Source organism: Corapipo altera, unplaced genomic scaffold, assembly GCF_003945725.1.
Source record: "Corapipo altera isolate COAL_440 unplaced genomic scaffold, ASM394572v1 62, whole genome shotgun sequence".
NCBI classification, from domain to species: Eukaryota; Metazoa; Chordata; class Aves; order Passeriformes; family Pipridae; genus Corapipo; species Corapipo altera.
In genome coordinates, this window is record NW_020884894.1 from 6,155,623 (window position 1) to 6,227,711 (window position 72,089).

Here is a 72,089-nt window from a genome sequence, read left to right on the forward strand (position 1 = left end):
ATAACATTCTTTGAAATATGAAAATCCTGAGTCTTGATACGATCCATATTATTGAAGTGATGCCAGGCACCTCTATGTATTTGATTAACTTGCAGCAATCCAGGGATTTGATAGAGACCTGATTTAAGAGCACAGCTTTTGTAAGGTGGTAATGAAGTGACACAAACTGTGCAGAGATTCAAAAAGGTGAGGAGAACTTCCTCCTTTCCTGCTTAAACTTCATTGGAAATGCTCAGTCTTCAAGTTCTTTGGAGAATCAGGTCATTTAAGACCAAAGAGAGGATTCCAGAAGCGAGAAGGGACTTAGAAACTCAAGGTTCTCAAAGTAAAATCCTGATCTTGCTGTCATTATTAAAAAGTACTGGTGCCTGGAGGGTTCCAAGGTCTCATTTGCCTGTCTGCTTTTTTTTAATCCAACAGGTTTGTACTAAAAGGTTTCTTTCACTTGTTCATGGCCAAAATCAAATCGTGGCACAACAGGTTTGTTGAAGACCTGTCCGTGCCCCATGCCTGGAAACATCCAAGGCCAGGTTGGACAGGGCTCTGAACAAATGGGTCTTGTTGAAGGTGTCAGGTTGGATGGGGCATTGAACAACCTGGTCTAGTGGAAGGTGTCCCTGCCCATGGCAGGGAGTTGGAACAAGGTGATCTTTAAGGTCCTTTCTGACCCAAACCATTCTGTGATTCTGTGATTTCTGTGCCTCCTTATTGCAGGAGGTTGGACTAGGTGACCTTTAAGGTCCCTTCTAACTCAAACTATTGATTCCAGGATTCTAGGATTGAATCTGCTGCATAGTTTTTGTTGGAAGAAAAACCACCAAGGATACCTCAATTAGGTGGTCACACTGGGGCGTAGAACATGCTCTCTGCCTCCATGGATGGAAGTGAAAGGAACGTGGGGCCCAGTGCCAGGTAGGAATTCCATGTTATGTTGTCTCCTGCCAGCTCTAAACAGCTTCCAGTAAGAGAGTTGGGCCATGTGGTTATGTGGACATACCCCAGTACATATGGACTCCCTCTGCAGTTTTGGCGTACCAGAAAGACAACACGGGAATTGGTGTCCACATTTGGGCACCTCCCTGGGAATTCTGGTCAAAAACCACTTAAGAAAACTGGATCTGGACCAGCTTGTCCTATATCACCTGATGTTTATACTGGGAATGTAAATTATGCTCCTTTTCTCTTTCATCATACCTTGTGTTCCCGCAGCACACCGGGGGTGTGTTCTGGTAGGGTTTGCTGGGAAATATTCTGAAACTCTGGAAGGAAGAAGGACTCAGCCACGAGCTCTCAGAAACCCACGTTCTTTTGAGACTGAGAGCTTGCTGGATACACTCACTACATTTTTAACAATGAGACCACTGGCAGAACTTTCTAAAATCATTGGTTTCCTGCACCAGAAAACAAAGAGAGCCAAACCCTTTCCATTGAGTTGCTGTCGATTGTTCTTGTTTCTTGCTTTGCTACAGGAAGCACTAGAAGCCAATATCTTTAAGAACTGGAATCCAAGCAGCTTTCTCACATCTCCTTGATGTTTTGTTCAGATCAATTTATATAAAATGTTTTTCAAATTCTGGTCAAATTTACCATTAGGAACAATTCCCATTATTCATTCATTCAACATTTTCCTTTGTTTAATATAATGGGATTTCTCTGAAATTTCTTTTTATGACAATCAAAAAATGTCTTTCCTTTCCTAGTGGTTTACAGCCCTCATATACATGCAGACAGTTATGATATCCTCTCTTAGTCATAATTTGGCCAACTTAACCATATTTAGATATTTTAATCTTTTCTCGTAAGTCGGTTCCCCTTTGGCCCTTCATTTTTTTTTTTTACTTTATTATTATTATTATTATTATTATTTTGCTTTTTCCTTTCCTCTTCCCTCCCAGAGCTCTCTCTGTGTTGTTGATACCTTGCTGAAGTTCTCTGAATGGAACAACATTAAAAAAATTAGATGATCACCATTAGCACACTTTGGAAAACTCTTCTGTCTCTGGTTGATTCAGCTTCATCTCTCTTTTTGGGGTCCCCATAAATGACCAGTTTTCCAGTGCCATATCTTACAGCCAGCAGAGATCAGATGTGCTTCCCTTTGATAGTCACAAACACCCCTACATGCATGTAGACTTTTTCTGCTTGAGGTGACTTAGCCTGGCTTGTTGAGGGTTTGCCAATAATTCAGCTCCAGTGTTTTTCCCAAGTGTTTCCATCCGTCTGCAAACTCAAAGCACATTTTGTTTGCTGTTTCTTCCACTTTATTAATGAAGAAATTAGATAAAGTCAGGCTTAGCGCATTTTCCTCTCCAAGTAGCACCTCCTTCATCTCCTCAAACCTGACATGTCAAAATTTATCTTAGTTTATGGTATTTCAGCCAACACAGATACCACAGGCAAGTACCTCTATCCAGGCCAGATTGAGTCAATCTTTCAAATAAGATTTTATGAGATTATCAAACGCTTCACTAAAACACAGATATATTTGCCCAGAAACCATCAGAACTGTTTCAATCTTCCTGGCCAGGAAGTTAAAGTTTGAGTAGCTGGTCACAAGACTGTGAATATCTCTTATGGAGGTCTTCTGCTAGTTTAGAGCCAAAGGCAGTGCTTTTAAACTAACTTTGTCCCCTGCTAAAACTCTCCGAGTTCCAGCTGCTGTAGAACCACCCCAGAGTTGTGGGCACAGCAAACCCTGCTGTGCCTTAGCTAAACCCCCTTGTGTCTTGGTTGCTCTGCACAGCTCTGTGGTGCCAAGACTGGCAGAGGGAATTGGTGTCCCCCCATGTGGATGTGCCCCTACAGCACCTGTGGGTTGCTCTGGGTCACCTTAACCCAGGCCAAAGAAAATGAAGAACCAGGAAAGGAGAAGCCCAAGACCTGAGGCCACTCTGTGTTGGCTTGTCATCACCTGACTTAATAGTTAACATTATGATTATGTTTAAGAGAGAACATAAGGAATGCATTTGTCTGGAATTACTTATCACTTGGAAGTCTAGGTTCCCAAGAAGATATGAACAGCTTTAGCAGGTCAGGCTGGAAGCCCATACCAAATAACCTCCTAACTGCAACAGTAGAGAGAGCCTAGGAAGGAGCACAAATGTAGGTCAGATCTGCAGCAATACTTCCCCCAAAATACTTGCCCAACCTAGAGTGGTTTCTGGCTCAGGCACTTTCTGAAACAGACTTGGAGTCTTTCTGTTTAATACAAAACCCAGATGGATTTTAAAAACCTCTGATGAGTTTTTCTTTCATGAATGCATCCAGTAAACTTCTAGGAGTCTCAGTATCCTGTGGCAAGGAGTTCCATAAGACGATGAAGCACGGTGTCAAGGATTGCTCCTTCTTGGTTTAAACTGCCAGCTACCAGCTTCGTTTCATGCTTCTGAGTTGTTGTATTAGAAGAAAACCCATCAAACAGCTGCTGGCTATTCTCTCCTTGTCATTCACAATTCCTGAGAACTCCATCGTATCCTCTCAGTCATCTCTTTTCTGGCTGAAGACACATAGCCTATTTAATGGTTCTCACACTGAAGACAAAGTCTTTAATTACCCTTGGTCCCATCCTCTAAGCCTCTAAACTTCAGTTTGATTGGTTCCTTTAGTAGCTGGAATATTTCAGGTATTCCAGGTGGAGATGCACCAAAGGTTTATAAAATAACACCTTGTCTCTTTCTCTCTCTCTCTCTTTTTCTCCCCCTCCCCTTCATTCCTTTCTTGAGAGCTACAAATGCAACCTATTTCACAGGATAATTACTATCATAGATCTAACTCTTCTCAGCTATTAGAGTTAGTTTAGAGTGTAAGAGAGTCAGTTTAGAGGATTTCCAGCATGCTCTCTCCCGTGCACATAATTTGACATTTCTCTATCCTGCATTTTAGCTGATGTTTTCTCACTCAGCCATGCCCTTCCAGATGCATTTTTGGCATCTGATCACAGTCAGCTTTCATCTTTAGCCCCTGAATAATTAAGTCCTATCATCAGGGTGGACTCATCAGTCTGTCTTCTTTCTCATATCAAGACTTCTTCTCAATTCTTCCCTGGTTTGACACTAGATTCTAATCTATCTGTCGAGTGGAGTGACCCACACAGAACTATGTCATTAGTGACTGCTGAAATGTCTTGGAAAGCATCTTTCCCTCTTAGGATGAGTGATGTGGGAAGAGAAGTAGAAATAAAATTCCTCTTATTCCTGGAAATAAATGACAAATGTTCCTAAAGTCTGCAGACGTCTGGCTATTACATCATCCTGGGCTCTGGTGTTTTTAGCTAACAGTCCCTCAACAAAGGAGATGCATTTCCTTCAAGGAACTTCACCATTTACACATCTGATACTAATTCTTATTGGACCAAAACAAGAATAGGCACAAGTGATTTTTTCAGTTTATGTTTACTTTTTCCCAGGCCACAAAACACCCATTGACTGTGAAGCTTAGATTTGCTGCATAACAAATGCCTGCTTTCATAATAAGTTAATAAAGCTGCTTCAGAAATAACAGCACGAGAATCTGCAGATGCTGACCTAAGGAAAAAAAAAGTACACCAACATTCAGCTTTAATTTGATTATTTATTAAATATTTATCACAGTATCTGAGAACTGAAGAAAATTCATTCTGCCCAGCTGGTCATTCTGAGATTTTGAAGTCAGTAAAAAGATGGCAAAAGGGATTTCTCATGCCCTCTGGAAGTTATAAATCACACTTTGAGACTGCATTTTGGTTCTTTCCTCCCTGAGACAGTGAAGAAGTTTCTTTGCTCACTTACATGGAAGAGAGCTTTAATTCAGGAAGTGTTGTGGAAAACACAGAAATCTGGATTGTCACTAGCCCTGCCAAAAGTTGTTGGTTATAAATAAAATGAGCCGGGAGAAAATCCTTAGTCCTGGGGTGTCAGGGCCTGTAGCCCTTGGATGGTCCCTGGGATCCGGGCTTTGCCTTGGAGCACCACTCAGATCCAAGTGTTCCCCACCTTTCTCATCAGTCAGTGCAGATTTTCTTGATGGGCAGTGGCTGAGCAAATATGCACAGAAGGGAATATTTGGGCCAGGAAAGGGGATTAAAGGGGATGTTGATTACAATCTAAATATTGCCCCCTTTGAAGTGAGCAGGTCTGTGTTTGGGCAGAATCAGATACTCTTTTCTCACAGTTTGAGGCACATCATGAGTTATTTTGTGTTCTTGCTGTTGGGAACATGATTTCATTGCAGCCTATTGCAAAGGGCTAACTGAGGTAAAGGGCAGGGAAGGCGTTGGGATACAGATGCCCTGTGCTCACAGCCCACTCTCTGGCTGGAAAATCCCTATATTGTGCTATAACAGCCATCTTCCAGTGCAACTGTTGGGTGGGGAGAACAGGAGGGTCAGGAGATTACCAGGGTAAATCTCTCTGCCACGCACAACCCCTCCTTGATCATTTACTGAGTTTGAGAAGCTGAGATTTGAGCTTTATTCCTACCTGAGAGGTCTTTATTCTTTCCCTTTCTCCATATTCAGGAGGGTAATAAAGTCAGGAAACGTGAGGAATCTGGTCAATGCTGTATTCCAGCCCTGTCACACATTCCAGTGCCCTGCATTTAAAGAGTGTATTTTGGAAATCAGCCTCCTTTTTTTTCCTACCATTTATTCCAATTCTCATACTTTTCCTAAGCATCTGTTACAGGGAAAAGTCGATGGGTGTCAGTGTCATTCAGGATCAGGCCAGGACAAGCAGGGCTCTCCTACGTCAGAGCTTTCCAGGGTTTTACCACATTTGGATGCAGCGTGGAGTCAGAGATCTGGGATGAATTGCTCTTCCACATCTTCTTTTTGTGTCACTGAGATAGAAAACAGAAAGCATCAGCTCGCAATAAATTCCCAGATGTGCTAAGTAACACACAATGGAGGTCCTTTCAGCAAAATGTCAGAAGGAGGAGACTTCACTGGGAGTAGGAAAGGGCAGCTGCCTCTCTGCCTAGTTTTGGGCTTTACAGCTGCTCCCCAACCTATTACAACCTCATTTATCCACTTCAGCCCCATCTCCTGTCTTGCCTCTGCTGCAGACAAGGGTTGTGTGAAGGATAAGGAGCTTCATCCTCTCCGGGGGTGCTGGAGCTGTGATAACAACCCCAGTGCTGAGGGCAATTTCGGAGAGTTTAAGGGTTTTGACAGATCACAGAATCACAGAATATTCCAAAAGGATCATCGAGTCCAAGTCCTGACCCTGCACAGGACCATCCCCAAGCGTCACATTGAAAAAGCTCATGCGGGAACCATTTTCTTAACTACGAAAAAATCAGATATTTGGTATTTTGCAAGTTGCAACCCTCCAGAAAGAACATCATGACTGGGTCAAGATCAAGACAAAAGAAAGAAAAATGACATACCTATGGCTCCAAGCCTGCAGGAAGCATTTCCATACCATGCTGAACACTTGGCTGGTCTGCCCTCAACAGAGCTACAAAAAGATGTTTTTTATGGTCAGAGATGGTTTTCTTCTGAATATGAAAACTCAGATATAAAAAGGCCTTTATTTACAAGTGTTGGTGCAGAGAGGTTTGCAAACTGCACCCCTGAGCCAGCAAAGATTTCTCTGTGGGGGTGGGAGTAGAGTGGGAGTAGAGTGGGAAGTCAGTGGTACAGGGTATTGGGAATGATCCACCACACTTTGGCTCTGGCACTTCTGGTCTCTTTTGCACTCTTTGCACTGGGCCCCTGTGAATTTTGCCTGCACAAATACATAGAAAGAACTGAAATTAAGTAGAATCCAGCTTTTCACTTATCCCATGCAAGCTTGATCCTTAACCATCTCTTTCAATGTTTTTTTGGGATGGTTCACATAACTTGGGAAGTTATGGGGAACAGATCAGGTGATGAGAATCACCTGCTCCCCTTACACAAGCAGTGATAAGACCCTCCATGTACCCCCAGCTATCCAGGCTGGCAAAGCTCAGAAGATTTCTGGGCTCAAAAACTTTGTTATCTGTAGCATTTGCAAATAACTGCACCCACTGATTCTTTCTTGGCACACTTAAACAAGAGTCGCATTTTTAAAGCTTTCTGTCAGAAAAATGATCCAAAGGAGGTTCCTTTTACGAGTGAAAGTCCACAACATGAGCCTTGCCCCAATTATTCCTACATACTGGGACGACAAATGTGTCTAGCTGGGAGCCTTGCCACTTCCCTCCTTTCCATGGAGAAATAAGGGAAAGGTTGAGAACCGAGGTTGTGAATCCCTGCTGTACCCCTGGAAAGTAATAATAGCAGCATCAGTAATAGCTCTTAAATCAGGAGGACTTGCTGCAGCCTTGCTCCCACGAGCTTTGCATGACAGCCCTGAGCGTTCACGGGAATGACATGTTCCCAGCAAGAACATTCTCATTTGCATTATGGCAGGACATGGAGACCCAAGTTAGATTTTAAGTGTTGAGCAAACCCGATGTGACAACATAGTCCTTGTTTCCATACCCTGTTTAGACTAAGCTGACCCTTTTCAAACCCTCCTCCCTGCTCCCAATGAAAGCTTTGTGGAAAGGCTCACACAACGCAACGGAGGAAAAGTATAAAAGCGAGAGAGAAAAGGAGGCAAAAAGCATTTGAACCTTCACTGACTCCAGAAATTCCTGCAAGCCCTCAGACTTCTCCATTTTCTAATTGAGGTAACAAGATTACAGGCTACTCTGTTAGTTATTGAAATGTGGAATGGACTCATATATGAGTAATGCCGTTGTCTATTTTTGATACATAGTAAAATCAGAGACAGGTTAAAATTTTTTTATGTTTTTCTACAAAAACACTACTTTAAAGTACACTGTTTTATTAACACAAGGCTGACGCATTGGCCACAAAGCCACTGATCGGGCCAAAATACATGGAGGAAAATATCATTATCAGACCAAACTACACTCTCTGACTACAATCTAAACTACTCCATGGTAACTATGCCTGATTTTGCAAAATGATTAAATTAATTTTCTCATGAAAATTCAGCCTCCAATTTGTAACGAGTCCAGTGTTCGGCTCCAAATCCCTTTGCAGCAGAGAGAAATGCTCATTAAATTGAACATGCCTTGGATCAGGCTCCTATCTGGAGTTCACATATGTACAATCCACAGAAACAATCTCAGCGGTTTGTTTCTATCCTTGTGTAGGTAAAAACTGAAAAGTGAGGAAGCTGATCTTTTCCCAGCAAATAGAAAAATAAGGAGAAAACTATATACTAATAGAATAACATTAATTTTCCTTGTGGGATGAGCATTTCAAGTCAGAGGACCAATTTACTGTACCTAATGATTTCAGGAGCACAAATCCCACAGGAGATAACAGGACTTCACTTTAAATTCAGTTACACACTTTTAAAAATGCTTCCTCTAATTACAAAGCTGTTATTATGGGTACAGCGTGTGCATATTAGGTATACACAGAGGAAGGATAACATGCTATACTCACTAAATCAAGAAAACATGCATTTTCAAGAAATAATTCAATGTGTTTTCTTTGTGTTCAGTTTGAAGGTTACTTAGGTTTTAACTACAGGAAATTATAAGTAAGATTATTTTTTCTAGGTTTTTTTTTTTAATAAAACTAAATAGAAAATTAAGATATATATCTTTTTCTTCAAGAACTACGCCATTAAATATAGTGATGTACAAATTACAGACAATTAAAAGAAGATTTATAGCAAAATATGAGTATAAGATATAATAAAATTAGTTTCTACTGTTCATAAATAAGTATGATGTAATATATAAAATATAGTTTTCACTATCAATGATTTTTTAAAATACTGTACTGTGATTTTAAAATGGAACTGATATCTACAATTTTGGCAGGAATATAATCCCTTTATTATTGTTTGTATCAATATAATGCACTGGTTTTAAATGTTATTTTGTACTGAGAAGAATATTTTATGAAGTTAAATTTCTATACATGTTGTGGCTGTTAATGTGTTTCACAATTTATGACTGATTTTGTTTTTCAGATCCGGACTTCTGTGTTTCAGAGAAATATTTTGCCAACATTGTTATTCCCTTCTAAAATTCCATTTCAATGCTAATGTATTTTTAAAGAGTGAGGTTCAAGAACAGAAATAGCACATATTTTTTGAAAACTATACAGCTTTGTATAGTTTTCATATACAGCCTAGCATTCATCATCATCTCCCTGCTGCTTTAGAACCACTAATGTTATTATTTCCTTCTTTTTTCTTTTTTTTTTTTTTTTTTGCTAGGTAGAAATATTAATGAGATATCATTTCCCTGCTTTTGTAAAAATCTCTCTCATGTTGCTCGTTGGATAAAAACCCAAAAGCCGGTGAGCAGCGAGACCACACTCGGACTTGCAGCTCCGTAAACTCTCAAAACATGCTTCTCATTTCACCCTTGTTCCCTGCCTTTGCTTTAAGCTGCCCCCAAATTTCAGCAGCAAAAATTCTCCCCATCCCCATCCGTTCCCCATCAAAGGAACCAATACCTTATAACAGAGGCAGGTCGGAAAAAAAGAAAAAAACACAAACAACCAACCGGGCAAACTGATTAAACAGCGGCGAAAAAAACCGCTCTTAGACATCAGATTTCCTGAGCTTTTTCCCCTCTCTCACTGCACTACTTACTTGTAATTATGTCTGGGGCCATTCCTTCCTATTCCACAGGATAAACTGGAATATACTGCTCGGCAGTTTTGTCTCGAGCTCTTTAAACACTAGAGACCTTATAAGCAAACAACCCTTTTTTTTCTGCCTGTTATGAAATTTTAATGATCTTCCAAGGCTCTCAAAATCAAACCAACTTTCTTCCCTCCCCCTGCCCCAACAACTTGGCTCCTCTGTACCTTTTGTTTCAGAACTGTGCCCAAACTAAATATACCAAACCAGGAGGGATCTATAGCTTTAAAATAGGGGTTAAAGTGGCCCTTGTTTTCCTACGTGTCTTCTTGTTCCTGGTAAACTGCGGGATTTTGCTTGGGGAGCATTGGAAAAAGCAGATTGGGGAGTGGAAACTGGATCAGAGGTGGACAGAGAGTCCTCAAAAGGGGTTTCATGGAGGGGATGAGGGTGCCAGCGCCAGTGTATGCCAAACAGCTTTGTGATGGATGTGTTTATCCTTAAAACTAAGGTCCCATTCAACGCTGCCATGGCCGGGATTGGGAAGGCGGGTGGCGGGAGAAGTGCCGGGCAAACACGGGGGGTGTGTTAAGGCGCCTTGTTTGAGCACTCCCTGAAGTGCCAGGGCAACAGTTTGCATTAAAGGTGATTTGTAGGCCTTAAGGATCGCTGTAAAGGACCCCAAAAGAGCTTTATTTTGGTGGGAGAGAGGACAACTTCCCTTCACAGCCTTCCCCACCTCCGGGCACCGCCGGACTCAAAGGACCGCAATGTACAGGGAGCTACAAGGTGACAAGAAATGCTGTAAAATAAGTAAAATCTTGGCTAGTCCCTGTTGCTGGAATGCATTTTCTCAGCTCAGTGCTTGTCTGGAGATCATGGGTACTGCCCTAAACTCTGCCAAAGGCATCTTTGTTGTTCTTTTGATCCCCTTCACCTCAATAACTCCAAATTCATAATTTTTGACTCCTCTGTAACACCTCCTGCTCCCAGACCTGCACTGCTCAGGCATAGGTGGAAATGACAGCCTTTCTGAATGTTCCCTAACTTATGCTAAGTGCTTTTGGTCAGTTTGGAGAGAGCTGTCTGGGAATCCTTATAATGCTGGTTTGTATCCCTGAGATACAGCAAACAACCATTACAAGTGGAGTTAACAGGTTGTAGCCCAAATTCCACTTCAAAATTTGATGTGTGGAGAGCACCAGAACAAAACATGACCTGACTGGAGCCCTCTCTGCTTCCAAAGGCAGATTTTAGACAATGATGATATGCCACACTTGGTGTGATTAATAGAGATGTGGAACGTGTAATTGGAATTCCACAACTTTCAAGAGTGTTTTGCTGCCTCAAGAAGAGGAGATCTGACTCAGCTCTTGGTTTCAGGGGAAGAAGATGGTTGGTGGCTGTCCTAAACCCATTTTGTTGTCCTCATCAGTCCATTGGCATATGGATGGAGGAGAAGAGAAGAAATAGCTATAAGAAAAGTCCAGAGAAAACATTTGGGGTAAGAAGGAGAAGAAGAATTAGAGGTAGGAGAGCAGGTCATGGGTTGTAGACCATGGATTTTTGGGGTGTTCAATAAGCCCCAGAGCATCCCTCTTGACAACAAGTCCTCCCCATGAAGGAAGGAAGGGGCTGCACTTCCAAATTGCCCCCAGCCCTCCTCATTTAGCATTTAACCCTGTGCAAGGGGCCGGAGCACAGCTGAGCACGGCCAAGAGCCAGCCTGGGAACAGGGTCCGGGTTAGGATTGCACACATCAGTAACTCACTCCCACGGCCCTGGGCAGCATTGTTCTCTAAAAGCAGACATGTTTCCTTCCAAGTAGCAGACATGGAAAGAAAAACACACACAAAAACAAATCATCTCGTCCTTCCTTCTCCGGATGGCGGGCAGCCCACTCCGCTTGTCACTGAGGCTCGAGGTGGACACGGTCCCAGTCTGACAGAGGTGATGGGGGAATGAAGGAGTCATCCCCAAGACCCTTTCCCTTGGAAAATCCACTCCTGAGGATAGCTGACCCTGCTAAGCTTTCTCCTTGACCTCTCCTATGTGCATGTCCCTCCTACCAACCCATCTCAGCACATCTGAAAGGCAGGCATGGGGTGCTTGGGGTTTTCCATGTGTCAAAGTCTTCCTACTCTAAATTAGCTCATGGCTCTGTCAGGCTTCCCTAATATTCATCTACTGTAGCTCCCTGCCTTTCTGCAAGTTCTGGAGCTTTCCTAATGTCTTTCAAAGTTTTGGGGCTTTGGTTGGGACGAAATCACTGCAGAAAGAAGCAGAAACAGCTGTGGGTTGTTGCATCCCTCCTCTTGGGCTGCATTCAGTCCTCATGTCCTGAAGGCATTGAGGGTGAAGCTCTGAAGATAAAAATCCTTTGTGTTTTGAAGGGGATAAACCCATTCTTTGCAATGGGATCTCCACCACTTGCTGCCCCAGCTCGTGTTATCTGTCCCTCATCATCTATTTTTTTAAGCTTTCTCTCCTCACAAAGTATTCAATAAATCATAACAGACTCAAAACACAGTTGGGCATCTGTCCTGCTGCTGGGGCTTTTGGCTGCTTTTAGATCATTAAACGGGCCTGGCTTTACACAACCTGACAAATACGAGGTGAACTTTACCCCCGGGTCTGCCACCTTCACACAACAAGGGCACATATTCCACAGCTGGGGAGCTGTTATTCGACTCGGACTGTACCACAGGTCAGAATTTATGACTTTGTTATTATTATGTTTGTGAGTTTTACAGCCACACGGGTCCCGCGGGAACCCACAGCACTTTCGCTCGGCCATGTCAGTCAGACGTTCATAACGCACCAAAGAGGAAGCATTGAAAATGCTGGGAATATCCTGTCTAACACTGTCTCTCATCTCTCTGACCCTCAGGTAAGGGCCAGACTTTGTTTGCACCCAGCATCAGAGGAAGCTGATAAAGGGCCTAAGAGGAACATGCAGGGGGAGTGAGTGGCAGTGAACACTCAGCAGTGTTACTGCCAGACACCTCTGCTGCCCTGTTTGTTCCCTCTAATGACACATGTCCCAAATTTCCTGATCATAACAGTCATCATGTTGCTCTTGGTGTTTTATTGCCCTCTGATGTTGAGCCAGGAGCTTCACAATGGAAGTTAAACCTGATGTTAATGAGCTTAACCACTCCAGTTCATCTGCTGACTCCTCAGAGTGTTAATGGCTTTGGGGGGACACAGAGAGGTGTTTTCACTCACGTACAACGTGTAAACACACCACACTCTGCCCAGATTTCACTGTGAGCCACCAGCAGCAGTGCTGGCAACTCAAAAGCTTTGCTTTTTGTCTTGTGGATGCCCGTGGTTTGCCAGGGGTGGTGTCACTGGTGGGGTAAATATCTGGAGTGGGAGCAATGGATGGATGCCCATGAGCATCTGTCAGGTTTCCTTGTGGGGACTGCAGTGAGCAAACCTCTTTGCTGCAATGTGTATCGTTGGGTCACTGATGTGGCGGCATCTCTTACTGAGCTATCCAGTGTGTTTAGCTGTCAGAAATGCTCCTGTTTGGCCATGTGACCCCCCTGCAGCAGCATGGTCCTTCCCACCAAGCTGCCACAGCCCTCAGGGGATCTTCACTCTTTAGAAAAGTCCAAAGCTTCCCAAGCAGCAAATGCCCTCACCCCCAAGGAACACCAGCATCTCCTGCCATCCACAGCCAAGAGCTGACAGAGGCTTTTTCACCCTCTCCCTTTCTGGGGACATCCAGCCTAGGGACCAGGATATCTGATGGAGATGATGTAGGCCAGATCTGACATCTTTGCCTGAGCCACTGGCCTCTGAAACCATAAAATACCAAGGTCACGATATCCTCAGAATTTTTCTTCCTTTTCCTTCCTTCCCTGGTCCTTCTTTCACCCTCTTGCAGGCAGGACAGTAACACATAGGCCTCCAGGATCTACCTCCCTTAACAGGCATTATGCTAAAGGCAGCAATGGAATTGTATTTTACGAGACCTGGGGTCTGACATTCCTCACATTTGGATGTAGAAAATATCCAAGCAATGTCATCCTTTCATTGCCTGTCCATCCTGGGCAAAAAAGGGTGTGCAGATATGTATAACTATTATTGGGACCCACAGACCTCTGACTTGGGAACACACTGTGCAAGCCAACCTTGAACACATACATTGAACTTAAAAAACATATATAATAAAAAATATCTAACTCCCAGGTACCCAGTGATTATTCTGTAGCACAGGATAAGCTTTCTAACTGCCTTTTTTTTCCTCCTGTCTGAAGAAATTATTCCGTTCTGCACCTGTCCATGGAATATATCATCTTAATTCAGCATACCTCAACCCCTGCTGGGCAAAGGCAACTGGATACCCCCAAGAAAAGGCCAAAGCAGGAGTCCTTTAACCTAATAAGGCAGACAAGGCTACAAAGGCATCTACAATTCCCCTGGATTTTCCTCCAGGGAGGCAGGTGCTATCGATCCTCGAGGAGCACAAACATCTGACATGGCCTTGACTGTGTTGTGCCTTTCCTTCACTGCTGTATGTTCTTGTGCTACAGTCGCTGGTTTTCCAGATGAGATGTAAAGCTGTTGAATCCTACAACAGTTTGGGTTGGAAGGGACCTTAAAGCTCATCTCATTCCACCCCCCTGCCATGGGCAGGGACACCTTCAACTATCCCAGGTTGCTCCAAGCCCCGTCCAACCTGGTCTGGAATAATTCCAAGCCCAGGACAGCCACAGCTTCCTTCTCTCTGCAGATCCCTGTCTCAGGCTCTTGTGCTGAGGATGACCCTAAAAGCCACGTGGTTGATGGTTAGGAGGCTGCATGCCCAGCAAAAATTATGTACAGCTGTAGGAAGCTGGGACTGATCCTCTTGTCTCATGTTACCAGCAAGGTCCCAGCAACATATGGGAGCATGGGAGCGAGAGGACCATCCAAGGAGGGGATGGTGCTGCTGAAATGGCAATGGGAGGGATTTGCTGAGGACTTGGTGGGAGAACAGGGGAGATTCAGTGTCCCCAGAGCCTGCAGGGTCTCCCACATGTGCCGGCAATTCACACTCCTGCTTTTATGAGGTGAGAGGAGCTGCTGGAAGGCATTTTCCCCAGCTTGTTGAGGGGTGTGATGCAAAGCCCTCCTGGTGAGGGCAGGCTCTCAGCCCAGGTGTGAGGGACAGCAGTCAGTGGAGTTCCTGGAGTCTGCACATGCCAGCCTGGAGAATGGGCATGGGAAAAGGTCAGAAACGTAACATCTGCTTTATTAAAAAAATAAAATAAGCCTCTGTTCAAGCACATAAGTGCTTTCCTGCAGTAGGAGAATTTCCCTCTTTCAGGAGCTTCTGAATGAGGAAACCAAGAATTTCAAAAGAAAGAAAATAGAAGGAAGATGGAGATAAACTTCAGCTCCAATGCTGAAGGCTGAACAAATGCAATCTGCTTTTCTGACACTCAGCAGAAAGAAAGGCAGAGCTGAGCAGGAAGAAAGAAGGATCTGATTTCACGTGCCTCATCTTAACGAGCCCAACCTCACACGTGCCTTTAGCAACAAGAAAATGCCCTGCAGGCACTCGAATGCCTGTGTGTGTGTTTGTGCACTCGTGTGACTCAGGGCTGAGCCGCGTTGTTCGAGCCCAACTCCCCGCTCGGGCACGCAAATTAATCCTGGTGGGCGCTTGGATTTGCACTTCACACTCTCAGCGAAATGTTAGACCTTTGTGTGCTGCGTGAGAGGGGAGAAAAGGCAGCTCTTTCCCTGGCACTCGGGGTGACCTGGCTCTGTGTCGGTCCTGGCACCCCCCAGACCCACACACATTTTTTTATTCCTCGTTACATCCTGCGCGAATTCCTTCTGGTCTGAGAGTTTCCATTCTTGATCTCTGTCCAAAGGTGAGCGTTCGCTGTTGAAAGTTTGTTCTAAATTGATTTAACTATTTTTAAAAGTTCCTCATTGCTGAATAAATACACCTTTCCCCCTGCAAATGTGTTTCCCTGATTTTCTCCTCCGAAGGGAGCAGCAGGGATTTAGTGAAGTGTTTTAGAAAGAATAGTGTGGTTGATACCAAGGGAGCCAAATGAAAGAGAAACAAAGAAAGCAAACAGGATATTTATGGCAACTCTAGAGAGCTCTCTGTATGTAGCCATTAAAATAACCCTCAAATGAACAATATTGGCTTTCTGCTCTATCCTCAAACACAGAGGACAACCTTTGAAAGACTCCTATGCACATCCAAGCCTTGTGTGGGTAACTGTGGATTGGCAGGTGAAAGGAAATAATCCTGAGCACGTTCTTAACCTGCATGAAAAGCAGTTTGACTGGTGCACACACTGGAATACACACACTGATTTGTTTTTAGATGTAGCTTAGCCATTCACTCTGCATTTCCTTGGAGAAAACTTACAATTCTTCAGGGCAAAGAAAAATATAGCAAAATTAGGCAGCTCCTGGACCTTTTCCTGCTTCAAATTTTGAGTTGCTACCTGTCCTCTTGAAAAAGTGAGTTAATAAAATAGTCCCGCAAGAAAAAATTACTGTACTTGCAATTTTCTAAATAAACACAACAGAAAAACCATACAAGGCTTACGTAGTTTACAAGTGCCTCTTAAAAAATAAAAATCACACCGTTTTCACAGTTTAGGCATCACTAATTTCCAGTGAATAGACCTTGCTGCAAGAGCAATTTCCATCTCCACTAAATGACTCCAAAAGGGTCCTACACTGCCCAAATGTTCATTTTTTTTTTCTGTCAAAAAATAACCTGCTGTTTCCCTTTTTGTGCACAAACATTTGTCACTGTTATAACCTGGAGTCTTCCACTCTTGGTTGGGAACAGGCTGAAGGGAAGTATTGCCTGAGATACATCTTCCTTGGACAGCTTTGTCTTTTCTGCTCCTTTCTCCAGCAAACATATCAAATACCACTTTAGAAAGCTGGTTTGAACAAGCCAGCCAGTGTTTCAACATTCATTCTATTTTTCCAGCTGAATTTGAATTTTTTTTTTAAACATAAATGGCTTCATTAACGTCAATTTGCGGATCTGTTAAGATGTAGGTGGTCTGATGCCTTAAATATGACTGTACATTTGTTCCACTCCACCACCGAAAAACCCTTCAGTGGGATGCAATGTGAGGAATTACCATCCAGCTCCTTTTTTTTTTTGCTTTTTGTTTGCCAAAACAGCTGTGTCACAGATAGCCCACCCCTCCCCTTGCTCCTCTGACCTCTTATTCTGCAATCCTCTTGGATTCCCTCCAGGGAGGGCAAATATTCCCTCCACCTTCCCCCAGAATTGTATGTTCCTTTAACCTTGGAACGATCTTTAGCTGCTAAAAATAGACTCCCAATTCCAGACTTTTGCCGACTCTTCTCGTGCCACAACTGCCATTTGACATTCTGTTCTCCCTGGTGGATCACATGCCCCGTCCCTGCCTCCCTGCCAAGGCTGACAAAAGCACAACGTGTCACCAAAATTTTTGAACAGGAATTCCAATGACCAGACAGGAAAAAAAAACAAAACAAAACAACAAAAAACCCCAATGATGTGTTGAGAAACTTTTTTCATATGAAGACCAACAGAGAAAAAAAAAAAATCACAGAATTACAGAGTCATGGAAACTCCAAACGGAAAATCATTAGGTCATCCAGGCAGTTTGTTTGCTAATTAGGGATGATCCCCTATGGCACTGGCTGCTTTAAAAGCCCTAAATGAGAGATCTCTCCCCAGTATCTAAGAAGATTATCCACAATCCAAGTTATCTCCCAGTGTTTCTGACTGAATTCCTCCTCCCAGAACAGTATCCTGTCCTTTCCCATCATGGACCTCATCACCACCACTCCTTCCATCCCATCCTCATGAAAGGACTCGAGGTATTAAGACTTTCTCCACAGGAAATGTCTATTTTTTCCACAAATATTTGTAGGGTAATATCCCTGCCTGCCATTTTATCAAAACAGAGGTACTCAATAATCTTAGAAGTCTTTTCCAGATTAAATTATTCTTTGCTTCTAATTAGGATAAATTAGCTTTCAGCTTTCCAATTTTCCTTTGGTTTTGGCTGTTGTTTATCCTGTTTATCCTGGTGACTCCTTCTAATATCACAAAATCAGGCAACACTTCGCTGGTAACAAGGGACAGCAGGTGTGGTGCTGTGACCCAACCACAGAAGAGCAGTTGTCTCCTGGATGTCACCCCCACATACATCCCAAGAGTTCATTTTCCCAATATTAATATACACTTGCGAAAAACCAGTGATTTGCTGTTTGTCAGCAATAGCTCAGATTTTTGTCAATGTCGACTTTTTCATTTTTTTCCCCTTTTGTTTTATATTTGTCCTTTTGACCACCCCTTTCTAAAGGATTTGTTGATTTTTTGTCTGTTTTGTTTATTTGTTTATTATATTTTTTCATTTCTGCCCACTTTTCTAATCCCTTGGAGCAACAGGGGAAGCAGTAGAGGAACTTCAGGTCTGATGTAGCTGAAAATGCTGTAAATGTAGAATTTTTGTAATAAGTCTATATTATCTGAATATTTCTTTGCTATTTCTTCCAGAGGAAGCTCTCAACTATGCTGTGGAACTTGAACTTCCTTGTCTCCTTGTTGTTTGTTCATTCCCTGCTCAATGCTGTGCTTTGCAGAGACCTGTTCCTGGTTCCCATCACACACTTTTGGGTTTCTCCGTCCAAGGAGCTGCCAGAGGGTCTCTGTGAACACTGTGCTTAAGTCTGGGTACGTGACAGTCCCATTTCACTGTGCTGCTCCAAAGGCCATCCCACGGACCACCCGTGAGCATGAGCTTTCTCAGGATTCACAAATAATCTTTCAAGCAAATCCCACAGGAGCAAAGATGCCTCTCTGTCTGTCTGAGGAGAAACAGATTTAATTGTTGCACAGCCATGAGGTATCTCTAAAGAGTGCACAGAGATAACCACAGAGAAAATCGTACAATGAAGGGATGACTCCCTGGATATTCCAGACCTGAGGCATGGACAGGAGGTGAAATAGAGTTTCCAACTGACATCAATATTATTGTGCCCTATGGCACCCCATCCTTGATTTCAATCAGTCACTTGGACCCCATCATTTGCTTCCATTTTGGAAACATAAAATGCTTGTGTTACTCAAGAGCACCAGAGCGAAAAGGGGGTGAAGAAAAGCAAATCTGAAAACTTAATGCAGAGAGCTCTGACAGGTTGGTGGTCTGATGGGGTTGAATGATCTCTTTCTGGGTTTCCTTGCTGCTGAGAGCAAATCCTCAGGGCTAAAGGTGCACAGCTCCAAGTGAAACCATTTGTAGCTGTGTCCTGGTAGCACCATAGATCACTTTCATTTGAGAACTGTCCTCACAATCTCTGCTTGTTCCTGATCAATACTTCACTATGAATAAAAGTGAACAGAACAAATTGGAAAGATTTATTAACCCTGCTGATATGTTAAAAGCATTCTGTCAAAGAATTTGAAAAATGCTTCTCATATTTAGTGTTCAGAGACAGAAAATCCCTTTTGAGAAAGGAAAGGTATGTAAAATACATCAGTACCTCAGTGTGGAAATCCAGACCTGGCTCACTATATACATTACAGATGAATAGGTATTATTGAAAACTGCATGTGGTTCTTAGTGGGGAGAGCAGCTCCACATAAGAATGAGAAAGTAATTGTCAGCACTCAAGGAGAAACACTGGTCACATCTTTAAGGGAGTTGAGAGAATGGGAGGCTTTAAGATGGTAAAACACAAGATTAATGGAATTGGGAGAAGCTGTTGACAGAATTTCTTGAGGGGAATGAAATTGGAAAGTGATACTGGTTGGGACGCGGCCGTTGGAAATTTGCAGCAGTCTGAAGCCATATCCAGATCTCCTCATTGTAATAAAAGCAGGGGCTGAAACCAAATGAGGATTTGAACCGCATGTCAGAAAGTCACTGCTGGAGTGGGATTCCAAAAAGCACGTTGCAGAGCAGCGAATGAATCACAGCCCACAGGGTGCAGAACACACACTAAATGAATCCAGCATTATGCACTGCTCTGCAGGGCAATCACCACCTTCAGCACTGGCACAGAAAGCAACAACCAACCTCAACGTGTCACTTTTGTCCAAAACATTTTTCGAAGGTTAGGGCAACACACAGCACAACTGGGGGTGCCTCCAGAGGAAAGAACACCCCTGGCCAAATCGCTTTCCAGTTTGTGCTTTGGAGTTTACTGGGCTGGCATAAAAGAAGAGGAGTATCCTGCAGCCCAGCCCAGACTAATTTGCTGCTACTGGGATGGGGAAGAAACAAGAAAATATGTCAAAGAACGCACTGGTTTTGTATGCAGGTGATATTCTGGTAATTTCTTAGCAATGCTAAAACATGAGGCAAGTTCATGGCCAGGAGTTTGAAGGCAGGTCTTTTTTCTTCTGGGCCTGGCAAGGAGGCAGAGTTTTATTGGAAGCAGACATAGTTTCCATGCCTTTGTCAACTCCAAATTAGGCTGTTCTTCTGGAGAACATCTTTAATCAACTGGAAACTGATCAACCCACTTCATGAGCTGGGTTTTTCACTGGAACAATATAGTAACACCAGAGGCCTCTGAGCTGTGCTCCAGTTAGAGTTCTGACATTCGAAGCTCTGGAAGGCTTAAGCAAGGCACTTTTAAAAAAAATACGTATAATTTCTTAATAAAGGGAAATGGGTAGGACTTTCTCCATAAAGACCCTCCACTTTTGGAAAGAACTGTCCCTACTCTGGATGGAAACACCCTCAAATGTCAAGAGGATATTAGAGTGAACAGGCACAGTTCTACCATAAAGCCATTTGGTGAAAGAGTGGTCAAAGACTTGAGAGCACTCAAGGAAAGTAGACCCTTCCAAGAGCAGATCACCCTCCTGGGATGCTGAGGCAATACCTCCTCGAAGCTAAAAAGCTATTTTTTGACTGAAGGGACAGTATTCACCACTGATTGTAGGAGGTCTTCCCTGTGAGGTCTTCCAAATCCCTCATGGCCATGTTGAGCCTACCCGGGCTGTGAAAGCCAAAACTATTCCAGGCAAAGTGAGTACAGCAGTAGGAAAGTCAGTTGGAAACACACTTTTAAAAAAATTTCATGGGGAGAAAGCGAATAAAGTTTGATCATTTCTTCCACAGCACTGGCCTGGAATTAGGGATTATAGCAAGATGCAACATGAAAAGCGTCTTACTGTATTTTTATTTTCATATTTTTGTCCTCTTTGAGGAGTTGGGGAGGAGGATTATGGAGAACACAGAAAAAACGTAAAATAGTCATCTTTCTCACTTGACCTGCTTGTTTTCCTAAATAAAGTGACATTGGAACACTTCACACTAAATGGCATTTTCTGACATACCCGCAAGTATGTCTTTCCTCCCCGTTGCATGATAATCCAACACCTAGGAATGCTCAGCCAGCTGGATCACTCACGGGGTAGACTATTCCAGTAAGTCCCTCAGAAAACAGATGTTGGATCCAGCACTGGAAAGGCTCATGAAGACCTCCCCCCACCCTACAGTCAGCACAAAAGGTTGTTTAGAACCAAACAGAACAAAGAAAAGGGATTTTTTGGGGGTGTGTGTTTTCTGGTTGGTTTTAAACTTAAAGCTAAAATAGGGGATGCAAAAGCAGGGGCTTAAGGAGCATCTGATGGTCTGGACAAGTGGGTCTGAATCTCAGAACAGATATTACATTTGGTCTCTAACCCTCAGTGTAGACTAGAAGAGATTCTCAGTGGAATATCAGATTTTCAAGTGACTCTGCAGTCTTCCATCACAACTCCTCATCACTAAGTCAAAATATATTAATATCAAACTTTCAAGGCCTTTTCTGAGGGAAGGGTGGGCTAATTTCACACAATATTGTCGAAGTGGGGATGAGAACCCTCTTCCATCTGCTCTCCCCAGTTGCCAGGGGCTGCTGTGGTTCCACACAAGAAAATGTTAATTACATGATCACGCTGTGTTTCTTTCCATCCAACCCCCTACTTCATTCAAAGCCTTGGACGGAAAGCACAGCGGGAATGAATCCAGGCTGTGCCTCAAATGGACTGGTTTTTGCAGGTCTCGCCTCCTTTTTTCACAGTAGTTGGACGGGGCATGAACTTGTAGCAATCAGATATCTAAAGGTTTTATAGAATGGGGACAATTTAAGGTTGCTTGAGTGTTCTGGATCCAAGCACTTCCTAATCTTCTCAGAGCTTGAGTTTACAACTAAAACATTTCTTAAATGCTGATTTTAGATGTGCTGCAGAGTTAAAAGAAGGCTACCATCGTAGGAGATTGTAACTTGGAATTCTATTTAAAAAAATGACAAGCAAAAACTCCCTGTTATTTAGGATCATCTACAGGGATTATCCTGAGCAGTGGAAGTTGGGATTGACTGTCACACTTAGCTGTTACCCTGAGACCTACAATGGAGTATTTAAATAAAGTAGTTGAGGCAAAGGACTTGAAACCCTTTTGCTGTAGGAAACAGTTCTGCAATGATCCCATTAAATGGCAGGAAGATGTGCCATATCTGCATTTTCCTCCCCGGATAAATTGTATATAGAGCTTTGATCTCCATGCTCCATACGACTTCCACAAAAAACTGCCTTTCATATCCCGGGCATTGGAGAGTGTGAGAAGACATGAGGGTCTGGCTCTATAAGATTTATGGGGGCATTTAGTCAATCACTTCTCCACCCTCCATGAGCTGGGCTTGCCCCAGCACTGCCCACCAGCCCCAGCCAAACCAGTGTTTGATCTGAATATGCTGCAGCAAAGCCCACCATTTGTGCGTGATTACCCAAATTACAAAGCCATTTTGTAATACGCCCCGTAACGAATTAAATGAAAAAACATGTACAATAATGAGGTCTTTATTTCCCGGCTTTTATTTTCTGCAGCAAAATGAATAAATCGAATGATTTGAGCACCAAAACCCTCCAGTCCACCTTGCCCTAAACAAACCGTGGAGTGATTGCAGAAATGAAGAGGTAATTAACTGGGAGTTTAGCTCAACCAGCTGCTCTCTGTATTACCCAGGCAGACTAAGCCTTTGGCAACTGGGTTTGGTAACACCCCTCAGCAATTTTCAGCGTGTCTTTTCTCAGAGCCTTTAACGTGGCCAAAACCCCAGGAATCCACAGGTTTTTAAATGATCAAATCCACAATTTTTGCCTGCCTGTCATGTTCGTGCTGCAGACTTAGCGGATCTCTTAGAATAAGGTTTACAGCACGTCTTCTGGATTTGATTAGGAGAAAATCTGTACTTCATCTTAACTCCTCCACTTTTTCTGCCCTAGACCTGAGGAATGCAATATTGGCTTCTCCCTCAGCAACTCCCATGTTTGTAGCTAACATTATTGAGCTGGGTTTCTGTCTGGAGTGTACTATTTTAAAATGGCCTTATTCCCACCTGAGCACTGTGGCATCTCCAGCATTGAAAATTTTTATTAATTCATACATATATTGCTATAAATGATGTATATACTCCATAGCTTGCCTTAAGCTTGAGAACCTATCACGCTCAAAACTGCCTTGCTTTCCAGGCTGCATTCATCAAATTAATTAAACACTGAATAAAGAAGTACTGATGGCAAATTCCCTCCCTCTACACAGAATATAAAATATAGGCAATCAAGTTAAAAAGCTTTACTCATTCAAATTTATTTCTATACATTACCCAAGAGCTTTCCAATTTGCTTAGACGTACAAAAACATACATTCTCTTTTTTTTATGGCACACATATAATGTAATAAAAAAGTACAAAATAAACTCATTTGGAACTCAAAATCAATGGTTTCTCCCTCTTGATTTTTTGTTTTTATTCTTTAGCAATGAACATCAATATTACAACAAACACCAGCATGAGGCTTTCAACCAATGTTAAACCTCCTCTCAGCAAGTCAAAGGAATGTTTTCCATAATTTCTGTGGCAATATATTTTGGTGGCTCATGTAATCAGAGCTTTGAGAAGTTGTGTCTTCCTCTATCCCTATATTTTACCTGTTATGTGACTGATCTTAATTAAATTTCTGTAATCAATCCCTGTATCACCACTGTTGTAAATCCCATCTTATGCACACGGAGAGCACGTAGGGTGAGAAAATTTCCCACACCGTGGTTCCAGACATGTTGGTGGGGAAGGATTTCTTTGCTGGCTGCTGATAATAACCACTGGAAGCGAGCGGAAGGGCTTGAGGGGAGATATTAGCAAAATGCAAACAGATAAGGAAAGAAAAATGGGATATGTTTATCATTCCTGGCAGGGATTCAGTGTTCTGTGCTGGATGAGATGGTTCAGATTCCAGGGAAGCTACTGCATAGGTGTAGATTGCCCTGAAAAAACAGACTTGGCACCTTTGATTTTGGTTTGCTCCATATCCAGAATATCAACCCTTTTTTCCTGCTGCAGGTGAACTATCCAATGAGGGGTCCTGAAGTCAAACACGCTTTGGTAGCTCACTACTAAATTATAATTGCAAGACTATGGACCCTTAAAAAAAGACCTGCACAAATCTGCAGCTGAATTGAGACTGAAAGTGGCTTTCATCTTATTATTCAGCTATTTTTGTGTACCTCATTCATGTTGCTTAAAGTCCTACTCATGGATCAGGAATTAATGACTAGAGATGGTGCTAATATGGAGAAGAAAAAGGTGACCCTCAAGATGTTTTCTGGTTGACAAATCCTTTTCTTACTCTGAACTTGAAAGAAGCTCAAGCTATACTGGCTTTCAACAGAGAACTGCTGTTCACTGAGATACATTGATGAGTTTTTCTTCAGTTGGTAAATTTAGAAGAATTAAAAAAGAGATAATTCTTTTAGAAAATAGTTAACACTGTTTGTTTACAAATATCACATCAGAAGTCAGGTTGATCTTGCTGGTGGATGTTCAGGGTAAACTCTGATTCCCAATCATGTGAAAAAAACCCTAATTATTTTAATGCAACCCTAAATTCATTTCTGCCTAACTCGATTTGCTGGTATCAATTAGTATGGAAAGGTTTTTATGTGTAAATCTCAGCTTGTTTTTGGCAGAAATGCCACATAACTTGAGTTTGTGTGCAAAAATGAAAGTGAAACTCAGCTGAGTCCATATGATTTTCTACAATTCTGTTTTCCAGGTCCAGTTTCCAGCAAACCTAGGACAGTTAGTTGGAAGCTCAAAAACCAGTCTGAACCTTGGTTGACTTTTCACTTTCAAAAAAAAGCCAAGATCGGGGCAATTTTTACCTGGTTTCCAGTTTCATAGGTACAGCTGGTTGAAATTTTTCAAATAAAACAAATCATGACCACTTGGCTTTTCTCCAAACATTCATATTTTTAATGCAACTCCCCCCACCACCCCCATTTTTCGACCTCACTACTTTCTTTGGAAAAAATTCAAAAAAATTCTTCGATATCAAAAGGGAAAAAAAATAAAGACCTTTTCAGTGGCCTACAAAATACAGCTTTTGTTTATTTCTGGGCATTTTTGGGGGTTTTTTTTGGACAGCCACAGCAAGTGCTGTGACTGGTTACCTCAGATTGTTCTGTGCTTTAAATTTCCTTCCATTCATAGCTGAAACGCTTTGGGTCTGATTTTCCAATGACAAAGCCAAAACCACTCAACTCCTGGTCACCATCTCCCAGGTTTTTCTGGGGCAATAAAAAATGATTTATCATAAAACAAAACAGGCTGAAAAATGTTATCGCACTTGTAAACGTCCCAGTAAATCTTTAAACCCTGCTTTTCACCCTCTGCCTCTAAGGGAAGTTTGACTAAGTATCAGTCAGGAAGGTCAGAGCATATCATCGTAGCTTAGGCAAAGATTAGCTTCCACTTCTTGAAGTGCTCGTTTTAGACCATGTAACAGATGCTGTTGAAAATCCAAAAGGTCCAATAAATCCCCCCCCTGCCCAACCCTGAGAGAAAATCAGTTGAGTGACCTCAGGCCGTGGAGTGAAAGGTCCCTGTGTGGCAAAGCTCCACAACTTGAGCCTTGTGGTGGCTGTGCTTTGTCAGGAATGATCTTTCCTCCCACAGAACTGTTCCTCCTCTTCCTCCTCCTACAAAATCTGCACATTTTATGAGCGAGTGCCCAGACCTCCCAAACATGTGACTCAATCCGTCCTTCAGGGTCCAGTTGGACTATTTTTCAATTACTGGGCACTTCGTAGCTGGTTGACACCTCGGTGAGCATGTTCTCAAGCTGCTTTTAGCTAGAGACACACAGCTTAAGCTTTTCAGCAGCTGCTTTATCTCTGCTTCTCACCCCTACCCCCACCCCAATTTAAGTCTAAGATGAGCCTCCACCCCCGAAGCCCATGATATCTCACTCCAAAGTCCTGTCAGAGCCACAACCAAGGCCATAAATTTCCCAGCTGGGTCACAGTACTCCCTGTTCATTTAGTGAAACGTTATAAATGTGTCCAGGCTCTGAGTGAAACCTAATCCCAACATTCCCCGCATGGCGATTCCTGCAACTGATGGCAGGGTCATCTGGAATTACCATCCCTTATCTGATTGGAAACTCATCACCTGCGTTTCAACACCGAGGGTTTGGTAATGCCTCGTAAAATCGAGCCCTCTGCTATTCCAGGTCTGGTGCTTTGGGATGGAGCAGACACTGGCTGTTGGAAAGATCACAGGGTGCCTGGTCCTGCCTGGCCATGCAGCAGCAGAGCTGAGCTGGCTGAGGGTGATGCTCTCAAACACATCCAAGAATGGCTCATAAGGGTGGAACGGATGGGAACGTCACTCCAAGACAAGAAAGGCTGCAGTCTGAAACTTGGCAAAGCCAGAGCTCTTGGAGAAGGGGTCAATGTGTAGCTGGTGGGAAGCAGCATCATTTCACTGAGACTAAGAATTTATGTTCTATATTTTTTTCATGTGGGACCCTCACTGTGTCACATCTGAACATCTTCTGGTATGTGGTTACATGACGTCCTCTCCTCCTGTCCTGGAGGGAAACTAAATCTGAAATGCAGTGCGGTTTTTTTGCTTTGACAGAAGAAAAGTTAAGATTCACTGTTAGTGTTTTCTTTCCATTTCATTCAGAGTAAATGAAAAAGTCAGAAGGAATCACACCTCAGACTTCACGGTCTGAGCACAAAGACCCACAGGGCAGGGGCAGCCACATTTTGAACTGTTCAACATAAACCCGCAGCTAAACCCTTCAGATGTTTTAAACACCACCCCAGGCCCTGTGCAGGTGCAGAATTAGCTCCAGTTCTCAGTAGATTGGGCTGCCACCCTTCCATTTCCCAGTGCAATGCTATCTGTGACTTCCATTCCTAGATACAAAACAGCAAGTGCCTCTGAGCTATATGCTAAATAAACACAGCTCAGGAAAAGCTCAAACCAAAAAGCTTCACTTCCAGCCAACATTCCTTCCCCTGTGCCAGCCATTCATTCCTGTAATATTTAGTGGATTGCAAAGAGATTTTGGATTTCCTGTCAGGTTTCTGTCCTTCAGGGAGTTAATTATGACTTGGGACTCAAGGAATGGTGTCTGCTGTGGTGCCACGCTCGTGCACATGTTGCTGCTCTGATTTATCATTGTGTCCTTGCTTCTCTCAAAGGTTCTGTTCAAGTCTCTGAAAAAAAGCAGGGAATTCACTGAGCTGGAGTGATTGATTGGGAGACAGGAGGGGACAGGGGGGTTGATAATTTGGTCTGGACTGGTGGATGCCTCTTACACAGCTACAGGGAAAAAAAGAGGTGAGAATGCAAAGACCAGAGATTTTAGTTCTCTTTAGTGCCTCCCCCTCATATCCAGCTCCTGTGGCATACATAACTCAGTGCTCCTGGTGGGAGAGCCCCTGCCCATGGAGCAGGGAGCAGGCAGGAGGAGGCTTCAGCTACCACCAGCCTCGAGGACACAGCTGAGATCCCAGGACTGATTCACTCAAACCATTTCTACCCTGCAGGGAGTGCAAGTGGGTGCACTTAAATCTGTTTTCAATGAATTAGCGTGGGCAGTCCTGGCATTAACACTGAGCTACTTGCCCAAGTATTTACCCAGCTTCTCAGGTGGGTTTTCCAGCCATGCTGAATTCCGTTCTACTCACTGACTGCCGTGAATACAGGCACTTAAATCTCCCTGTGAGTAACTTCCCCAGCTGTAAAAAAGGGACAGTGTATCTCTGCATTGCAGGGGTGAAAGGAAAATAAATACTCTAAAGCTTCTAAGCAGCTTAGGTATTAAGAAAATGAGATACATCTGGGGCTAAAATTTACAGATAGGCCATTTGGATACAATCTGATTAGATTTATCCCCTAGTAAAATTGTGTAATTTCTGTAAGTTCAAGAATGTTACTCCTCTCCCAGTGAAGCGAGAATCCCTGCCAGTTCCTAGGTTTAGGCTATGCCAGATTTTGGGGAAAACATCTCAATGAACAGCTGATGCAGGAGCTTCATGCACTTGTATTCCACCCATTCTTGTGCCCATCCTCAGCCACAGAAGCAGTTTCCCACATGCCAGGGTGGCAGCTCCCTGGTGGCTGCCCATGGGTCTCCAAGCTTCAGAAGCCTTCAGCCATGGATCCTGGCTGTGAGTCAGGTGTGGATTCACTGCAGCATTCCTGTCTCATTTCCCAGTTTATACTGGATCAGTGCTTTGTGGGGTATGACTGGCTTCTTACATCTGACATAAAAAAAGGGCAGCAAACTGTCCTTTGCTGTGTTAGTGAACAAAAGCTGCTATTGCAGGGCCTGGAAAAAAAGTAGCATTTAACAGATGATGCCCAATAACACTGGGACAGTGTTATTCCAGCACAGAGGGGACCTGAGGGAGATAACCTTCAGATAAAAGTTATTGTCAGGGCCATCTCCCTGAAAATACCACTATTCACAAGAGAAGAGACCAATTCCAAGTGTCAGCTTTCTACTGGATTTAATTCCCAGTTAACCAAAGTCATACCCAGGATTAAATGAACACCCATCATCTGAAATGCTGGTGAACATTTTCATCTCCTTCTTTTACTGATGCTGGTCGCTTCTCTCTGCAGTTGGGGGAGGTATATTGTGCAAAACATGGCAGTTCCACTGAATTTGTTGCCCATCTCCATCATGCTGCTGTTTCCTTATGTATAATCATTTTTATTAGCACTCAAACAGCACGTCCTAAAACACTTCTGTCATCTTCAGGCTTTGACCCAGTTGAAAAGTTTATTGTGAATATTATTTTCAGACCATTAACAAAGCAGTTGTCAGCTGTTCAGGGAAAGCAAGGTGCAATAAAGCAAGAAATTTAGCCAGGGCTACTGAGAGACTCATTGTCAACATTGAGATTAAGCTGCCAACGTCCAAGATCACTTCTTTTGTCATGAGGCTGTGTGAAAATATAGATCTGAGCTGAAAGGGGTTTGTAAGAGAGGCTGCTCCTTTTCTTAGACAAGTTGTGTGTCCTCAGATCATCTACATCAACTACAGCAAAAGGCCTCTGGAGCTCTGGACTCTGACAGCAGTACTAGAAGGTTTGAGTGGTCTGTGAATAATCAACCTCAACTCCAAAAATAATACAGTTTAAAGGATTAGTCCCTGACTGTTTTATCCTCAGAAAAAAGCCAAAAGTATGGTGTTGTCTCAGTCAAAGTCTCAGTTTAATGGATTAACATTATTAAATTTAAACCAAAAATTATTAATTTTGCAGAGAAATTAGCTTGAAATTTCTTGCTTAAGCCCTCAAGATCTGTCCAGGAGCATGTTTTTTCCAGCTACACCAGCCTGATCAACAAGAATATATTCCTGTTTCTGAAACCTTGTCTTGCTTTTGTCTTTCTCCCATCACAGCGAGCACAGAATATTGAACTTTGGTGCATAGCAAACTAAGCTCAGAATGCAGCTCCTCTGGAGAACTCTTCTTGAGAAGGTGACTGAAAGGTACAGAGGCTGCTGATCTTCAGGTGTGCCTGATACACCCAGGACGTGTGAGACTACCTGCAAAAAGCAGCAGAAATTGCCATTTTGCATGAAAATTCACTAGAATTGGCCAAATTCATTTATTCACATCCCTGCCCTGTAACTCCCCCACAGCAAGGAAGAGTTACACACCACCTGCAACTGCCCCTGGGAGCATCACCTGGAGCTCCAGCACTGCCTTACCTTTGGACACATTGAATTCCTTTGGAAGAGAAAACCCTTTCCATGGAGAAATCCGAAGGGCTCATTTGGGTTTCTGGGCACCAAAGGCTTCCCTGAACTCCCACAGAGCTGAGTCCACTGTAATGAAGGAATTTTTAGCAACGCTACATATAAAATTGGAGCAGGTGCTCTCAATAAAGAAAATTCTTAACCCTGCTCATATTTATTTCAGTTCCTCTCTGTCTGGGCATTAAGCCACCATTTCAGTTTCAAGCTTTCCTGGCTTGCTGGAAGGGGTGAAGGATAACCTTTTTTTCCCTCCTTTTCTACTTTTTCCCCCCCCCCCCAAGAAAATGTGGAAACAGATTTTAACCTCAGCCCTGGAAGCAGGTTGGGTGATTTGCCAGCAATCCTTCTGAAATGAACTGCCAGGCCACCTAATTAAACAAACCTCCAACATTTTTTAAGCTCTTCTCTCCCAGAGCGCACAAAAGATCAATTTTTGTCCTTTTAGAGGGTGGCATGAAGGAAAGAACTCAAACAGCCTGATCCTGGTTGTCTCCCAGATAGGGATTTATTTCAGAGACGAATTCCACCTGCAGAAATTATCCCTGGATCCAGACTTTGACTGCGGTATTGGAGCTGCTGGTGATGGAGAAAGATTTTGGATTTGGGTTATATTGGGCAATGAATGTTTAAATTTGACCAATTACTTTTCCTGTGAGGTACCCAGAGTCATGTCTCCAGGAGTAAAAGCAGTTCCTTGTCCTCTGCCTTCTCACAAAGAAGAAATTTTGCAGTCAATAAAAACAACAACCCGACAAAGCGTCGGTGCACGGGGCACAAGTCAGTGGAGCCACATTCCCATTTTCATAATTCATTGCGGCTGCCATATCTGCTAAACTGCTTTGGGCCACTGGGCGAGTGTGGGGTGAAAAAGGAAGGGGAAAAAAAATAATTAAAAAAAAAAAAATGAGCTGGCAGGGGAGAGGGAGACAAACAGACCATTCATAAAGGCATCACTGCAGCGCTTTATGGCATTTCACGCTCGCCCAGAGGAATCACTGGGAACACCGGGAGGAGGCTCCGTGTTAACCACGGCAGGGGCTTGAACTCTCCTGCTGGTTAAAAATAGATGTCTGCCCCCACCCCACAGCCAATCTCTTAAGGTGGACCCTGCCCAGAGATGCCCTGGGTGGGTATTGAAGGGGAAAGTTTGGCTTTCCCCACTTTGCTGAAGTGCCCAGGGCACATTCGCAGTTAAATCGTGCTGTCATTTTTATTGTTTCTGACTCATTAAAAACAACAAAAAAGGCAAAAAGAAAATAAAAAAGGCAAAAATAAAATAACTTTTATTGACTTGAAGCACTCTGTATGAACACTGAACTTTTCCCAGTGTAGTTTTCCTTGCAGTTTCCACACTCACTGGACTGGGTGACTCAAAGGAAAATATTTCTTGCTCAAAATGATTATTTGAAAGAGTTCACAGGAATCTTTCCTCCTCTGGAATGGATGGGCAAATTCCCCAAACAATACTATCAACTGGGAAAGAGACGAATATCATCTTAGTCAAATCATTTACTAAAAGACATGTTGTAAAAATCTGCCAAAAGCATTGTCCTGTGAATTTGTTCCACAGACTCCAATCACTGGTGGATCTGATGACAATCAAAATCCTGCAGTGACTTTCTCTGCCAAGGAAGTAGATTTTTTAAATAATTGGTTATATGCTACCGAAAAATCAGAAATTCTTTATCTGCAAATATGAAACCTATGACTTGTAGCAGAACTAACTTACTGCTTAAACCCCCCCAAAAAGAGATATTGCTTAAGACATTTTATAGAAGAAACAATTAAATATTCCCTCCTGAAAAAGAGATTATATATTACAATCAAAATTAGGAGTACAGCCTGTGCCACTGACACATCATTATATATATAACATATATATGTCATTTTATATTTATGTCATTGAATTATTCAGGCTTACAGATAAGGTTTTTTTCAGTATCAGTATGTGAATTAAATATAAAAAAATTCTCACTTCTTAGGAAAATAGATGGAACATCAAGTAAAGATACAGAAGTTTGGATGTGAATTGACTAAGTGTGTAATTGTGAGGAATATATTTTTCAGAGGAGCAGAGAGAAATTCAAATACACAATGAATTTGGGAGGTTTTGGTTACAAACATACCATTGACAACACTGAAATACTACAGTGAACATGAATTACTTTTTAACTTGTTTTCTTTGATCAGAGAGTGACCTACCACTTAGAGACTTTATTTTATCTTTTCCTTTCCTTTACAATTTTCCTCCCCAGCTGAGCCCCAGTCAGATTAGACTTTATTAAAGTGATATTTAACTTTGTCATTTCATGCAAGGATTAGCTATGGGGTCTACCCACAGGGTCTGCCATAGGAACCACACTTTCAAGATATCCAATATTTTGTTGTTGCTTTCTCTAGAGAAAAAGAATCAACTCCCTGAAATCCATAAACATGCGAATTCATGAACAACACCAATAGAGGAAAAAAATTAACTCCTTAAAGTAACTATCAGCTTGTCAGTATTTGTACACCTCATTCAGCTTCTTTAATTCCATCATTAGCCAAAGTTTTCAAAATTTAAACTAATTTTTTATAGCAGTTTGAGGAAAGGAATATCTTTAAATTATTCCTGAAAAACTCAATATGCCCTTTGAATTTCACAGCTTAACTCTTAATAACCACTGAAACCCCATTCCTGGTAAGTGCTACAGAACTTGTCTAATTTCATGGTGGGGCCAGCCTGGTCATCTATTTATAGGCTTGAGATGAACATTTGCTGACATCCACATGGAAACAATTGGGAATGCAAAGTGGCTCATGCTGGGTCACAGACTGGCACACATTTGTTAATCCCCAGTTCTGCCTTCACCTGAAATTGGAACGAAATGGTGCTCACACCTCGGGCTCAGCATCTCCAGCAATCACCTCGATTAGAGCTGATAAGACACTCAGTTAAATAGTGAAGGCACTGTAAAAAAACCTAATTAAGTTTAATTGTTGCGCAACGGTTTAATCAATGTGGTTGGTAATTAAGTGCAAATTATGCACGTAATATGTTACAGATGTGGAGTGCTGCTTGGGAAACACAGAGGCTATTATGGGATGTAGGAGGGGTTGTAGGGAGGGGAGGGAATTTGTTGCTAAAGTTACAGTGGAGACTTTGGGTACCCAAGACTGAGGTTGTAGATCTCTATATGTCAGAGTAGTTTTAGAGCTTGTCCTATCAAGAACCTCCTTTGTTGTTGGGCTTTACATCAGCAGAAAATGTAGAAAACTCAAGCCCTAAAACAGGGGATGTTGGTGAGATTTGTGATGGTTATTAGTTTTCTCAGAACCTGAGTAATTCTGTAAACACAATAAACTCAATTTGAAAGAGTCATTCCATTCCAACCCGCCAGTTTTATATCTTCCCACATAACTTTCTAAAAAAAAAAATTCTGGATACAATTTCTCATGTTTAGTCTGAACTTAGAAGGGACTTTTGTTTCTTTGAAAGCTGAAATAAAATTAGGTTGGCTACTATAAGGTTTAAGACATGAGGAAGAAGGTTGTTGGAATGGAATACCTTTCTCTGTATATGCTACTGGCATCACATAAATAAATCACGAAAATTCCAACCCAACCCACTCTCTGATTCTATGAAATAATTAAATTGCAGTTTTAAAAAGTTTTCTTGTATTTTTAAAAAGGTTTTATGTATTTTTCTTTTTGCATTCAGCCTGGCAAAGGTAAAAATCCTTCTGGCAGTGGGGTAAGTCATAATGACGAAAAAGTTCCTAGATGCTCTGAAAAAAATTTGATTAAAATTAAAATATTTCATCAGTCTGTTCATGATTCTGCATCAAATATCACTCAAAGAGGTGCTTAGGACTGTGCTCAGTCACCTCTTTCCTTTTCAGCATTTGTGATTGCAAAGGGAAAGACTGAGTAGCAGTTGGGTAACAGGATAAAAGGATAATCCTTTTAATAAAATGGACTGATTTTCAATTTATTTGAAGAAACATGCAGTTTTCTTTCTTACATTTGATCACCCGAAGTTTATCACTGATTATGTGTTCACAGCTCTTTGAGAAAGTGAAGTTTGATAAATCCCAGTTTACAGGTAGGGAAAGTGAGGCACAGAGGGTAAAAATAGGTTCACTTTGGTTTCTCAGGAAGTGTATGATGGTATCAGCCTGACTCACCAAACATCAGCCATCTGTTTGCCCTCAAAACTTTGTTTCTTGTATTATTTTCTGCTGTTTTTACCTGAGCTAAGTCAACTGAGCAGGATACACATGTGACACTAATTCCATCGTTGGGCAGACTCGTGATTTTAAGCCTTCTGTCAAGCTCTATAAGACTTTTTAGCTGGAATATGAGGTGTGAACAAAAAGAACTGTTAAAACAATTGGGGTCAGAACCTGCCCACTGGATACGAGAACTCCTGTGGACTTTAATGGGATTATTTGCATGAATAAAAAGAGCAGGAATACCCCATGGCTTCCTCATTTATGCCCAGCAAATGGAAACCTGGTGTTATATGACCAGAAGAAAATGAAAAAGAGGTAGTTGGAGCGTGGTGGTTCTCCAGTGATTTTTGTAAGCAACTGAAAAACCCAGCTTTTCCACAGAAAAGCTCTTGTTTACTGACAAAAACCCCAAACACAATACTTTTCCAATTTTTAGCAACCATTCTTCCATTACTTTTGGTTTCTGAAAATTGAAACATCTACAGCTATATCCATATTTTTCCCCCTTTTGGTTTTCTCCCTTCCTTGCAGAATGCAGCAACTAAATCATCTTAGCAGAAATACAAATTTTAGCCAAAAAATTCAGTTAGGGGGAAAAAAGGCCCCTTTTTTTCATTCCAAAGAAACCCTGGAAGGCAGCTCTGTTAGTGATAATAATTGGAATATCAGACAAAGGTTCAAGATGAAGCTGCTGCAGCTCAGCCCAGGTAGGGCTGTGCAGATGCCCTCAGTAATTACCCCAGCCTGGGTAAGGAAAGGTCAATGGGAATGGTATCCATGCCCTCCTCACTCCATAGGACAATGAGGTCCATATGTTGCCGTCACTCCCGAGCCGGTTGCAACTGGAAGAAGGTCAGCACTGCAGAATTATGGGGAGGAAAAGTGGAAAAGCGAGAAGAGGGGTTTTTGCAAAGGCCAAAAAGCAAGGCTTTCATTTTATATTCGATTTATCTTTTCGCCTCCGAAAGGGGCACAGAGGTTGGGAATTATGATGGAGTTTTTTAATTTTATTAATGACAGGCTTTGTGGTAGCTAAGGGAACTTGACCCAACCAGGGGGAGAAAAATGGCCCAGCTCAGTATTATCAGGATTAATCTGCTGCCTTGAAATAGCTGGATCTTTCTCCACCGGACTCATGAGTCCTTCCTGCTCTGCCTCTATCTCCACGACCACCTTGTTGACATGAGCCTACTGCTTAATCCTTGGGAGGAAACCTAACCCTTGGCCTCGGAGGGATGTCCCTGGGAGAGGGTGAGCAGAGTGCAGCCGTGCAGGAGGTGAACCCCCCCCGGAGTTCAGCCCTCCAGGCGCTCGCTCCCGTCAGACAATAAAGCCATGAGATGTTAATTTAATGGGAGCCTTGATTACACCGTGATAGGGCCCTGCTGGTGGCTTCCAACTGCCCCCTTTATAGTATTAGTATTTATTACACCCCATATTATAAGGCATGGGGATTTGCTTCTGTAGGGCAGTTTGGCTCAGCAATGAAACATAATGTTTCTTTTATTGCTCAATAAACACTGTGCTCTCTTTCACTGCCGCTTTTTCAAGCCTGTTAAGCCTCTAACACAATAATCTTACAGCCCAGCAATGAGAGATCCCAGCCCATATCCATTTTTGGTTACTTCTGAGGCCTCCTAGAGGTGAGATTCCTGGATAATTCGGTCTCTGGGAGTTTTGCAATCCATACCTACTTTTTTTTTTTGAGAGGTTTTGGTCTTTAGGACAGTGACATTCAATAGGTTCTTCTCATCCTCCAGAAAAAGAGAAGAAACCTAATGCTGGTGTGAAGGACACGGCTGTGGAGCCTCTGGTATTTTATTTTCCCATCCATATACATCCACATGTGGGTTTGCATCCCATGATTCAACACACCTGGTCTGGCCCAGGGCAAAGTGCTGACAAGAAACCTCCAGGCATCTTCCACACTTCTCTGCCAGCAACCCCAAATCTTTTCCTGTGACATGCCCACCTCCGAGCTGTTCCCAACCTGGCGGCCTCCTCTGAGGAGACCAGTGTCTGTAGTGCATTAATTGATAGTGTTATGAAGTGTTCAGCTGTCCCACCACGGGCAAGAACAAGATTTTCCAGTGTTGACTTCCCTTCTGCATTAGTTAATGTTTGGAAACTCAGTACATCAACACTCTGGACTCCTGCACTGGCCTCTCATCACCTTGTACGGCTCCTAATGTGCCAGCCCATTATCCCCCATGCTGTAACGGGATACAGTGGTCACAAATACACCTCCTTGCAATAATATTGCATTTCCAGCAGAGAAATGGAACCATTTTAGACATTGGTTATGTAGGGCAGCTGATTAAGGGCTTAAAAAAACCACTATAACAGCTTTGAGGGCATGACCAAACATTGCAGACAAGGATGACAGTGATTTCTACAACCTTTTACAGGTTGATTAGCTTAGAACTATGACATTTTATTCTATTTCACATATTATACTCAATGCAGTGTTCAATTTTTTTTTCTTAATTCTCAAAGGATCACAGATCTTTGGGTTAAATTGTGCCAAAATCTTGCACAGTTTTTGTGTTCAGTATGATTTATTTATCATGAATGATGACAGCAATGTGTCCACTGGAAACCCTCTTTCAAGCAAGTGGGTCTGTCCCTGAAGTCCTCCCTGAAACATAATCTGTTTTTTCCTTCACACTGGACCATTCTAAGCCTTTCTCTCCCTCTTTATTTTTGTCTTCTTAAATGACTACTCCCAATCATCCTTTTCCACACATTTGTAGATCATTTTAATGTCCCCATAGGTCAATGCCAAACATGACTACAGTTAGCAGTTGCAATCTTTTTGCTTTTTTCAGTCCATGCAGTTATCCCAGCAGGAATCTCATCCACATGATTATGCTTTATGGTGCTGTCCCCCTCTTCTGCTGAGTTTTTGTTTTAATTAAATACCAAAAGTACAGTGATAAAATTACTGTGCCATCTTCAGTGAAGGTTATGGCAATTTTCATACCTGCTATGATTCTGGCAGCTTCTTCTTTCCAAGAGATTATCAGGATATTGGATTTCTCTTCAAATGCACATACACATATTTATATAAAACTCTATTGTCATGTTTAGCTATTTAAAATTATTTCTATGCTTTTCTACATTAAAAGAAGTTATATGAGGGGAAAAGTATACAATCAATATTAGTATAATTCAGGAAGAAGAGAGAAGATTTAAATTTCCAGCAACATGCTTTCTGGCAGATACAAATAGCTTTAATTTAGAATTTTTTATTAATAAATTAGGGAATTGCATTTCTTGTAGCAGCAGCTTCTCTGCTCATTCCTAAGATGATTTAGTTCTGCACAGTGGAAATTTTGCCTTCAAATTGCAGGTGGCTTCGCTTCTTTGATTCCTAGATATTCCAATACTTCTTGAAGGGGTGTTTGTTCTCATTTATTCCTCTGTGTAATTAGAAATAGTGGTTAGAATTGCTCTATGGATCCAATTGGAAACCCACAGAGGTCAGCTGGAAGATGTGCATTGACTTCCCTGGGTTTGAGAGAGTCCAAATTACCCTCACGGTCTTCAGACAAGTGCACCAGCTTTAGTCCAAGCCCCCAACCACTTTTATACATAAATAGGACCTGAGAGCAGCAGCATCACAGACTCTCCTGCTCAGAGCTCTTGCCCCTTCAGAGAATCACACACCTCTATTAAACACTTTGTCCTGCCAGCAAAGGGTTAATAAATACACATTTGGAAAAGAATCCCTTTGAATCACGTCCTGAGAGGGAGCTCAAATATTTTCTCAATGGAGAGTTAGGGGAATTTTCTATAGATCTGGGGTGAAAGAAAAGTCTTCAGAAAGTCTCAGAAGAAAGATCCTTTGAAATGGCCCGACTTGTGTTATGATAAGCAGTTCGATAAGCCCACCCATGGTAAAGTTATTAGGAATTTATATCATATGGATCCCATTAACCTAAACGTTTGCTTTCAAAGAAAACTTCTCGGTACATGACTACCACTAAGTCCAAGCACTTCAGGTTTGGGGATTGTGTTTTTACAAATGAATCGAGGGTTATCCAATCAATTAGCTGAATTCCCTGTGTAATTGTGCTTTAAATGAATCACCTGGTACTAATGAGGCTGCTTACCCATTAAAAGAAAAAAAAAAAACCAACATTGCCTTTAAGGGAAACACTTTAAATCTGCAGAACAAAATATCTCACAGTCTATAGTTAATCTTTGGCACTCCCTGCCTTGGGATATACTCAAAGCAGGTAGATTTCCAAGATTAGGCAGAAGGATTTAGGTCATATGGCAGTCAAAATACCACTCAAGCTAGTTTTAATTAATTATTACAAGGCCATCTGAAATCATTACTGAGATCAAAGCCATGTTGTTTAGGTGATAATAAAAATATAGGCTAAGAATAAGGTTGGAGCTTATTCTCCACAGGCAGAAAGCAAAGCAGGACCACGGAGATGACAGATGGAAGAGGAGGAAGGAACCGAATGACCAGTGCTGCTTACACAGAAATTCAGCTTTAAAACTTGGAAAAGAACCCAGTTATTTTAATCATCTCACCTGCTACACTCTGCTGCATTTTGGAAGGGTTTAATACACAGGCTTTTGCCATGAAATAAATTATCTCTGTGCTAAATTATTGAACAATTTAGATGTATTATAACCCCTATAGAAGCATAAAGGATTCCAGACTACAAGGGTTATTTGTCTGTCCCGTAGCATGGAGCTATCAGTGGTTTAGTGAGGGATTTTATCATTAACTTATATTGTGGTTCTAAATTAATTCAGTTGAGCAAAAAAAGAGAAAGAGAGGGGAAAAAAGCATTTAAGGCCATGCTCTCCACAGTGGAGTCCACAGGCAGGAGGCTGCAGCAGATTATACGGAGCATATTTCTCCTGACCACAACTAGATTGAAACAATTTACTGGATGTGAGCCTTGAACAACAGCGGGTCTGGGATGGGGGAACACCATCAGCCCTCCTTCCTCCCACCCAGCAAACACTTGATTTTCCTCTTGGGAAATGGTCAACACCTTGTCTCGCCCGGCTTTGTCGCGGCGTGATGGGATGAAACGCGTCGGATCCAAAGAGGCCTTCAAATTCCATTATTAAACATATTGTTGGAATTATTGTTGGGCTATTTTTGGTTCATTCAGGGGTCAGTGCCCTTCCATGAGCAGGGAGTTATTAGATATTCCCCTGGACAAACAGAGAGATAATTACTCAGCAAAATAAAAGAAGGCGCTTAGAAGTTGGCAAACCTGAGAGTATTCTTGTTCTAATTTAGGGAAACTTCTGATGCTTGAAGCTGGGATTTCTGGCCTGTAGAAAGAGTCTGACTAAATTCTCCCCAACTGTTTTCAGTGAGGTGGAAAAAAATGAGAAATATGCAAGAAGTGCCTACTTTTGATCACCAATGTGTTTTGATCTCATAAATTATGACTGAAATTAGGCGTGGACTGGAAAGTGTGAGTGTGTTTTCTCTTGGTCTGGGAGCTTCTTGTTTTGAGAGAAGGAGCCCTGTGCCTCCACCTTCATCAAATACCTTTTTCATTCCACCTCTGCTTTCTAAGAAGTAGGTTTCTCTTGCCATTTATCAGAGGTGTCACGAGCACAGGATGGAGAAGCACCGCACACCTCCCTTTCTTTCTCCTCTGGGACTTCCTCAGTCTAAACCTCATGCTTAGCTCCAAAGAGACCTGAAAATGTTCCAGTCTATGGAGCAGGTTGACCTGCAACCTAATCTCATCCCAACTGTCATAACACTGTGTTAGCCATGCACAGTTAATAAATCACAATAATGCTGAGTTAATGGAGCGGGCTTTGACAGTGCCAGGATTAGAAGGGCACACAATAAACAAAGAGTGTCTGAGTGTAGAGGTACAGTAGAGCAGTGAAAAATCACCAAGTGATGCTACAAATCTTGTGCTGGTATTTCCATGGGCCTCTGCTATAGGCAGTGCTCAGGGAGAGCTCAGCTCCTTCACATGGTCCCTCTTTTCTGTCAGACCATGAGACAAGGCGTGAGAGGAGGTTTGGTGTAGGAGCTCAGCCTGGTGTAAAGTGCAGCCGAAGAGACAGGTCAGACTGGCTGGAAGGGTATAAAAGGAGGCTGGTGAATTATCTTGTCTCAAGCAGTGATTTCCTCCTCTAGCAATAGGAATCCTCACTGGTAAGGCTGGGAATTCATGGCTTTGCAGGGAGAACCACAGTCTGTCCATCTGAGACAAAATGCTGCCTGAAACAAGCCACCAGGTTCAATTTAAACAGATATAACGAGAAATACAAGGAGAAAAAAATCACACCAGAAAAAGATGTTCATTTTTTAAAGGTCTCAGGGTGACTTACTGAATAGATATGCTCAAAGAATATTCACTGTAGCTTCTACAACTTCCAAAGCAAATGCATGGATAAGTAGTAGAGCTGTGGAGAAACTTATTATCTTTTTACAAGAATGCTTTTGGCACTGAGTTGTGCATCTCTTAGATCCCAAAATAGATTTTAACATTGTTTTCTTAACCCTGGCATGGGAAAGAGTGGATTTTTCAACCTTTGTTAATGATGGACAAGCCTGAAGACTTTTGATAATTTACTTCACAATGGGTAAATAGCCAAAGTCACCTTATCTGAACCAGCCAGGATGATTTGGTCTGAATAAAGAAGCTGGAAGTCTCATGAGAACAGGGCTTCTTACAAGAGTTCCATTATTTTCTCTTTCCAGTAGGAAAAGTGACACAAAGAGGATATCCTATCTTTCTGTATTTCAGGACACCTGCTTCTCCTCAGGGCTGGAACCAAGAAGCTGCAAAATCATGTGCAACTAGAGGTTGGGAATCATTTCACTGACCTTTTTGGAAAGATTAAATGTGACCATAGGTTTATCTGCATGAACACATAATGATAAAGAAACAACATTTCTTTGCTTCCTTTTCTGCTGTTAAGTCTATTAACTGGTGGTGTTATTTCTTCACTTACATATTTTGTTAAGAGAAGAATCAGATCCCCCTTTACCCTCTCTTCTTTGGTAATATTTTTACTGGTAGAACTGGAGAGTTCTCCTAGCAGAAGAGAAATCTTAATTCATCTTGGAGTCACCCAAAGAGGTGGAAGAAGGAACTTAGATTAGAAGTTGAAAGAGTAAATGGTCAACTCAGAGGAACTAATCTTAAACCCAAGTTCATGTTTAGCTTTCAAACATGAACTTTCAAAATTGCTAGAAATTTGCTGCAAACCCTTAAAACAGTACAAGATCAGATTAATAATATGGAAACACACCATTTGTAGAGGTCTGAGCTAAAAAGAATAGAGAACCTGATGTCAGCAGAAGTATGGACATCCAGACAATGATGGGACCTTACGATTTAAATTCTATGTGAACAGTAAAAAAAAAAAAAGAAGGAAAGGAAGAAAAAAAAAAACAAAGGAAAAGAAGGGCCCTGGTCCATGCTGATGCCTGCATTTTTGTTATTAGTAGTGGCCCTGTCCCAGCCAGGAACATATCACATGCAGAAATCAAAACTAACCATTGAGCAATACTTTGGGGGGCTGGAGGTGGAAATCTCTACGTTTGGGTCTGCTCCAAGATGAGCAGAATGGTGTGATGTGGATCCACCCACACTCCAGTACCTCCAACAAAATCTGTTAACTGGACTTTTGCCTATGGTACCTGGAAATGTGACCCTAATGAGCAACTTTCAGTCCCTTCTTTGGCCTTTGGGATCTTGCTCTTTAACGTGTCATAAACGTGGGCATCTGCTCCAGTTCCTACAAGGAGTTGTTCCTTCAGTGCAACAGCTGCAAAGATTTATAAACTTCTCTACTTCAGGCAAATTGGTAAATGTCTATTTGCAGCTAATTCTTAATTTTGGTTTTGGGGGTTTTTATGTGTGGAACTGCTGGTGACTAAACCCTTGGATTGCCTTGGGACTTTTCCATGCTCATGTAACTTCTACCCCTTCCTAGATGAAAACAGACATGCAAATCAACTCTTGAATATTTGTGGATGCTCTGTTTTCTTAGAGACTCATTTCAGCTCCTTGCAGATCGAGACAGAACCCAGCTGGGCTTTTTAGCCCAGCACAGCTCTGTCTCTACCCAGAGACAATCAAACCTCAAGCAGTAAATCCCAAAGGCTTCAACTTCTCTGGTATTCCACCTCCTGGTACCTTCTCTTGTCCATCCAATGCTTGAGAACCTGGTGAGTTCATTGCCCATTTTATGAGCTATTGAGTAGAGTGAACATGTGACTCAACTGTAATTGAGTTTTAACTGCTGGAAAAATATCTTGTTTCTGCTTGGGTACTGAGTTTATTAGTTTCTCAAATTTTTATCAGTTTTTTACATATGCCTACACTACATAGCTCTGGTGACTAAGAAATGGGAGAGGACACTGTGAATTAAGAACTGTAAAAGGGAGGAAATGTAAATTAGTGACGTTCTCTTCTTCCATAAATAAATATTTATGACTCCACCAATAGGTTATCCTGCTTCAGCCTTGTACAAACACTGTCTGCAGCAGAGGTAATGCTGATTTTAAGCAATGTGCCCTCAGATGAAGAGCCCTGTTTCTCAGTGCCTGCAATGGCAGTTAATGCAGCTCAGCTCCTCATAGATTTAAGACTCTGATGGTTGAAATCTATGTCCAGGTGCTTTCCAGGCAACTGGGAAACTACTTTATGCATTTCCATTTACATGGCATCTCCTGAAACATTAATCTTTGCAATTGCTGCCATCGAAAATTTATCTGAGCTATTGAAGGAATAGTCGCTCAAATTCCTCGAATCTTGTTCCCTCAACACATTTATTTAGGAGATCCCATCCCTTCAGGTTGTCCCTCTTCTTTCCTGAGGATGTTTCAAAGCAGAGTGAAATGAGGACTCTTCCCCTGTTGACACTGAGTTTGGCTGTGAAGAAGGATGTTATTTCTGCGAGAGCTGGAGTTTCCAAAGGCAGTAAGTTGAGTTTGTTTATTCCCCCGTTTCAAAGCCTGCACTGTCCTGTGGCTCCACATAACCAGGGCAGCTTTAGTGCCTGACAAAAGTGTCGAGGAAAACCCCCTTAAGCACGGGGTGTTACAACCTTCTGCAGAGGAGTGGTCAACCCCCTCAGCCTCCCAATACTCTCCTGCCAGACCACGCAGTGCTGAGATGCTGAAATATGTTCTTTCCTGGCAGCGCTCAGGAACGGCCAATTTAGTGGGAGAAGGAAGTTGGCAGAGCTCTGTCCGTAAAGACTTTGAAATAGTCTGATTTTTATCAGAAATGACAACAGCAAAAAGAGAGCAAGCCAAGGGTGCTCCAAAAGCTGCGCTCGTCTCCTGTCTCCCTCTATTCTCACCAACGTCATGGAGAGAATTTCCTTAAGTTTTCTCCAGGAGACTCTATGGAAGAGTTTGACTCAGTTCTTGCAGTGTCTTGGGTCCTTATGTTTCTAAGGGAAAAAGTGTGTTTTGAGTAAATTATTGACAAAGCAAAAGTGTGACTCTTCTGAGGTCGTTTCAGTGCATGAGGCCACATTCTTCCTCACAGAGCTGGTGAAAGTAAACAACATTATTATAGATTTTGGTCATGCCCTGGCATCAGTAAGTGCAGTTTCTGTGTTTGCCATATGCTCTCACTGAACTGGAACAGCACTGCATACACAGGGAAATTGTTTAAAGAGCCAGTTCAGCCTCAGAACTCGCTGTCAAAATTATGACGTACATGATTCGTCCTGTGAACCACAAGAGCGTTTTTGTTTGTCAAGTGAAATAATGTGTAATTTGGTAGATCATTTAGGAAAGCTTTTTTGTTTGTTGTTTTTCCTTTTTTTCCTTTTTTTTTCCTTTTTTTTTTTTTTTTTTTTTTAAGTATCCCACCACAGGCCTGGAGATTGGAGCATGGGATTAGTGGAGAGGCTCCTGCATCTCCCTGGGACGACAGCAACTCAATGTGAGATTGAAGACAGAGGAGGCACAAGCCAAGACTTTAAACTCTGCTCTAAGAAGGCGACTTGCTGAGCCAAGTAAAGAGAAGAGGGAAAATTGACACCCCACAAGACATGGACAATTGTTGCCACCGGCTGGGAGGCCTTAAATTACAACCCCATTTTGTATATCCAAAAACTTACACTTTCTATTTATACATCCTACTTCTTCTGTGCACCAAAAGTTGGATTTGGCAAATGCAGCTATTCCCTGCAGGCATATGGGTGAGGTTTGCTGCAGAGAAAATAAACTTGATTGTTGAAAACCTGTGTTTGCAATTACTCTGAGTTTCAATATTCTGAGGTCAAAATAGATCCTTTTAAAAATCATAATGCTTTGAAACAGATTCGTTTTCTTTCTGAAATGGTTATTGGATTAAAATGAAATATTGAAACGTTTTTGGTAAGCAAGTCATAGCAAAACCCTTCAATAGACATTATGAAAATGTGGAAAGAAATAAAGTATAGAAAGTTTTTTGGGGTAAAGTCCATTTCTGTTAAAAATAATTAGTTCTAAAAATGACAACCTGCTACACTGAGCAGGCCAAACCAGGTTTTCAATACATCTTTTGGGAGACTATTCCACGGTCTGAAAGATCTTTGCTTGGCAAAGGGGCAGGTACAAATAGTAAGAAACATTTTCTTCAGGGACTTTGGTGGACTAGATGAGAATCTGAGTTCATAAATATTGTCATAGAAAATTGTGGGACTCTCTTAGGACAAAAAGTCAGATTTTGCAGCGTGTTTAATGTGCCTTAATTTCCTTAGGAGTGAGAAACAGGGACTGGCATTTAAAAATATATTAAAGGTCCCAGCCAGGAATGAGCCAAGAAGGTCTCCCAGGTTGGGAATAATTCTAATATTCTGAAGCAATCATTCAAAGGGGATGAACTATTTTTAATCATTTATTTGCTATTTTTATTTCAATTACATCTCCAGAGTATGTCAGCAGAGCTTTCACATTGGGTGACCAACTTGAGGTGAATTTTTGATAGAGAAAGAGTAAAAAATCAGAACTCCAGGAGGAGGAATAAAAAGCAGATCTAGAAAAAAGATCATAAGCAATTATTTAGGTCCTTAAGATATAGCAACACACTGCAAAAGAGCTTCAAGAGGACTAAGAGTCAGAGCCTTTCTCCTCCACCTCGGACTGGAGCTACATCTGGCACTTCACCCTTCTAAGAAAACAGTGAGGGGCTTGTTCCAAGGAAGGTGCAAGGAGGGCAGCCAGAGCTGCTCTGCATGCTCCTTGCCTTGAAATATTCCTTCACTGCATGCCCACTTGAAGGCCCCTTTATGCTGAGGAAACTTAGTGTAAATAGGAATCAGGCTCAAAGAGCCTGGAAAGCCATAGCACGAGAGTTCAAACCTTTTCAGTTCAAACCCTTTCAGATCAGAGCAGCTCTAAACCTCCAGCCAGGTTTCCCCCCACCATAAACAGTGTGCTCATTAGGGCTGGCTGATGAACTCTGCTAATTACCTTATGCTTGGGGCTGCCATGTTATGGATGGCAAGAACCCCAGGGGTGTGTTTTTGGAGGAGAGGAGGGGGTGTCTCTTAGTTCTCTTCAATTTCTTGGAAAGAAAAAGCTTTTACTTTATTTTATTTTTTTTTAACCTTAAAGTGTTACTTGTAAATGGAGGCCAGAATTTAATTTCAGATAGTGTTACTCCACCTTGTGCAAGTGATTTCTCTTGACACTGCACTGACTACCCATGCACAAAAAGCCCTTTATGACTAACACGCCAAAGAGCCTGAAGTATTTTTTGCCTCTCCAAAAATGACATTTCATTCCCCCCCTCCTTTTTTTTTTTTTATCACCTGAACACTGGCCTTAAAACCACAGCACGCAAAGGCCCCATGTGAAGTAGGGAAAGGCATTCAGCATCTGCTTATATCCCCAAACTGAAGCACCAGTGTGCCTAAAAAAGCTTGTATTTAAAGGCATTGCAGCTGCATCAGCTCATATTTCATCCAGCCACCAATTTCCTTTTCCCCCTGACAAACAGGCCTCAGAAAGAACCCAGGCCAGAAATTCTCCACGTTAGCGAAACATTTCCTCTTTCCCGTTCTCCCTTCCATTAACATTATTACGCTGCTCCTGGGAAAAGATGACTTTTCCAATCCAGGCAGCGTATTTCTCTCTTTTCTTTTCTTTCTGTCTGTTTTCTCCTTCTCCAGGCCAGAGGTAAAGGAAGAACTGGGGTGTGGATAGCAAGGGAGAAGGAATATTTGGGCGAAAGGAAATAGAATGTTCCTTCAGGAAGGAGACCCTAAGATCTGTCTCCTTTTTGCATGTGAATGCTGAGGGATGGCAAGTCCTGGCTCTTCCTTCCACTGAGTGTGGGATACAAAGAGAGAGAAAAACACCATGTGGGTGACAACACTCATTGAGGCTCAGGTGGTGACATTTGGTGACAACATTCACCAAAGGTCAGGTGCTCCCTCTGGGATAAAGAGCTGCTTAAAGCCCATTTGGCTGATCCAGGGGTTAAACTCATCCCAGACCTGGCTTAAGCCAAGTTACAGCTGGTTCATAAGTCAATATTTACAGTTGTCAGGATATTATACTTGTTTCTAGATGTCCAACCGCCTTCATGGTCTGTGCAATCCCATTTCTTCATGTCCCATCTCCGCTAAAGGTCTCCATCCTCCCAGCTTGCAGGACCAACCCTTTAACTCACACATCTTTAGTGCCTGATTTATATCAGGGCTGTAGCAAATGGATTCAACCTACACGAGACCGAAACCAGCTCTGATACAAAAAGGAGTGATTATCCTGCGTATCAGGAGGGTTGTACTCGTATCGAGTCTGATTTTACCATGTGCATGTTCACTTCAGCCTGCTTTTATTTTTCTTCTCCTTCAAGAAATGGAAGGCAGGGTCCCAGAGGACAGAAAACATCTCAGTGAAATTAGTGGCAAAGGACAGCCAGGTCATAATTCCTCACCACAGAGCAAGTGTGTCGTGACTGAACCATAAACTTTCTGTTATGCCCATAAAAAAGGTGAAACAGCAGCATCTGCTCCCTCAAAATACCCTCTGGCATTATTTTAAAGTCACTTTACCCTATTCTAAGGTAACTAACTCAGGAAATCCATTCTTGAGGCAGCTCTTATAAGTTCTAATAGGGAATTGTTTCTTCTTTCTCATTGTGCCTAAAAAGCCGTAAAATAATTTGGGTTTCTCGTGTTTGGTTTTTTGAGAAGTCGACCCAAAAAAGCAGGGAGACTTTATGAAAAAGTGCCTTATAAAGGGAACAGTATAAGAACAGGTTTGACAGACAATTTCCTGGAGGTATAAGTTGCTTAATCATGTACCAGTGGCTGAATCAGGTATTTTGAATCAATCAGATTTTATGTTGTGTTTTAGCAGTTCTTGGCAATAAGCACTAACACCTCAGAAACGGATTAAAAATCATAATTTCAAAAAGTGCAGGAATGGTTCATTTCGGGAGATCAGACGGAGCGAATTTCCTTTCTGTTGCTCTCTTCCACTTTGACTTTGTAATTCTGTTCTAAATAAACTTTCTGCATAAATTGTTGTTTACAGTGACAAAGGCAAATCACGTCAAGCCAGACCCCTGAGCCTTTTCCTGCAGGATTATCAGAAAGGGGCCATTTCTCTAACCACTCTTTGTTCCTTCTCTTTTTATTTTGTGCTTTCTTACTTGCTTTGCTGGTTTTGCTTTTTCCTCTGGGTTGGGAGCTTTGTGCAGACAGACCTTCCCTTGGGAATGGTTTCAGCTTCAACAAATTGCCATTCTGTCACACTCTGCCAAAGAAGTACCTTGGAAAATTCCCAACCACCTCTAGTCTGTTCTCTGGAGCACATTTCACTTCCAAATCCTTGGATAGTTATGGAACAAACCATCCCAGGGCACAGCCCCCTCCACTCCAGGGCATCCCCTCTCCAAGGGAGCTTGGCCCCAGCTTAAAGGGAGGCAATTTATATCCAAGAAGATCCTTTTGGAGGTGACATTCAGCCTCAGTTTAAAGCTAAGGAGAGGGTGTTCCAGCATTTTTGACAAAAACAGAGCAATCATATTATGTCTGGTTTTGATTTAGAGCTCGTTGCAGTGTCACACTTAAAAAAATTTAAATTATTCCTATTTTGTAGGGCTTGAAAAGAACAGTTTTCTATTTTTGAAGGTTAAATGCAGGCAATGCACTCCAATTTTTTGGCTTTAGCATCTTCAAATAGAGAATCCTGTTGTATTTAACGGTGTTAGCAGAAATAAGAAATCACAAACTTTTGAAAAGAAATATAAAAGTATTGGTAATACCAGGTTTTTTTTCTAAAAATATTAGTTTTCCAGGAGTGTTTTTCAATTCTAAAATCAATGAAAAAGATAAGACGAACTTATATATTTTTTTCACTTGGTGTAAAAATGACTGTATAAAGTGCAGAAGATACAGAATAAGAAGCAAAAGCATGGACTTGTTTAGACAACCCAGGTTAATTCTTTAGCTGCACCTCTAAATGTTTGATTCTGCTCAGCTTCCCAGAATGCGATTCTTAATTTTTTTTCTCTTTAAATTTACCCTGGAACAACTCACACAAAAATTTTGACCGTTGTTTTGACCGATTTTATATTTTTTTTCCCACTTTTCCCCAAAATGGTTTCTATGAGCTCTAAGAATAACAAAACTAATAAACCCAATGTTCGAGTTATGCCTGGAGAAGTTTTATTTCGGTTTTACTTCCACCAGTGTCAAAATACCATTCTTAGAAGCCCTGGTTCCCTGTCACGTGGTTGGAGATTTTTGTTTCATGCCTTTCTGGTTAGAGATGTCTTGCTTGAGAATTTTATTTCGTGCGTGTCATAGAACAAGTATGTTTTTTACGACATTTATGAATGTGACCAGTCTGGGAACATGCTGTCTGTCTGCTCGGGTTTAAGCCAAAATTGAAGTCATTGTAACTAGAATTTCCAATTTTGGGGAGAGCTGATCCGTCAGCTGGGGGTCAATAAATTGGCAGAGTCATCTTTTATAGCATGAGAAGGTGATTTCTGCCTTAGAGGAATTGTCAGGGTGAGGTTTTGATTATCTGAAATATTCGTCAGAACGATTCTTTCTACCGTCCCCTGCCTTTCCTTTTTGTTATAAAATTTATATTAACTGTAGTATTAAATAAAAAAAAATGCATTTAAATTCTCAATGCCTGTTACAGAAACCAGTTTTGTCCTGAAGTGCAAGAATCAAGCCTGCAGCATCAAAATCTCAAAGAATTTCAGTCTTCTGTTGCATTAAACCTGCCTCTCTTATTTCAGTTCCTCCAACTCTGAAATTCATGATGGAGAGCTGTTAACTCCCAACGATAGCTCCTGGCAAGCAGGGCTTGAGGTTTTTTTAATATTTTATTTTAATTATTTTTAGTTTATAGCTCAGCAACTCGGCTGACCCAGGGGAACACTTAAACTAAATTTGATAGATGTCAAGTTAGGAAAAATAAAGACAGCAGTGTTCTTTCTGCCTGCAATTACAAATGTTTGCTGGAGACTTTTCTGACAGGATTAAGCAGAGCAGAGACCTGGGGAGAGCAGAGAGGGACTGTCGCTGAGGTCACCTTGGCTGATGTTCTCCAGAGCCTGGAAGGGGAGGAGGACTAGGACACCCCCCGGTAGCAGTTGCTCCTAACTCCAAAGGTAACGGGTTTTCCCTTTTTTTCCCTTTTTCCCTGAGTCCTAATGCGTCTTGCATCAACTACAGGAGCTAAAAAGAGAGTGCTTGTTTTTTCAGCTGACATTTGGAGCTGTGGAGACCTCTGAGATGCCCCATAGATGGGCTGAAAAACCCCCAAGAAAAACAAAAAATGGAGCTTAACGAGCTGCAAAGGAGTGAGGAAATGCTCCAGGAAACGATGCAACAGCCTGCTTTTGACAGTCTACCCCAAAACCAAATATCAGAAACATCCCCCAAAAATAAAAAAAAAGTAGATCTGCTGTTTTCCAGTCCATTTTTTTCCTTACAATCTAAAATATATGAAGACACTGTAAAACGGACTGATGCAATTGGTGAGAAAGGGAGAAAAATTAGACCCCTCAAAGTTCTATAGGAATTATTCAGAGGGGAAAAATGTTGCATCTCTCCAGTTTTTTGTCATTAGATCATGGGCTTAAATCATGCCCAGGAATTTAATCCAAAACTCAGTGAAATCAGCAGGAACCTCGTCACTGCGAATCAATACTAAGGTACACAAGAAAGGACAAACAGAAATTGTTAGGAAAAAATATTGAGCATTGATATGTTATTTTGAATATGTTCAGTTTTTTCTTTACACTGAAATAAGGGGAGAAATTTCTTGCTGGTCTGATCTTTCCATAATTCATTTCAATATTTGTTTTTGGGTGACCCCCACTCCTATAGCTTTACTTATAGTCTATCACTGGAAAAGAAGGGGAGGTACAGACTAGGTATGAATAAAGTACACACATCCAAAATTGGGTTATGTTTGAAACTTGGAGACCCTTTTTTTACTGCTATTTTTAATAATGAAAAAAAAAATCTAAATTATATTTACGGATGTGAATAATTTTTCCCACTCTAAAAAAAAAGGCTGACAGAGAAGTGCTGCATTAATTGATATTGTATGAAAGTTCTTCATGGATCAGGTGAGATCAGCTGATTCCAGCCCAATTTGGGGAATTTTCTGAGTGAAACAGTATTGTCAGAGGGGTGCCCACTGCACAAAGCTCAACATAAAATGCCCTGAATCCTACAACTTTCTAAGCATAAAACCTGAACTACGTTTTCCCACTGGAGATGTCCTTTCCGCTGTGGGAATCGAGGGTGGTACTACTTGCTCATGATTTAAACTGTTTTCACTGTCTATTTTCCAATATTAATAATTAATTTTAAGGTAAATCCTTTACTGGATGGACAGGTATTTTTATAACACATTAAAGAACATTTACTTAAGGTGAAGCACAAGCTGATTTATTTCTATAACCATGGAGGGCAAGAGTATTCCCTCCATATTTTTCTTCCCAGCTTTCAGACAAATAAATCAACACACATGTGATTATATATATAATCACATATATATATATATTTGCAATACTTGGTAACAAAAAAAAAAAAAGCTGAGGTCATCTGAATTATTTCACAATCAAGCAGGTAAAGTGGCTTAGCAGATTATGAAACCCCACTGCTGCCAAATTGCTCCATGATGATAATTGTTTGCTTCTGTTCTTTAATTCTGGGTGGGCAACGCTGCTTTTCTTCTGTCCTCTGGAAAAAAAAAAAAAAAGCAGGATGGCTCTCCCTATGGTTTTTGGCTTAACTGCACACATCTGGGTTTTGTATCAAAAGAAATAAATATCAGCCCTAATTAATCCTCTGAGGCTGCTGGGTACGAACTCCTGAGCAACACAGGCTTTAATTACAGCTTCAACCAGGGATGGAGTTGGTTGGGGAAGGCTGGCTGTTGATTTAATGCACTATATCATGTCCAAAAGGATCTGGAACAACACTGATTTACATCAGCTGAATATTTGGCTCATTTGAGACTCCCTTGGGAAGGAGAGGGGCGATACCTATATCCATACACTCCCCCTGAGTGGTTCAGATGTGGTGTGCAGCAAACTCTATTGCAAAATGCTTGTGAAATCCAGTTTGCTGAGTTCAAATGTTGAAGTTGTTTAATTGGGGAAAAAAATAGTGTGATATTGAAAAAAATTCCGAAAATATTATGATCATGTATTCATATATTTTCTCAAGGAATATGAACTCCTTGATTTACTAGTCCTTTGTAAAAGGTTATTTAGAATGATTCAACCACAAGATAAAGCTCCTGTATTTCAGACAAAGAAGTATCTAAATGACAATATTCTGATTACTTTTACATGTTTACTAATTCAGCTAATTTAAAGGGAGACTTGAGGGATTTAGTTGAACAGCAATAAAACTTGTTGAGAATGGGGTTTGTTACACATTTTACAATTCTAAACCTGTCTGTCTGTGTCTCTTGTAATCCCTCCTCTTTTTTTTTTTTCTAAGAAGAATTTAAAACCATGCTGTTTGTAAATATATGAGTGAATTCAGAGCAAGTGAAAGTAAAGACACTGTTAACACCATCCTCAGTACAGTCAGGCTTTGTGCAAACTTCCCTCCCTTCCAGAACACCTCAACTCTAACTTGCAGTAAACCTTGTTATTCTAGTCCTGGGTTTATCTACCAAAGGGCTGCCAATGTACTAAATTGTACATTGGTTTTTGTAAAGAGTGCTAATGAAACTCACTATTATTATACCTATTTTCTCTCCCAACCAAAGCCCAAACTGGAACTGTAATCCCTAAGAGTTCAATATTAATATATATTAGTATATTAATCCCCTGCAAAACTCCTCCTGCCTCCCCACGATGCCATCTGAAGTCATCCCTGTGAATCCAGGCTGGTTTTGTTGTGCTAGGCAGAGGTGTGTTTACATGACTATCCATCTATTACAGGATATTATTTTTCCAGTGGAGAGTACTTCAAATATTTCCAATGAAGACTTTTGATTTCTGCCTTTTTTTTTTTTTTAACTGGTGTTACTGAAAGTAAAAAGGAAAGAAATAAAACCATACCAGGAAAATCTATAGTAAAGTCAGAAAAGCAGGGAAAATTGAGAATTTAAGTCATGGAATCATTTAGATTGAAAAAGACCTCTAAGATCATTGAGTCCAACCATTCCCCCAGCACTGCCAAGGCCACCACTAAACCGTGTCCGCAAGTGCCACATCTACATGTCATAAATCCCTCCAGGGATGGTGACCAAAGCACTGCCCTGGACAGCCTGTTCCAATGCTTGATAAGGCTTTCGGTGAAGAAGTTTTCCCTATTATCCAATTTATCTTCCCTGGCACAACCTGAGGCCATTTCCAATTGTTACTTGGGAGAAGAGACCAAAATCCACCTCACTACAACGTCTTAAAAGATGAGGCTGATGCTGACACTTGCCCTGCTATATGATGGCCCTGGTGGATGCACAGATTCTAGTCAGAAGTCTTTGATTACATACAGTATTTTCTGGAATTCCTTGCATGTTCCTCAATTTCACACATATGACATATCTTTTACACAGATACGTAATATGAAGACAAAGCAAGAGAATCCTGTAATATCATTCTGATTAATGCTGGTGTACAGCCTGGATTTCCTGAGAGTATTTCATAAACACTAAGGGCTAGATTATTTGGTGTAATGGCAGGAAATCAGTGGCATAATAACCTGATTTAATTCTAGAAATCTTATACAGTCACTGCTTCCTTGTGCCCAGTCTGTACATGCTCCTTATGGACAATCCAAGATCTGCCATTAGCTCTGATTTTTCTTCAAATCCTTTGATAAAAGGAAGAAGTAAAATCACAGTTAACTAAACAGCAATCTCTGCTATTCTTGGGCAACCAAAGCCCTCTTGAAAGCAAAGGAATGGCTGCAGAAAGGTCATTGCCAGGAAGCATTCAAACACCATTAATCCTCCTCTATCTCCTCACTGCTGATAAGACTCTCTTTAGACCCTGGAGTCAAGTTCCTCTTACCCTGATATGTTCAAGTGGTCAGTGTCGTGCTCCTGTTATTCATGTCTGGCTGGAGGGTTGAGTTTTTCTCCCAGTTTTTCCTTTCACTTCAGCAGCTCTGGAGCCAGGACAGCATGGCCTCATCAGTTTTACTCTTCTCAATTACAAGCGAATCTTCTACCAACAAAAACCAACAGTAACTTTTAATATGAGTGTGCAACATCCATGTTTTTGTTTAAATGTTCACTCTACATCTACTGATTATAGAAGTACCAGGTTTGGGCACATACAGAGAATACAAAATTATCTCCTGACCTCCCTCCTCCATGAATGGCACCATTAATTTTGTTGTAACTTCATTCACATCTAGAAATTCATAAATAGAAATGTGTGTTTGGGCATTAAGACAAAGGGTACCCAAGACCACAACACTTAATTTGAAATTTTTTCATCTTTCTTATTTCTCCAGCTATTTATGGGATCATGCAACCCAAGATAAGATAAAAGTTAGTAATATGGGTTCTGCAGTAGTTCATTCTGCCTACTCTTTGTCATTTTACTGAGCTAAATGGAAACCTGTCATACTAATAAATATTTGGATTCTTTTCAGCTCCCTTACAACAGTATCTGAGCACTTTATTGCTTCTAAACCTGCATTTTTCTAAACAGAGAGATAAAACAACCCTGTTTCACAGGTGGAGAACTGGGACACTGGAAGATAACAGTAAGAATTCAGCTGAAATATACGCTTTAAAATGAATTATCTATACACAGCACAAGTACTACTGCTTGTGGAAGCACAACCAAAATACTTTGTTTCATGAAGTCATCTATCTTCCAAATTAATTTTGATCCTCTGTTTACACTTGCTCTTTATTTTTCAAAACAACCCTGAAAGGCAAAAGCAGAGTTTTGAGCACCTTCATGTAATAAAGGAACAATTAAGCTTTGGCTCATATGGGGAAAAGTTGTTTAGTGCAGTGAAATATCCATCAGACTTTGCATTTCTCAGAGTTGCTTAAATAGCTCAGAAACGCCACCTGATTAGGCACTTTGCACATAAAACAAAATCTTGTTTGTTAAAATAGGCTTTAAACATCAAATTAAAGCTTCATGACTCAGAATTATACACAAATAAATAACTGGCTGCATACTTGGAACAAATGTTGTTTTATTGTGCAATTAATATTGCTGATGCTGCTATTTAAAATGTGAATGAATTTGTCCTTCTGGTTGTGCATTACTCATAACAATGGGGAAGGGAGCACTGAAAACATTTGCTGGGATGTCATTTTGGCAGGGGGCAAAAGCTGGGATGCAAGAGACTGGTTGGATGCTGTGCACCCTTGGAACCAACCTGACAGGATTGGAAGTGCTAAATTCTGCCAGCAGACATGACCATGGGGCCAACTTCACCCTGTTTATTCAGCGAGCAAATATGTAGTTAAGGTGGGACTGACTGTGATCTAATTCTTCCGAGAGAGACTCACAAAATTCTTGCCAAAAGAAGCAACAAGAGGTATTGTTATTGCTGAGAGCTGGTCAGTCCTTGGATGGTTGTGCAAAGATCATCTTCTTGAGTGAACACACAAACCAGGTGGGTCCTTTCCCCAAGGCCCTGTTTTAACAACTCTGGGGCACAATCTGAAGCTCAGAGACATGTTTAATTGTTTGCCTGAAGTTGAACAAGTGTTTAAATAATTTTCTGCATATAGAACCATAAATGATGTGGGTTGGAAGGGAGTTTAAAGCTCATCCAGTGCCAACCCCTGACAAGGGAAGGGACACCTTCCAGGTTGCTCCAAGCCCCATCCAACCTGACCTTGGACACTTGCAGGGATGGGGCACACACAGTTTCTCTAAGCAACCTGTGCCAGGGCCTCCCCACCCTCACAGCTCAAAATTCCTTCCCAATATCCCATCTAACCCTGCCCTGTCAGTGGAAAACCATTCCTCCTTGTCCTGTCCCTCCAGGCCCTTGTTCAAAGTCCCTCTCCTGCTCTCCTGGAGCCTCTTTAGGCACTGGAAGGGTCTCCAAGGTCTCTCTGGAGCCTTCTCCTCCCCAGGCTGAACACTCCCATCTCTCCCAGCCTGTCTCCAGAGCAGAGGGGGTCCAGACCTTGGAGCATCTTTGTGGCCTTCTCTGAAGTTGCTCCAGCAGCTCCATGTCCTTTTTGTGCTGGGGGCCCCAGAGCTGGAGGCAACTCTGCAGTTGGGGTCTCATCAGAGTGAGGTAGAGGGGGAGAATCCCCTCCCTTGGTCTGTTGGTCACAATTCTTTTGGATGCAGTCCAGGATATGTTTGACTTTCTGGGCTGCAAGTGCACATTGCTGGTTCATCATGTTGATCTTCTCATCAAACAGATCAAAAAAAGTCAGGTTGCACTTCCAGTGTGTTTCTGGGGAAATTATGCAGGAAATTAACTGATAACTACTTTGCCAAGGATTACAGCTGATATAAATCTGGGTTGCACCTTTGGTTGGAGAATGGAGAAGTTGCCTCAGTCTTTAAAGTAGTGTATCCGTGAGAAATAATAAAGAACAAAATGGCAAAGGTGTTGGATCTCTCTCGTGTGAACACACAGTTGCTTTAGGTTATGCCATGTTACCATAGAGATTTTCATATATCATAACGCAGTTTAGCACAAACATAGTATTTCACATTTTTGTTGTGTTCTCCATGTAAAAATTCATCGCAGCCAGATGTAATTTAGAAAGTGAAGAGGTGTTCCATGATTATTGGTTACATAATCCAAATCTGCTTGAGAAACAGTTCATGAACAGTTTGGAACAGACTTGGAAAATTTCATATTCCTTTGGCAGAGAAAGCTGACTAGAAATATTCAGTGATTAGATTTTCAAAGAGGTTGAACCTCTGCAGCTCTTCACATTTCCATAGCAGCACTCCAGGGTTCGACACAGCTGAGAATCTGTTCGTTATCATCCACAGGTTTCTTTTACAATTCCCTTAGAAAAAAATGAATCTCTGTGAAATGCATCTTCCAGAGGAAAAAAATACAGCCAGCTCTGGCTGTGCCCTTCAGGAGTACACACAGCTTAAATCCGTGCTCGTGCCAGTTTATATGTACTGGCACCCCCAAACCACTGCCTGACTTCTACCTGTACCAGCCTGAATATTGCAGGTCTTTACACTCTCCTTTTATATAAAGTTAATTTTTAATCACACAGTTTTATGAGGAAAATTAAGGATTTCTGCTGTGAGCCTAATTTCATGCTCTGTGGATTTGTGTATGATTTTTACAGCATGGACGTGCACTCCAGCTTTCCCTTAAAGGAGGACAATAAGCCAAATTTCTGCCTCTAACTTTTATGAAACATGTAGGAAGTTAATATTTAGGGAGACTTTGGCTCATTGATCAGATTTGACAGATGGATACACAGATACAACACAGAAACAATGACTGCATAAACCTTAACCCCCTGAGGAGACCAGCTAAAAAACACTTTGTGAGGAGCAGACTCACTTCTTTACAAGCAGTTGCAGAATTGCAGGTGGGATTTCACATGGACTGTGGAGCTCTGGCTTCAGCCAGGAGTGAGTTGTCCCTGTAAATGAAACACAAAATAGACATTAAAAATGTGTGAAATGGGAAAATCAGAGCTTTCAGTAATTTATAATTAAGCCAGAAGAGCTGATTGGCCATATCTAGTATTCTGCTCAGTGTGTTACAGGCTCCCCTTTGTCTGGGATGTATTTTTGGAAAAAAAACACCCAATCGTATTTACAAATGTCCACTGATAAATTTGCCTTTTTTTATATTTCCATTTTTTTCTTTTTCATCATAATCAATTCTTTCTTTTCTATGATGACTTGATTATAAATATGGCATTTCGGCCATAGGTGACAGAACCACTCTGGGCCAGATGTGCTGGCTGCCTATGAAGGGCTTGGCCATAGGATGTTAGTGGTTTAAAGTAACAGGAAACCTGAGGAATATCATAAATCAGGCTTTTCTGACTAGGTTTTTGTACAGAGTATAACAAAATGTATTGAATAACTTAAGTATGTGTGAGCCTACTGCCTACCAAATTACTGGGGTCTGCCAGTGGAAAACACACTAATTTGATGTTGGCCTCAAACAGAAAATTGTTAAACGAAAATTAGGCTTCAGCATTTCAACAAAAAATCAGCTTGGAGCTCAGTGTTAACAGGAGCCCAAGGATTTAACTAACTGTAATGAAAATAAAGAGAGACAAAATTCTTGACTTACTGAGCCCCAGTCCTGAGGAAAGGTTTCTCCTTCTGGATCCCAACACAGCAGGAGGCACAAAGCATGTACCAAAGGGTGGGTTGTCTTTCTTTTCTCTCTCCTGCCATGGATTTCACAAGGTCATAGGTTGACATTTTGTACTTTTCCACACTTGAATTGACTTTCATTAACAATAAACAGAAGGTACTGGGCCAAAGTCATCGAGTCCATGACAGAGTGTTCTAAAACACGAAGCCTCCTGCGTGCAAGGACATCAGGAGGGGCTGAGCCCAGAGATCCTCTCACCTGGTGTCCTGGCTCTGTCCTGGCCAGTGCAGGGTTCTTCAGGGGAGATATGAGAACCACATCTGAGCTATTCCCTGTTGGGGAACTCTTTCTAACCCCAATTGATATAAACAGTCACATTTCAGTTATACTCCTGGAGGTAAATCTGCCTGTGGTAGTGCAGCTCCTGCTCTAACCAGCTGAAATTAGTTACTGCTAATTGATTAGTCCAAGGTCTTAAATAAAAGATGGTCTATTTTTATCATCCAATTAAAGGTCTTAAGATGTTGCCTATTTCTCTCCTAGCTCTTCTCTGCTCTACTTGAATAAAATAATAACAAGAAGCCAAATGTATTTTATGTATTTTTTTCCATCTCATAACCATTCTCTTTTTTTTTTTAACCAATAATTTTAGACTTCCTTCAATCTCCTCCTTTAGACCATTTTGTGGAGACAGTCATGGCATACTGATGTATTCTTGTTTCCTGAAATATGGGTCCCACATCAATGCTTTAGCATCCACACCTTCTCAGATGCCCGTGTTTTCCCTTTGAGAAACCACTGCAAAGTCACTTTTAAATTTATAAAGTTAATGGGCTTACAGTGGATTGGCCCAAGTTTTACCTTTCCTCCACACTGTAGATGTTTTTTGGTCAATTTTCTTTCCTGCCCTGTCTCTCCCTTTCTTCATAGTGTCACCACATGATATACTTGTACATGGACCTCCCCTCATACCAACTCCTTATGGCTCAGAGAGCAGTTAATCCATTAAATGTTAGAGAAAGCTCCTGCTTGAAATGTACCCACAAACCATAGTCCTGAGCCATATTTCTTATTCTTTTTTTGTGACTATATTTTGGGTTCTGGCAGAGCTGCAGGGAGTGAGAGTGGCGTGCAGCCTTTCCCAGACTGTGTAGCTTGGCACCAGAAAACAATTTCTTGGGAGTTCAAAACCTGTCAGGATGCTCTCGTGAAACTGCTCCACATTTAAGATGTGTAACACTAAAATGTCACTTTTGGAGCCCAAACCAGAGTGCCTTCAGCTTTTTGATTGGCAGAAAACTGAAGGATAAGCTCCAGGGAATTTCTACTACAGCTGTAAACTTTCAAAAATACTTTGCTGCTGCAGAAACTATAGAGTGTGGTTTAAATGAACAATATGCCCCCTTCATACCTCAGCACCAGGGAGAACACGCTTTCGACTTCAGCATGAACAACCTATGGTTTGATTTTCAAATTATTTTTCACCCACACAGAACAGGTTAAGCAGCTTTTAGCTCAGTTTCTACCTGTCACACAAACCAAACCGTATTCCAGACATCTCTGGGAGGAGGAAGAGATGATACAGATGGTTGTGCAGATGTTTGGATCCTGTTCTCTTAATGCTTTACTCAGGACAAATTTAACCTCCTTATATGCCTCATAGAAGACTAAATCACAGCCCTATTCCATGCCTGGGATCTTGGAGAAAGCCAAGTCTCTAGTTAATATGTTTATGTGACATTCTGAGCTTGGCTCTCCTTTGCCCCTGTGGGCCAAATCCTAATATGACCCAGTGCTCTCTCACATCAGCTGGAGTTTTGCCTGCATAAAGCAGAAGTTAAAACTAAGCAATGCCTCCAGGTTTCAGGTCAGTGACTCCATTTCACAAAAACTCATTGTATTATAAAAAGATACATCAGCTTCAGCCCACTGCAGGGTCACGGTTTTTGGGAATTTTTTGTATTTTGGTTTCTTTTGTGGTGACGGTTTTCAAAAGTCTGAAATAGGAGGAGGCAGGTCTTCTCCTCCCACTGCTGGGGCTACACCCTTCCCTGAACAAACCTGTTCTCAGCGGGACCTGAATCCCTCCTAGACCAGTTATGTCTCCAGGGGCCAGAGCTGTTGGCACCCTGCCCTACTGTGGTCAGTAGAAAGATGTTTTCTGAGGTTTCCAGAGGCTGGGTTAGGTCCTGTTTTATTGCCCAGAGAACCTGTGGATGCCCCATTCCCAGAAGTTTTCAAAGTCAGGTTGGACGGGACTCTGAGCAAACTGGTCTAGTGGAAGCTGCCCCTGCCCATGGCAGGGGGAGTGGAATGAGATGATCTTTAAGGTCTCTTCCAACCCAAGCCATCCTGTGATTCTATAATTCTATGACTCTGTTTGCTTATAAACAACCCCCAGCTTTTATTCCAGTCTTATTTTAACATTTACTTGTCTCCCTACATTTTATTCAAACCAAAGAAATGATTGATGGTTTTATAGGAACAATCCTGACAAGCAACATAGAAAGGGCTAAACAGTCTTGGAAAAAGGGATTACAGTTCTTATTTTCATTACAGCTGAAAAAAACCCCACTGCTGAATGAAAACATTCAGGTACAGGGAAAATCCTCGAGCACTGATTCCCAGTGAGGGTTGCCTTGGGCTACCCGGAGCCTCCATGGTGTCCACACTTGCACAGCCAATTCTGGACATACATCTCATAGTTCCCAATGTCAAGCTGGGGCTGCTGTGGCACATCTGGGCTGTACTTTGCAGGGAACAATGAGAAAATTTGCTGGAGGACTCCCTGCCACTTGCACAATTCATCAATCCCAGTCCAAATCAGCAGAGATGCCAAGCCTGAACCCATTGGCTGGATCAGCTGCTTTTGGCTGTAAGAGGTAAAAACTTGAGATGGTATCATAATATCATAGACTAATTAAGGTTGGAAAAGACCTCCAAGATCATAAAATCCAATACCACCCAATACCACCATGTCCACTAAATCATATCACAAAGTGCCACATCCACTCATTTTTTGAATACTTCCAGGGATGGTGGCTCCACCATGTCCCTGGGGAGCATCACCTCTTTGGAGGGACCATGGGTGTGCAGGACAGGAAAGATTGTGTGCATGGAGATGTCCTTGACATGTCCCACACATGTTGGTTGTAGTTTGGCTGTATGGCCTCTGTGTGGGAAGATGGGCCCCCTCACATGAGGTCAACTTCCCCCAGGGCCACGTGGCTTTGGAACTCTTTCTCACCAGCAACACTTCAAGTTATTACAAGCCCAATGAAGACAAAAAATCAGCCAAATTCATGTTGGATGTCAATCTTCTCTACAAGTGTTTTGGAGGTGCTGTTGAGTCTCTAATCACAGCACAGCTCCTGCACTTTAATTGCGCCTCTGCTTTAGAAACACATTACAGACAAACGCCTGAGTAATCACCACAATTCCATGAATGAGCCGGATAAGAGAGATGGAGAAACTGAGAGGGAGAGACCACACAGCAAGTAGTGTGAGCCATGGGATTAGGAATTGGGATTTCTTTTTCTCTGTGCAGAATCCACGAGGCCATGTTGCCCTGGATGATCTCATGAAAGAAGTATATTTTCCGTGTGTGAGGGACTTGTAGCAGTATCAGCTAAGTGCAAATTACTATGATCATTAGCCACTCTCTGAGTGAGGCAGCTGCCAGGAAGCCTGTGTGTATGTTTGAGGGAGAATTCCTAATGTCTGTGTGTCTGGAGGAGGATAAATTCTTCTATTCCCCTCCAGTAGCCTAATTAGATTTTTACTCTGTTTATTAGAAGAGTTCAGTTGCTAGCTTAACATGAAATAAAATCTGCATGATTAAGAAGTCACGAGCAGTAAGGCTTACAGTGTGCTGCTAGAAATTTTCCTTTCGTATCAACAACGATGAAATCCTCCAGTGTTAAATAAAGTGAAAGCAGGAGTGTGTTCAGATCCAGCAGCCAGGATCCAAACAGAGTGTCAAGGACGGAGGGAGGGTGGGAAGGGGGTATCATGCCATTCAAATGGCACCTTAAAAGGGAGAATTACTGGAAATGTTGCATTTTTAGGCACACAAGAGACTGGAAGGAACACTCCTCTTTATGGATCTTCACTATAAAACAAGGATGGGAAAGATGCTGTTCCATTTGTAAATACATTCTTCAGCTCTCCTCACTGCCTTCTTTAGACACAACAGTCTGTCAAGGGTCAGAAGAAGCTGGAATAGTATCTAAATCTAAGTCTATTCAAACATCTTCAGTGGATTCCAGATCTAAGCCCTTCAGGAACTGATGGCCCTGGTGATGTCAAAGAGCCTCCAGCAGTAGCTGTATCCATAAGACATTATTTTTTCTGAAATGATTCCTGGTCTTGACCTTGGAATAAAAATCCATTGAAGACAATGAGATGTATGGGGTTAAGTTTAGATCCTTGCATGAAAAATGCAGAGGTCTATGATGAGCAAGAAATAACAACTGAGATTTCTGAAATTCAGGATACCTCTCAGTTTCCAGATCTCTGGTGACACTGGTGAAATCCAGGCATGCATTCCTCAAAACCTCCATGTAGCATCATAGATACTGAAGGCTGGGGAACCCAAACCAGGAAAGGGGACAGATGTTCTCTTTCCCTGACTTTGCTGGGAGCAGCTGTGTCATACACAAAGCCACTACCAACCTGCAATAGGAAATTTTCCAAATGGTCTTTGAGTTGATGACCCCAAAATCCTACTGAGAAAATGTCTGTATATTCACTTACCCCTGGAAAGTAAAATACAAAGTGTTTTTTCTGCCTCCTAATAATCTGAGAAGTAAATTGCAAGGTGGGTTATTCTTCTAGAGGACCTCCAAGAGCTCTTTCTAATCTGTACCAATTCTGGGCTACACCCAAAACCTCTGAGTCCAGCCTAACCTGACCAATAGCCACGGACAGGATGAAGTCCTATTTCTCATGAATCATTTAAAAATCCATTAGGGGTTAGAGTCAGGGTGCAAATCCGAGGACAAAGTAGGAATCTCGGTATAGAAAGTAAGTTCTGGAGCCTAAAAAAAGAAAAGAGAAAGCTCAGAGGAGGTTAGGAGTCAAGGGAAGGAGACTTGAAACCTAAAACCTTCCCAAAAAAGCAAAGGGATTTGCGGAACCCAAGAGACTAAAAGTACATTTTGGCCCACGGTCTGGTTTTCCTCAGCACGTGCCCAGCCACAAGAGTCCATGTGGTTCTTCTGTTTTCCCAAGTCTTTTGAAATATAGAGGCAAGAGTCTCGAATCCCTGCACTTCCCTGCATTCCTCAAGAAATTGGCCCACCAAGTAGTTGTAATTCAGGATACCACCATACACCCACGTGTAAGATTCCTTAACAACTATGCACATTTTTAGGCTCAAATATTTTAGAATTGTTTTCACTGTGCCTGAGCTGTAATTGGCTCAGCTTCCCAAGTGTTGGATCATCTAACTAGAGTGATTTTTGACTCAGAGCCCAGGCACCATATCAAAACATTTATCAATTAATCATAAAAAGTAACTAACATTGTTGTCCACCCAAGAAAAACTGTCACTTACAGACTCATGTATGTTATTCCTTATGAAAGAACTGCTATATAGAAGTTGATTTCCTGCACAGACCAGGTGGAAAATCTGCTAAAGGCAGAGGTCAAATCTAGTTTAATTTTATACCCTTTGTTAAGAATGTTCTCCCTCTCTCTTTCTCTCTAAAAAAAAAAAATCCAAGGGAAAAAAAAAAACCACCCTTGTGCTCCTTTCCAAGTATTCTAAAGTTAATTCATGTGGAAGAAAAAAAGATTAGGATAAAATTTCAAATATTAAATTCAAATGCAGGATTAATGAGTTTTATTTCAAAGCCCCAGAGGTTGTCTGGAATTTAGGACATTTTTTTAGTAGCAGACACGAGACACAGCCAGATGCAGTCGTGTTTTGGACCAGCTCAGCACAAATTTAGCACCTTGAAGGAGAAATTTTATGTCTGTTTTGTAAAGCAAACATTTCAACTTTTCCAAAATCCGTTGTCCAAAAGATATTACTGTTGCATTGGATGAAGGAATGGATTTAAAATAACGCTGCCTTGTTGCTCTAGCACATAGTAATTGCCACCACCATCACCATCACTGTAGGTGATGTAGGTCCTCTGCCCTACTCAACAGATCCACATAAATCATATATTGATTTTTTAAATAGTGTGAAGCAACTCAGATTAAAAAAAAAAAAAAGAGTTAAATTAATTTCTGAAGCCAAATTCCTTGCAACACTCTGCAAGAAGGAGCTTTTTGCAACTTGGTTTCTCAAAGGCCAGCAGGGAACAAGCTTGGCAGAGGTACAAACACTGTTCTTCTCACGCCCTTGCAGATAGGATGGCAAACCCAGGGAGGATGAGCTGCTTCGCTTCACACCCGCTCCCTGAGGCAAAGGAGTTGGTGGCCAAACCCTCCAAAGTCCCTTCATTAAAAGACTTTTGTTATCATCACAAAAATTAACAGCCTTCAACTTCCTCCCCAACAGGGTTGCTCCCAAGAAGCAACAAATGTCAGCAGCGTTTCAGGTCACCAGTGTTAGTTTGTCCAACCAGGAGAGAAATTCCTGTTTCCAGTCAAAACTGCACTTCAGTGGTGGCTCAAGAAGGGCTGTGACACCTGTGAAGCACAGCCTGCACATCCAGAGCAGGTGATCTGGACCAGGGTGTCTTTTGAACAGCCAAAAGTGTTAAACATTGGCGTGATTGTACTTTGCCTGAAATCAAAGAATAAAATCCCCGTTGAGTTCAGTGGAAGAAGGCGGCCAACATCAGGTTTAGTGTTTTCTACATCAGCACTGAAAACTTGATGGGAAAGGACCAAAACCTTGCAGTGAACACCTTCAAACATTGGAATCTTGTCTTAAAAGATTCCAATTATAGCCAAGAAGAAAACACTGGCGTTTCAGTTTCAGATTCTGGCTTTCCTTCAAATGGACATACCACAGTCTGTAAATAGAACCAAAACCTGAAAAATCACCCTGTTTAAATTCCTTCATTGCCTTAGAACTCTGCCTCACCTGTGGAGAATTAATGTAATTAGCTGTAACACGAACAAGTAATTAGGACCTGGTGACAAGTAAGTTCAGATTAATTATTCCATTTAGAAAAACATCCACAAATGATTTTTTTCTGATTTCTTTTTTAGCTGTAAATCCTACAAGAACAGGTTTTCTCCCTCCAGTACAGAACAAAAATGGTCCATGGAAGTAGCCTTGTCTCACAATATTTCTGGTTTTGGTCCCCATCGAAATCAGTAAATGTGATGACACACCAAAATATGCAAAGTTAACAAATGCACTTAAAAAACTTACAAATGTTTTGCTTGAGTTGCAACAAAATTTTCTGGTCAACCACAGCTTTATCCCCTCCAGTCACTCAGAATCACGTCCCATCTCTAACCCTTTTTAACAGCGTTAAAACAAGAAGTTTGGATTTGAAGCTTCATTTTCAAATGGAATTCTTGGACAGAATGGGAGAAGATGGATGTAATTGTCAGGAATTTCAGATTATAAGTGCCTTGAGCTATTCTGAGTGCAGCTCTGAGCCACCACCAAAGGAAGGGAAACGCTGTGCAAGGCAGTGGCAGCTGCACTAACTGCAACCAGATTTCATTTACATGAGGCTGATGCTTCTTTTGGTCTTTCTCATCCCTGAACTCAACCCTGGACATTTTCTCAGTGCTTTAAGCTGAAAAAAATCTTAAAAGTCAAAAATGTCACCAAAATTTGCTGAAGACTTGGTGTCTTACCTGGTTTAACAGAACAAGCCTTGGTATCAGTGGCACAAGTTTATGCTTCATTTTGGATATACTAAGAAATGCTTCATTTCTAGATGCTGCCTTGGCATATAAACTAGTGAAGGGTCTAGAGACTGAGTCATATGAGGAGCAGCTAAGGGAGCTGGGGGGACTCAGCCTGGAGAAAAAAAAGCTCAGGGGAGACCTCATCACTCCCTACAACTCCCTGACAGGAGGCTGTAGTCCAGTGAGGATCAGTCTCTTCTCCCAGGTAGCAAGTGACAGGACAAGAGGAAACAGCCTCAAGCTGTGCCAGAGGAGGTTCAGGTTGGACATCAGGAGGAATTTCTTCACTATAAGGGTGGGCAAGCCTTGGAATGGGCTGCCAGGGAGGTGGTGGAGTCCCTGTCCCTGGAGGTGTCCAAGGAATAACTGGATGTGGTACTGAGTGCTCTGGGCTGGGTGACAAGGTGGGGATCAGTCACAGGTTGGACTCGATGATCAGAGAGGTCTTTTCCAAACTTTAAGATTCTGAGCTTTACAACCCTTATCAATACTGCACAGTTTGAGCCAAACACTCATGTCCAAAAGTCGCCCCCAAAATCAGCTGCGTCACCATGACCTATTGTCCAAGAACAGCTAAACTGGAGACTTAGCCAAGGACATGTCATCCAAAGGAAATCAGCAATAGCTGAAACGTATCTGATGCACCAACAGGATGTGAACCCTACACAACATCTTCCTTTGTTGAAATCATATACTCTCAACACAATGAAAACATTGGGCTGTGCTCCCACCTGGACCACGTGAGCACCCCCCAAGGCTGCTCAGCTGAATAGATTTGATGGTTTTCCATTCTTGGCCTGGACTTTGGTGTGAAATATTCCCACAGTTGGACGTTCGCAGCAAACAAAGAGTGAAGCGTCCCAGTGACCAGAGAATAGACACACAGGAGCCAAGCCTAGGCCTGGGTGGAAGCCTGGTCTGTGACCAGTTGCTCCACACCTGGCTCGGTGCTTGGGGATGTCGCACGTGGTGCCGGGAGGTTTTCTGGGCACTCCATCTATCATTGCACCGAGGGGAAAAAAGAAAAAAAAAAAAGGAAAAAAAATGGCAAAAATAATCAAATGAAGATTTTTATCGCCCTAGGAGGAGCTAACCTGGAAATATCATTGGCACAAATAGAGCTGTTCAGCTGACAATAGCACTGGGGTATTGCCACGAGTTTGTTTACCCAAACGTGGTCATCCTCGTTGGGAATTCCCACCCTCCTGGTCTCCAGCCTGGTGAGCTGGTGGAACACCAGCACTGCAGTGATTGCCATGCTGACAGCTTTATTGCCTCCCTGACCTTGCTATTTTTAAAGGAACAGGTTATCTCAGTGTCTTCCTCGTGCCATTATGTCATTCCCACTGCAGGGAGCTGGAGCCTTTGGTCCTCACTCCCTTGGACTGCCAAGGCAGCTGTTCCAGATGCCCAGCTTATGGTACTGGTGCAACTGAAAACTCCTTGGACTGAAGTAATTTTATTTTCCCAAATCACTCAGAAAATACAGCTTTAGTTCTCTTCTTCAAACCTGCTTTGACCAAATTGACAGAGAGAGTTGAACTGTCCAAATTTTAAGCTTAAAAGAACATCAGTGAATCCTCTCTGGGGATGAGGGAAGATGCCCACGTGGGATGCTGGGTTGAACAGGGATCAGCTAAATGTGCACTTGTATTAGAAGTGAGGAAGTGCAAGTACAGCTTTTAGTGCATGAAGGATTCTCTGGAATAAGAGCAATAAGTAGGTAAATGACAAAAAAATGTCCTTGCCCTTCCACTTTGAAAGTTCTCATTGTAAAACAAATGGATAGAATGACCAGACCTTCACTTAGGGAAAATAAAATGTCTCAATTGGCTGAGGGCTACAGTTATTAAAAACTTAATGTCAAGATTATCGTTTTTGGAGAAGAGGCAGCCACGGTTTCAGAAAATGCTAAAAGTTTGGGTTAAATTAGAAAAGCATTCAGTGATTTCATAATTATTTATCCAAGATTCTCTGTATGTAAGCTATTTATTCAGAATGATACAAATAAAATGGAAAATGCCACAGTCTCTCTCCAATTCTAAAACTCCTGCCTCCTGTCCTAATTCCATAAGCAGAGAAGCATCCACAGCAAAGGTTTGACCAGCTCTGTTAGAAAACCTTGTTTCAGCTCCCATGAGAATAGAACACCTTTTCCAGTCTCAACAGGAATGAGGATGTGAAAAAAAAAAAAAATTAAATCCTATTTGAGCTAATGCAGCCCAAACACAGCCAAAGGTACCCAAGTTGCTCCAAAAAATTTCTCCAACCTCTATTCTTGTTGATCCCAGTGTCAAAGAGGTTGTGAGAGTCTAGCACAAAACTGTTTGGAAGGTTTTCTTTGGTGCCTCTCAGCCCGCAGACCAACCTTGAGGGACTTGCATTAAAAGAAATGGTGTCCCTTTCCTCCACAATTGCTGCTGCTTAGCCCTTGGGAATGGGAAAATAGGTGGAAATAGGTGCATCTGAGGTCTCCAGGGAATAGGCAGTGGGTGTGAGCTGCTCAGTGACACAGTTCCCATAACATCATAGCAAGATGAGGTGAGTTAGAGTGAAAATACAATTCAGTTTCTCACCACTCACCCTTCCATTTTTTGGAGTGCAGATAAGCAAATTAGAAATGATGTCATGGCTCCCCCAGGACACTGTAACACGCTGTCATTTGTCCAGCCAGAGTACAACTCTTATTAGTATGATATAACACAGTAGTTGGGAACTCAATAGAAAAAACAGAGCTGGAATTTAAGGAAAAAACCCTACAGCTTTTAACTCATTGCCCTTAACATGCAGAGCTACTGCAAGTGAGTGTCTCAACATGAACACTCTGAAGACCAAAGAATTAAAGTAAATGCAATCAGCAGATTACTAAATACCAATGGGAAATTTAGAGCCATAGAGCAAAATCCCAGAGCATTAAAGGATTTACCACTTGGCATTGATGAGAAGCAAATCTTTGGATTTCCATTCCTATCCTTAATTAGTAACTGGCGTTTATTTTAGTCTAAACTAAGTCACAAAAGATAACACACCCTAAAAGAAAATAGATAGCAGTGCAATAAACTTCGTACAGTGTCTTATTAAAAATTAGAAGACAAAAAAAATAATAGATTCAAATGGAAAATCAATTTCCAGGACTTCCATTTCCTTTTGTTTTCTTGTCTTCCCACCCATACTCAGCTCTTTTCTAATAACATTCAGCTCTTTGCTAGAGAGGTTACCAAGGGTGGTGACAAAGATAGCATTTGAAACCCAAAAGGGAGGCTCCCTTTTAAAAGGGACATTGTAGGAGTGTTCTCGCTCCTTCACAGCTTGGGTTTTGAAAGTTGTCTCCCTGCCCAGTTCCCAGGGCCTCTCTCTGGAAGTGGGATCTAAAATGGATGATCCATGTTCTCCACGGCCTCAGCTCTGAAAAAAACAGCTGTGTGAAACAGAGCATTTTTTGTATGGTTTCTCTGGGACAGGGGAAGGATAAGGCTCTTGTGGTTCATGAGGAGGTTCCTGGCTTGGTTATCTGATGTTTCTGTCTACCATTTGCACCACTCATGACGCTCCCAGGAGCTGGTTTGGCAGGGGCGTCCTGGTTTGTTGGCAGCAGCCTGGCTGAGCTGGAGCATTCCCAGCTGCCAAGGTGCAACAGGGATTTGGTGGCTGATTTCCTAAATTGTGATACAGACTCCCACATTTTGAGCACAGCTCTTGCCACGGCTTCAAGTAAAGCTGTAAAAAATATTAGCAGCTGCTTCAGAACAGGAAAATAGTAAAAATCTGTGAGTTAAATCTGAAGAAACGAGGCCAGTCCCTAACAAAGCATGGTCTGCAGGAAGAAAAAATTGAGGTCCCATCTCCCTGCTGTTAATCACTCCCTGCTTTCCTCCCTTCCCCAGTGAACCCAAGAATACATTTGGTCCCCATAAAAATTTACTACAGAGTGATCTGAGTGTGATTCCCGGGCTGAGGATGAAAAGCTATGCCCAGGTATGATGGAGTAGTGGAAGGCTGTCATGTTAGTGAGGCCAAGACAGGGAAAATAGAGCCATTTAAGGAGAAAGGTTTTAGGAAGTTCCCCTCTCTGTGTAGGTGTGGGGTCTGTGAGTGCCTTGGGTCCCAAGACCAGCAGCAAGGCATGTGTGAGCTGGTTGTTTCTCGGTCTTCCACAGTAAGAGGAAAGCAGGACATAGGACTGGAAGTGATCTCTGGAATCATCCAATGTATCTCCTTCTACAGCAAGTACTAGGTCAAATAATTCCCATCATAAACTCATTAAACTCCCATTAAAAAAAATATTCTATCATTTGCACTGTCTTTACCTACTGTAGCTGCTCCAGAGCCAAATTTCAACATCTTCTAGTGATTTCTACCCTCCTGGGAGACTGTTGGGAAAGGTAATAGAGACATGGGGGAATCTTAGATAAAAGGATTAAATACTTGTGGCACAAAAGCCAAGGTCAGCAAGCTTTGTCCAAGGGTTAAAATACTCATAGCAGGCTCATATGTGCAACAACACAATCTCTTGATTTATCTGTTTGGTTTGGGATGCATCATGGTGACTGCCAGGGGGTCACTTCTGTGTTAAGCCCAGCAGATAAAAGATTTTTCTCTTGCCTGAACTCAGCCTATTTAGCTCTGCAGCATTGCACCTGTTGACTTCTTACCATGCTCCTGAGTGGTCTGGAGCCCAAAATAAACCACAGCATAACTGCAGTGGTGGTTTTGAGTTCCTCTGTCAGCATTTGGGGGCTGAGGAGGGACTATGGGATCTCCCTTTCTGTCTCCTCTCCCATTCCTCTGCAGTCACAATAATGTGAAAGACAAAGCAATGCAGGCTCCATGTGAGAACTCATTTCTCTGGACCAGGTTTGAGCCATAGTTCAAATGTTATTTCTAGAGGTCTGACCTGGAATTCAACTTCATCTTGCCAAAGATGGCCATAAATTTCCCTCTCTCCCTTTCTTGTTCTGTGTCACAGTGTGACTGGACAGAGCTTGCCCAAACCAAAAGCGCTGAGAGCAGAAGCAGGGATGAGGCTCCACTAATGCCCAGTTCAAACTGCTTGGTGAGGAGAGCGAAACTGGGCCCATCTCCTGCTTTTTCTTGTGAAGCAAGGAGCCAGCAGGCATGTGCAGTGCCTCATGTGGTCCATAGGCTCCTGGAATCTGGGGGTTCCAAGGCCTAGATCCATAGATCTGTCCCTCCAGCCTCACAGTTACACACATCTTCACAACCAGGGGTTTGAGTCAAATCTAGTCCCAGCATCAAACAGGTTCTCTAAGCTTGTGAATCATTTAAGCACCAAAACTCCATCAAGTACAGTTAATCCCAGAAGTTGCAAAGTTGATATTCAGGACTCAAAAATTAATGGATGGCTTAAAAATTATGAGTTTTTAAAAAATCTACTGCGAATTATTTTTATTTGTCTTGTAGTTTGCAGTCTCTTGGATTGAAAACTGGACACTTGATGGACTTTGTCAAAGCTTTCACTGTGAGCTAAAAGAATTAGAGGTATGTACCTGAAAATGAACACTGAGTTCAGTCATAGGATTGCAGAAGCTGAACCCTTAAGATAAATCATCAATTACCTTGTAAAATAAAATCATAAGTGAGCCCCCTTTTAACTCCTTCATTCATGGAAGAAAAAAAAAAAGGAGAAAAGAAAAACAACAGTCACAAACCAAACAAAAAGACCCAAAGCCCATTTAATGAATTACTTAACAAATGGTGGTTTTTCAATTTATGGTCATTCATTGCATCCTTATTCCCAAGGCGAATCCTGGTGTACTCATTTTGAGCCACTGATGGGTATCTGCCCATCTGAGTTAGCAGCCCTCTTTATCTCAGAGCCTGAGATAAAGCTCACTAACAGCTCACCAACTTAAATGTATTTCGGGTTTGTGACACCTCTGCTATCGCCAGGAGGAAGAGTGACAGAGGGAATGTGATGGACGAGCGTGGCAGAGCCATGAACTGGGACTTACAGGGTGCCCTGCACTAGCTCAGGGAGAAGAGAGCAAACAACTCCCTCCCTTGTTTTTTTAATTTGCTAAAACAACAGCTCCATATTCCCAGGGGCAAATGTCAGGAATAATTGCATGCAAATTGCACTGGAGTCATGCTAAGGCACCCACTGCCACCCAAGGGCTCCTGAAGGGTTAATATCGTGGGCTCGCTGGAGTTCAGCTAATTTACAACTGAAGACCTTTATCATCTCACACTGACATTGAGGGCTCACATTTCGCACTTAATTACTTGTTCGGCAATCACGCCTGGAAGAGATAGATGTGTTTCTGTGTTTAGCCCAGGCAGCTGTGAATTGTTTATTTACTTATCGTCAGGCCGGGAATGGCTGCAATTTAAAGGTTCAGATCTCTGCTACCCTGAGCCGGGCAGGTCTTCCTTTAAACACTTCCATATTGTGGAATTTCGCTGGAGATGCCCATCTTCTCCTCCTTATCCGGGTAATGGGCCGGCAGGTGTTCCTGGTTATCGGCCACTGTGATTATTTACACCAAACAGCTGCTGCCAAGTTCACAATCATAACGAAGGATCTGCCGGGAAAAATTCTGGAAGGCAAAAAGCAGGCCAGGGAGATGAACTCCAGTAACTCAGCTCCCGTGGAATGACTCGATCCCTATCTCAGTGCTGGAAGAGCTGAATCACAA

At 41.9% G+C, this 72,089-nt stretch overlaps 1 long non-coding RNA gene across 3 annotated transcripts; it reads right to left on the reverse strand.

The window, feature by feature from the left end:
- Positions 1-4,623: 4,623 nt before the first annotated feature.
- On the reverse strand, positions 4,624-57,694 carry LOC113948969. 3 transcript variants are annotated; one of them, XR_003528286.1, is made up of 4 exons: positions 57,580-57,694; positions 56,833-56,914; positions 53,370-53,525; positions 4,624-5,814 (listed from the first exon to the last, which is right to left on the reverse strand). It is a non-coding gene; the product is annotated as an uncharacterized LOC113948969 (long non-coding RNA). The 3 variants fall into 3 exon arrangements; XR_003528285.1 differs by lacking the exon at positions 4,624-5,814 and having other exon boundaries at positions 53,363-53,525; XR_003528284.1 differs by lacking the exons at positions 4,624-5,814; positions 53,370-53,525 and adding an exon at positions 55,460-56,314.
- Positions 57,695-72,089: the final 14,395 nt, after the last annotated feature.